The sequence below is a fragment of the Myxine glutinosa genome, chromosome 8 (genome assembly GCF_964187855.1).
Source record: "Myxine glutinosa chromosome 8, kmMyxGlut1.1, whole genome shotgun sequence".
NCBI classification, from domain to species: Eukaryota; Metazoa; Chordata; class Myxini; order Myxiniformes; family Myxinidae; genus Myxine; species Myxine glutinosa.
The window spans coordinates 104,462,514-104,534,602 of record NC_136268.1 but is presented as its reverse complement, the minus strand read 5'-3'; the positions used below and the strand labels follow the sequence as shown (position 1 = coordinate 104,534,602).

The window sequence follows — 72,089 nt, the reverse complement described above, 5'->3', positions numbered from 1 at the left end:
CACCTACTTTTAAGGTTTTTTCTTTTCTTTTTTCTTTTAACTTTTAACAATACAACGCAATCAGGAATACCATGCATGGCGAACATATTGTGTAGGGCTTCAATTGTCATGGCAGAAGTTGCGGAAGGTATAACAACAGTCTTGATCCATTTAGAGTGGGCATCAACGACGACAAGGAACAGCTTGTCTAAAAACGGTCCAGCATGCTCAATGTGTAACCTCGACCAAGGTTTAACTGGGCATGAACACATGCTTGTGGTGCTTCCGGCGGTGCCTTGGCATTAACCTGACGTGTGACATTGATGTACGCAGGTTTCTATGTCATCATCTAACTTTGGCCACCACACTTGAGCTCTGGCTATAGTTTCCATAGTGACCATCCCAGGGTGAGCATCATGTAGTTCTGACAATATTGTCTCACGTCGTTTAGGTGGGATAATGACACGACTCCCCCAAAGGAGGAAATCCACGTCAACTGACACCTTGTCCTTGGTTTAGATACAGTTTAGCTTCACTTGCACAAGATGACCAATCACCAGACATGACACAGAGTGTCTGACATGTGTCAATGTAGGATCATTGCTCGTACCTCTTACAATTTGCTTTGCAGTTGACAGGTGCTTTCTCAAGAACAACCTGACGGCAGATGAATAACATTACCAGGAGGTGGTTCTGCAATGGTTTCTGGAAATGGTGGGCGACTCAATTCCTCTGCCGAATACATTTCACGTCCTGGCCTGTACATAAGCTTGTAGTCATAAGCAGCAATGGTTAAAGGCCAAATCCACTTTCCCTGGTGAGGGCAAAATGCCCTTTCCGTGTGGTGATGCGATGACCCAAGTACTCAACCTCAGGGGCCATGAGGACACATTTCTCATGACAGACGAAGACCTGCACTGGAGAGATGGTTTAGCACTTCATTCAGGCTCTGGAGGTGTTCCTGGGCTGGCCGACCGGTCACCAATACATCATCCTGAAATACAACTGTGCTCGGAACCGTTCTTAATAAGTTCTCCATTTTTCGCTGGAAATGGGAGCGGTGGAGGACCGAATGCCAAAAGGGCATCGCTTCTACACCAATAGTCGTCCAGTCAATCTTTTTTTTTTGAATAACGGTGGCATCTAATTTGCATATTTCACATAATTGTATGCATATAATTAATTTAGAAGTGTGCTAATCATATCCATTATTCCAGAAAATTTGGGTCTACCTACTTTATTTGTCATGATTGAATACTTGGATACAGCATTATTGCGGAAAATCTTTTTTTTCAAAATGGCGGCATAGCCCTGATTTGCATATTTCACATTATTCAATGTATATAATTAATCCAGAAATGTGCCAATCATATTCAATACCCTGAAAACATGGGTTGGGACACTTAATTTCTCATGATTGGATGCTTAGATACAGAATTACTGTGGAAAATTGATTTTTTTTCCTAATGGCGGCAGCTAATTTGCATATTATGCAAATTTGACACCTTTCCACCAAATAAATTTTGGTATACTTTTAGTACGGTGTTTAGGGTATATTTGTGAAATGCACTGCAGCGAAAAAAATTTTTGTTGCAATTAGTGGTGGGTCAAGCTACTAGTTTGACTGGACTATAGTCCACAGTGTGTATTGATACCGTATACGTGAACGTTTTGATTAAAGGCAAAACGCACTTCAGGTTTATTTCATGTACGAAGGACGTGCTGTGTATGCACTATACAGTTCCATGAAGCGGAAAGACGCATACGCTTCAAATAAATGTGCCATAGACCATGTACGGGATCGGGATGTGCTGTGTACAAGGGTCATGTGATGTGCAGTGTGCTGTGTACAAGGGTCATGTAGTGTGCTGTGTACAAGGGTCATGTGATGTGCAGTGTGCTGTGTACAAGGGTCATGAGATGTGCAGTGTGCTGTGTACAAGGGTCACGTGATGTGCAGTGTGCTGTGTGCAAGGGTCATGTGATGTGCAGTGTGCTGTGTACAAGGGTCATGTGATGTGCAGAGTGCTGTGTACAAGGGTCATGTGATGTGCAGAGTGCTGTGTACAAGGGTCATGTGATGTGCAGTGTGCTGTGTACAAGGGTCATGTGATGTGCAGTGTGCTGTGTACAAGGGTCATGTGATGTGCAGTGTGCTGTGTACAAGGGTGACGTGATGTGCGGGGTGCTTGTCCTTCCCTGTTTGTGTACAAGGGTCAGGTGATGCGAGTGCACCGTTTACACGCATTCTCCACTGCTCTCATTCAGTAGCCGCTCTCACATTGTATTGTTACGTCATAAGAGAGCTTTTGTTCTGCGGAATCTGGACGGTAAATGATGACGTCAGATATTTACGAAAGGAAAAATAAAGTTTTGATTATCCTCTTGTCGGAAAACGAGCTATTGTTTCACTTTTCACTTATGACGTATTTTCTGACAGATTTTTTTTATCGTTCTTTTCAACCGGAAACGGAAAAGGATCCAATGAAATGTGAAATTGTGCGAGGTGAGGTCTCCCTGGTGATGGATTTGTTTCAACGACGTGGTATTTGTTTATCTTCACCGGCATCACTAACTTTGTGTGGATATATACGTACATATACACATATGCATGCGAGGGCTGACAGGATAACATCAAGGTATAATGCACATTCACCTCCAAGCTATATCTGATTTAACCGGTTTGAATACCGATTCAGCGATAAACTGTCACCTTGGTATTTCACAGCGTGAATCATCAGTGTGTGCCGTCGGACGTCAAACTGGGTGTCGCCTCTGCCGTCATTAGTCGGTTATGTTAAATATCCCACAGTATCCTTCTCGAAGAGTAGGTGAGCTATCTCCGGCACCCTGAACAGATTCCAAACTCTTCCCATAACTACATAGTCAAGAGTCGAGCCTGGCCAGCTGGACCGTGAAAGACTTATGGCAAAAACTTGTGGAACATGTCTTTCAATACTGACAAATCTCACCCTCTTACTATATCTCTGAAAAGACCGACTGGACAACCCTCCAATCTACTTTCTGAATAATCCTCTCCAAGAAGTTCTGTCACTCAAGCTTTTGGGTCTCACTATCTGCCATGATCTTTCCTGGGAAAACCACATTTCCAAGCTGGCCTCCAAAGCCAGTCGCCGATTGGGCATCCTCCGTCGTGCGAAGTCCTTCCTTGGCACACCTGAGCTCCTCACCACATACAAGGCTTTCATCCGCAGCTCACTGGAATACTGCTCTCCCCTCTGGGCTGGTGCTCCTGCCTCACACCTAGCTCGGCTTCACGCTGTGGAAACCAAAGCGTTCAGAATCATTGGAATCTCCCGCGATGAAGCTAACTCCAAGGGCCTCTCACTCACTCACCGCAGGCAGGTTGGTGGTCTTTGTCTTCTACCGACTCCTCTCTGGCCAAGCTCCCCCTGCTCTGTCCCCCCAATATCCCTTCAGGTCGCACAAGATCTGCCAACAACCCTCTTCTGGTGAAACTGCCAAAATCAAGACTCTCTGCTCCCCTTCACTCCTTCATTCCTCTTTTCTCCCGCCTCTGGTACAAACTCCCCCACTCTCTTCAATCCCAATCCTCCCTCCAGGTCGTTAACACAGCTGTTCAGCACCATCTCTTATCTTCCCCCATCCAAAACCTTGATCTTTTCTGCCCCTGTTAAAACATCCCAAATCCACCTCTTTCAATCTCTGACTTCATTCCTCGTAGTGTCCATTTGTTTTATACCTTGTACCCCCCTCACGCCGCTCTCCCCCCTTCCACAGATCTACCGATATCCCTATTGTCATGCTTGTGTCCTTCCCTCTCTCTCTCCAGCCTCCTTTATTATATGTTTCATGTGTTAGCTCTTACAGGAGCGTCAATTTTGTATACCAGGGGAAAAAAAGAAAAAGAAAAAAAGGCAAGTTTCAATTGCATCTCACACGGTCGAGTCATTCACCAACTCCACCAACTCATCCTGCAAGCCATCTGGGCAAGAGTGCACCTTATATTAACGATGAATGGATTTCGATGAATGAATCCAGTTCTCAAATCTGGGAATTAGTCCCGGAACTCCACACGCAGGGAGACCAGATGCGCATGAACTGCTGTCGCCATGTGCATTTTGCCAGAGTCTCTCAAATGACACACGAAGACGAAGGTGTTCAAACATACCGATTTTTTTTTGCCCTTGACCTTTGCCTTCTACAGCTCCAGTTTCATGATGAAAGCTCAGAGTTTGTCCACAATCAATAACCGTGGTGAACCGGCCTTGGAAAGACGTGTTCGATGAGTTGAGGCATAAGAATGTAATTCAGGTACAAGCAACGGTATCCGCCCTTCGGGCGGGGCTACAATTGGGAAGCCGAAATGAAAAGGCAAAATATCAGAAATTGAAGGCTTTTTTTTATTTTAAAGGATTCATATAAACATCCGTTGAATCACGTCTTTCTCAATCGCACGTTTATGTGTGAAGAGTGCGCACCGAATCTGTAACACTTCGTCAAAGTGCTGGACATCAAACACTGCTCCAATCCTCCTCTTTGCGTTAGAGCCACTTTATGCTGGACTTTCCCAGCGCTCTGGTGTGCAGCTGTGTCACGATCTTGTTCCTGCCTCCGATAGTCCTCGTCTAGGCGAGCCTTCATTCTTGCAACAGCTTGCTTGGACGTTTTCGTTAATGAGGCTTTTTACCGGTTTATCTGAAACAGTACCCACCTAGAAACACATACCAGAGAAAACAAATCGTTTTGGCAATGGCCTCTCCAATATTGTACCCATTTGTAACGTTTCTCACATTGTCTCCAGTACCCGTTAGTGACGATGTTTTCATTGTGACGAAAATATTCGAATTTCACCAATATGTGAATTGTGATTGTGTTTCATTGTGATGTTGGTACAAAATCATTCCTTTTTTTTTTTCCCTAAAGAAAAGTGTACAGTTGATATCACGATTTGAAACATGATGGAATAATATAATAAAATAAAACGTCTTTAATTTAAAAAAAATTAATAAAAGGTTGAAAGCAATATTTAATTTTTTTAATTTAAATTTAATAAAAGGTTTAAAGGAATAATAAAAGGTCTTTGTCCGAGATCACCGAGTTCGATAGGTGCAGCTGTGCAGCGATCGGTGCAGCCGTTTGTGCAGCACCCGGGAAAACATCACAATGAGAACAATGGACGTTATGCGAACGCGAATGTTATGCGGGAGTCCAAACCTGAGAATACTGGAGACCAAAGCTGAAATTTGGAAAACTAAATAGCCTATTTTACTCCTGGAGACCCCAGGATTACCCACACAAAATATCGTTTCGATCGGTTGAGCCGTTTTTGCGGTACCTTTGAACAGACAGACAGACATTTGGTGAATTATAGTAAGATGAGAGCGTCAGCAGCCCCTGACAAAATTGAGTGACTGTTTTGCTGTCATATTTGAAAAACTTCCGTGACTCAGCGCGTGAGGCAACTCACTCGGCACGGTGTTTTTTTTTTTTTTTTTTTTTTTTTTTTACAAGATCGAGGCTCGTGAAAGAGCGAACATTAATCACACAGAAAGACAAACCGACACATAAAACATATAACATCGGGAGCGGTAGACAAGATGGGGAGAGAGGGGGAAGGACACAAACAACATTTGAGAGCAGGGACCAAGAGACATGGAGACATCGAGAGATCTGAGAGAGGGCGAGGGCTTTGGGGGGGGGGGGGGCATGGGAAGGGGGCGGTGGGAGAGGTATAAAACATATGGACACTGCCAGGACTTCCAGGAAAGAAGTTGGAATTTCAAACAAGGTGGATCTGGGGTGAATTAGCGGGGGTAGAAAAGATCAAGGTTTTGGATGGGGGAAGATAAGAGATGGTGGTGAACAGCTGTTTTAAAGACCTGGAGGGAGGAGTGGGATTGAAGGGAGTGAGGGAGTTTGTTCCAGAGGCGGGATAAAAGAGGAATGAAAGAGTGAAGGTGAGCAGAGAGCCGAGATTTCGGCAGTTTAACCATCAGAGGGTTGCTGGCAGATCTTGTGCGACCTGTAGGAATATTTGGGGGACAGAGCACAGAGAGAGCTGGGGGTGCAAGGCCGGAGAGGAGTCGGTAGAAGACAGAAAGACCACCTACCTGCCTGCGGTGGGTGAGTGAAAGGCCCTCAGAGATAGCTTCATCGCGGGAGATTCCAATAATTCTGAAAGCTTTGGTTTCAACAGCGTGAAGCCGAGCTCGGTGTGAGGCAGGAGCACCGGCCCATAGGGGAGAACAGTATTCCATTGAGCTGCGGATGAAAGCCTTGTATGTGGTGAGGAGCTCAGGTGTGCCGAGGAAGGACTTCGCACGACGGAGGATGCCCAGTCGGCGACTGGCTTTGGAGGCCAGCTTGGAAATGTGGTTTTCCCAAGAAAGATCATGGCAGATAGTGAGACCCAAAATCTTGAGCGACAGAACTTCTTGGAGAGGATTGTTGAGAAAGTAGATGGGAGGGTTGTCCAGTCGATCTTTTCGGAGAGACATAGTAAGAGTGTGAGATTTGTCAGGTTGCCTCAGGTTGAGTTGTCAGGTTGTCAGATTTGTCAGGTTGAGTTGCCTCACCACACGTCGTTTCAGAGGGATAGGCATCTTTGATGGGTCTTGTCTTTTGTCTTCATGGGTCTTCACGTCCATTTGGTTCTTCAGGGTCTTTTGGGTCTGTCTTTTTTTTTTTCTTTTTCTTTTTTGTGTACAAGATCGAGGCTCGTGAAAGAGCGAACATTAATCACACAGAGACAAACAGACACACAAAACAAATAACATCGGGAGCAGTAGACAAGATGGGGAGAGAGGGGGAAGGACACAAACAACATTTGAGAGCAGGGACCGAGAGACATGGAGACATCGAGAGAACTGTGGGAGGGAGAGGGCTTTGGAGGGAAGGCATGGGAAGGGGGGGGGGGGGGGGGTGGGAGAGGTATAAAACGTATGGACACTGCCAAGACTTCCAGGAAAGAAGTTGGAATTTCAAACAAGGTGGATCTGGGGTGAATTAGTGGGGGTAGAAAAGATCAAGGTTTTGGATGGGGGAAGATAAGAGATGGTGGTGAACAGCTGTTTTGAAGACCTGGAGGGAGGAGTGATTGAAGTGAGTATGGGAGTTTGTTCCAGAGGCGGGAGAAAAGAGGAATGAAAGAGTGAAGGTGAGCAGAGAGCCGAGATTTCGGCAGTTTAACCATCAGAGGGTGGCTGGCAGATCTTGTGCGACCTGTAGGAATATTTGGGGGACAGAGCACAGAGAGAGCTGGGGGAGCAAGGCCGGAGAGGAGTCAGTAGAAGACAGAAAGACCACCTACCTGCCTGCGGTGAGTGAGTGAAAGGTCTTTTCGGTCTTCTGGCTTCAGGGGATTTTGTGTCTTAAGAGTCTTCGGCACTATTTGGGTCTTCAGTGTATTTTGGATACTCTGGGCCTTTAAGGGTATTTTCGGGTCTTTGGGGTGTTTTGGGTCTTTTGGGTATCCAGGGTCTTTTTGAGCCTCAGGACCTTGAAGGGTATTTTGGGTCTTCAGAGTCTTGAAGGGTATTTTGGGTCTTGGGGGAATTAAAGGGTCATCAAAGGTCTGAGGGGGTCTCAGCAGTCTTAACCCAATTAAGAGGGTTAAGGGGTTGTTAATTTTATTTGAAGACGTTTTTGTTGCATATAAACATGACAATGACATAACGATATACGTTTGCTCTATTATAAGATTTCAATAAAAGCCACATCACTGTTCATATTAATAATAATAATTCATTTATTTTGTATAGCGCTTTTCATGAAGCCCAAAGGCGCTTTGACAGAGTGCAAAACAATGCATAACAAAACATGAAAACAACAATTGCAAAAAGACAAGAATCAATAGGGAAATATTTAAAGCAAAAGGAGGGAGAAGGAGAAGTGATAGTCAGGGGTTAAATATGCTGTGGGTTTAATGTTGAATGCAGTGCTGAACAGGTGGGTCTTTAGTGATGTTTTGAATGTGGTGAGTGAGGAGGAGTCTGATGGTGTGAGGTAGTGAGTTCCAGAGGGTGGGAGCAGCGATGGAGAAGGCCCTGTCCCCCCAGGATCTGAATTTGGTCCGGATGGGGGGGGGGGGGGAGGGGTCAGGAGGTTGGTACCAGCAGAGCGGAGGTTGCGGGTGGGAGTGTGTCTGGAGAGGAGGTCAGCCAGGTAGGATGGGGCCAGGTTATGGAGGGCTTTGAAGGCCATGAGGAGGATTTTGTACTGGATTCTCTGGGAGATGGGGAGCCAGTGAAGCTTGTAAAGGACGGGGGGTGATGTGGTCATGGGTCCGGGAATGGGTGAGTAGATTGGCAGCGGAGTTCTGAATGTATTGGAGTTTATTGGTGATGGTTGAGGGTGAACCATAGAGGAGGCTATTGCAGTAGTCCAGACGGGAGGTGATGAAGGCGTGGATGAGGGTTTCTGCAGCCGTGGAGGAGAGGGATGAGCTGAGACGGGCGATGTTTTTCAGGTGAAAGAAGGCTGTCTTTGTGATCTGTTTAGTGTATTTGTCGAAGGAGAGGGTTTGGTCAAAGATGACGCCAAGATTCCGGATGAGAGGAGAGGTGGATACCAACCATACATATGCGATAAGATTATATTGGTAAATAATATTCCATCGTTTGGAAATAAAAAAAAAATTGGAAAAACAATATAGCTTATTTTACTCCAGGGGGTCCCAGGATTACCCACCCAAAATATCGCTGCGATCGGTTCAGCCGTTTTTGCGGTACCTGTAGACCATGGGCCAAGCCCAAAAATTATGCTTAGTTTTGAGTTCCGTGATCTACACCTAAGTACTTACAAGTGTGTTAGGTATGTTAAATAGGTGTGTATTAAACATAAATTACATGTTCCCACGTTTGAAATTTGCACATGAAAGTAGTAATGTTAAAAACAAAGGAAAAAGTTAAATCCCATTGTTAAGGACGTTCCTTTCCCTAGCAACGGCGATATTCATACTTCTTAATCGTTTTCTTGAGAACTAAAATCGAATGGTCAAGCAAACTGGTAATTGTGCAGTTCACCAAATGATAGATTTAATTCTGTGAATTTTTTATATTAAAAAAAATCATTGATGGTCGTTGCTATGGGAAAAATGTCCCGAGCAACCATTTCTGGTGAAACACAAATTGAATCAGTAAGTTAAGTAAATAGTTAGACTCGAGATAGAACTTTTGAATGGACAAGTAATCCTCGTACCGTACCAACCATACATATTCTTGTATTTATAATGAACAAAAAAATATTGTGTACTAATCACCCAAATATTGCATTATGTCTGTTCAGTCCACTCCCTCTTTTTGATAAAATGCATAACTATATATATAACTATATATATATATAACTATATATATATATATGTAACTATATATATATATATATATATAACTATATAACTATATAACTATATATATATATATATATATATATAACTATATATATATATATATAACTATATATATATATATATATAACTATATATATATATATATATAACTATATATATATATATATATATATAACTATATATAACTATATATATATAACTATATATATATATATATATATATATATATATAACTATATATATATATATATATATATATATATATATATATATAACTATATATATATATATATATATATAACTATATATATATATATATAACTATATATATATAACTATATATATATATATATATATATAACTATATATATATATATATATATATAACTATATATATATATATATATATATATATATATATATATATATATATATATATATATATATATATATATATTGTTGCGAATATGGAATTTGGCCTCCATATCCGCTTGTAAATATTCCCCTATTTCCCCAATTATCCCCAATCCCCCATTCCCTAGTCCCATTGCCTGTAAATAACACTCTGTAGAACCGACCTTCCCCTTTTTCCCCCATTAAATGTCGTGCCCAGGTCCACCGCATCACACGTAGACAACTTTCGGACATCTTGCTAGTTATTCTTAGTCTATGTCAGTTAAGGACTCGTTTCCATTAATTCTGACTCTTCGTTGCACCAGAATGTGATTATATGGCACCAGTAGTGAGTTTAGGACCTTCCCTTACCTCCTCCCATCTTCTTCCCCAAACAACAACAACAACTACAGCAACAACAACAACTACAGCTACAACAACAACAACAACTACAACAACGGCGCGCGGAGGGAGTGTGCGTCCTCACACCGGCTCGGTTAGCCGCCATGACCATGCGCTCCACGGGGTTACCACGAAGGGGCTCCCTGTCAGCCCCTCGTCAAGGGTGGAGCCGGTAACCCCCCCGCACGCACCCAATGAGAAGCAACGAGCCGATTCCATCTGGGGCGGAGCTAACGAGCCGAGGGCGTGTCACTCCCCGCCGGATATACGCAGCCACTTGCCGGACGTGACGTGAGATGCGCCCCGAGCTTGAAGAGGAAGAACCAGTCGTGACCTCCGAGCGCTGTGACCTCCCTGCATCTACTGGACCGTACAGTACCCTGTCCTTGAGCCAAGAGTGCACCTTGAGCCATCGATACCCGCTTTCCTTGCCATCAATCCCCGTGTGAGTCAGCCTTTTGTCCCGTTTATCTGTCTGTTGGGGTTAATATAAGAGTGTGTCTAAGTGCTTGTCTTTCTATGCTGTACCTCTCATCCCTGTAATCTGAACCTTCCGCCTTAATATAATCTCCTCCGGAGGTCTTGAGAACCGTATCCCTGGTGTCGTGTCATTTTAATCCCAGCCGTGTGTCTTTTCCTTCATTGACCTAGCGTAGCGCGACTAGTCAACGTTCGAGCATAATCGGGTAAACTGTGCAGACGTGGTCATACCAAACCGCTCGGTAAACTAACATCCACCACCACGTCTGTAACAATATATATATATATATATATATAACTATATATATATATATCTATAACTATATATATATATATATATATATATGTATATATATATATATATATATATACACACACACACATACATCTTGTTCTTTCATTTTTAAGATCACCATTTACTTGTTACCGTTACATTTTGCTACAATAAACACACACAAACAACCCCCCTCCCACACACACATATATCAATCATACAAAAAACTCAGATATTGTTGGTTTTATTTTAAAATCTTATTCTCTCCATCTCTCACTCTCTGCTACCATTCCCTTTTCTCTCTTAAGCTACATGTATGGATGTCTTAATCTAAAACTGAACTAAACAATCAAAAGTTACTCAAGAGATACCAATTACCATTCATGTAACGTTTATATATAAGCTCATTGCTGACGCATACCAGTTTCTCAGTCGTTTCTGACATGTTATGCTGCACAGGAATCATACATACATTTAATGATTTATACATGTGAAAGTAATGCTTCCACACAAATGCTGCATAAGCTATTACAGGTATATTACTTTGCTGTCATTTCATTGATGAAATAAGCGTGTTATTTCCAAGAGGATGTCAGGTTGTAAATTGTTTTACAAGCATACAACTCAAATTTGCTATGTAAAGTCATTAAATAAAGCTTAATTACATTGAATACATGTAACTTTGTTCTTTTAATAAATAGAAGATGCCAAATCTTAAAAACTTGACTTGACTGTCCCTATGGAAGATGTTTTATTCCTACTGTCGATCCTGAAGCACATGGTGCAGCAATTACATACATGTATCACATCATCACTACTCTTTACAACTATACAATGAAACTTAATGTACAACCTATATGTGTCATAATTTTTAAAAACTAAGGTGTATACAATACAATTGCAAAGGTGCAATTCTTGCACCATCTGAATATATGTGCTCCAAAAGTGGATGTGTCATTCTTCAAGTTGTCCATGATAAAGTTTTCATACCCAATGGCAAGTTCCTGGTATTTCTTTGAGTTGATGTGGTCGTCAAAGTCTTCAGATGGGAATGCCTTCTGCATGTCGATCGCAAGCTGCGAAGCAGCATTTCTCTGATCTCCTGATAGGGATGCAAGATATGCCTGCCATCGAAGTCACTGCAGTGCTTCACAAAGTAGTTTGTGAGATCTGATACTTCTATTATAATGATGGCCACTTGTCATGCCTCCCACAGAGCCAGTGGCGACAATTTCAGACTCGATGATAATGTCCTGGAAGCCAGCATCTGAGTATCGCTTTCCAATACATGCCAGAAAAGCCATAGCTGTGTGAAATTCTCCCATGTGCAAAACAATTCGTTGCATGAAGACGTCATTCTTCCATCGGATTTCTTGGGCCTTTGAATAAATGGCCTGATCCATGACAACAATATTACTGAGACCCAACTTATCCGCTATGGCAAGGCTGCGGCAAAGGATGGTGTACACAGTGTTTAGCTCAGTTGGACTAGCATCTATGACTGGTAAGTAGCCAATATTTGATTTGGGCAGAATGGCATCTTTCTAGCAGTGTTGAAACCAGTCCATCCAGGTAAAATTCTTTCATCTGTGTGCAATCTTTGTGAAAAAGTATGCCTCATCAATTCTTCATGCAGTATTTTGTATATGCACATGGTTCTCCAAGTCCAGCTGGACATTCTCAGCAAATTGCCTTGGCCCTTTCCTTTGCCCACCTTGATAAAATTCAATGTTTGCTGAGGGTGGCTGCAAGGATCTTTTGCGTGTTCTCTGCAAAGATCTTGACTCGTCGTGTGAGTCACTGGTGGATAGCTGCCTCTATAATACCATTGGTATTGTGTGGTTCCTTTACCAGATCGAGTCTCCTCCATTGTTATCGTTGTTATCCCACACAACTGTTGCATGGGTATTTTTATGGATGTGTGGAGGTATGAAGTGTTCTCTCTATCTGAAGTTGAGCCAGTGCTGTCATGCTCAAGAACTTGGGAATTTGAGGTGCAATGACCAAGGCCATTTAATAAACTGATGAGTTGGGCAGATCCAGTTATATGTCTCACTGACATCGCCAATGCGGAATGCTTTGGCATGAGTCTTCTTCCATTAAATGCTGGGTTTAATACATCCTGGCAAGTTGAAATAATCTTCTTACGTCTTTCGTCGCTAACCTCGACGCGTACATTTTCTTGGGGAAGTTCATTTGATAATCCTGCTGTCCATGCCATGAAGTTGAATAACTCATGAGGCACAACACTGTTAGCGGCATCCATGTTGAGGTCTCCTGCTGTGGGTGGCCAGATCTGCTGAAGATTATCATTAGTTGCACTGATAATGTTCTTCAAGGATTGCGCAGCATGGTAGAGAACTCTATAATTATGGCCTGCACTCACACAGGTGGTGGTTTCATCTGAATCTGTGTTCGTGTCTGTCTGATCTGTGCTTACTTCAGAGGAAAGTGGCTCTGCAACGTCTTCCACCAACTCTTCAGTTGACAAATCATCTACAAACACTAAATCACTCATTGCTGAGGATCTCAAAATTTTCAGGAAGGGATAGGTCTTTTGAAGTCTCTTCTTGAGATAGTAGGATTTGTACCCAACATTTACACCCTCTACTTTCGATACACATTTCTTAAATGAAGATAGTAATTTCTTCAAGCGCAAGACTTCACGTTTCTTGATTATTCTTTCTTCTACAACTGATGTGCAAAATAATTTGTACCCTGCTTCATATGATTTTGTTTCTACACTCTTCCTTTTCTGTCTTACTAAGGAATCTAGTATAGCTTTGGTAACAACTTAAGTGATACCTAACTTCTAATGCTACAAGATCATGTCCACGTATATGCAATAAAATGCTCTCATCTTTGCGCAATTCGGCAGCATTCAGCAGCTTACCCACTGTTAGTTTCACACTGGATAAGTTTTTCTTTTGTTCTCTTTCTACTGAAGTGTTCGACGGCGTACTTTTCTTTCCTGCAAATGACGCATTGAATAGGCAAGAGATGGGAAGCCCTTGATGATTCACTATGATGGCTCGGTCCTTTATCTCTGAGAAGTCGAAACTTGTGCGGTACCTTCTTCACTCTGTTCAGTTTCCTGGGTCTGGATTTCACTCGTAGTAGCAGCTGTATTTGGAAGAAATTAGAAGGAAGAGAAATGGCTTTTAGATTTAATGCATCAACAATTTAATATTTTAATTTCAACTGTAATATTTACATGTATGAGATATGTAACTCATTAGTCATTACAATGTTTCATTATGAACCATAATATACCAGTAAGTAAACACAAGTCTGAAACATTTGCATTAAAAAACAGTGCTGCATAATTGCATATATTTGGTTCTCACTAATACAGAAGTCAAAATGTTGACTGTCGATAATAACTGAAGTTAATAATAAACCATCTTACAAAATATAATCTTTTAGAATATTAGTATCATAATTATCATAATTTCATTTTACTTAATTTCCATAGGTAGGAATTTGTCAGTCATTAAATTTGAAGCTAATGTTGATGTATAAATTATATTCACATTAATTTGCTGGTATAATGATAGCTCAGCTGCACAGCGCTAGCAACTGGTCGATCTGCAGCTGAGGCATTGCTGTGCTAGTGTTGAAGAGCATACAATAAACAGGTTGTGATAAGAATTAGAAGAACACATAAAACATGCATTTTTAACAGGTACCATAAACAGAATATAAATAAGATTTCAGCAGGAAGAGTAAGTTCAAAAGTCACTATTTATCATTTTGATCAAGTCTATGCTGTTTAACCCCTAATGCATAGTGGGATAAATCTCACATTCTGTGGCTCTTAATTTTATCACTGCTGTTAAATCCAAAATTCATATGCATCACATTTTTAGGCCTGTATGCAGTCACCACTCCAACATGTTGAACAGCAGCGTCCATCATCAGGCCATCAACAAACACACACAGCGTGCTCTATACAATGGAGTATTGGAGTGCTGACTGCAGAGGCATGGGAAGCATATCTGACATGTAGTGGTAAAAACTCTTGAAAATGATAAAAACTGCAGAATGTCAGAATTATCAGATTACTTACATGTAGTATGTGGATTTTATCTGATGTAATAAAAAAGTATGTTGGTCACTGTGCAAATTCCACACAGGGCCCTTACTGCCATACATGATGGATATCAGACATTTGAGACGAGACTTCGCCATGTGACGTTAGATCCCCTAAAAAAAATGTAGGATCTATCATGCATTTGTGCAAGGCCCAGCCCAGATGCTGTTGTTTAACATGTAAGTTGGGTACTCAAACAAATGTTGGAGCGCTGTTCGCACTTCGCACAGCAATGGGATGCATATAAATCTGACGCCCTGTACTACAACAACAACAACATGCATTTTAAAGGCCATTTTCCCTGCTAGAGCGGGGGTTAGCCTTGCGGTCCCCATGACAATCTTCTCCATTTTGCCATATTTTCTGCATCTCTCCTTGTTAACCCCCTTGCCCGCATTTCTTCTTCCACCATCTTTAGCCAAGTCTTTCTCGGTCTTCCCCGTCTTCTACTTCCTTCTACATTCATTTCTATCACTCTTCTCAACCAGTCACTTTCATCCTTCAACACATGGCCAAACCATCTCAACCTGTTCTTCTTCACAGCATCAATCACAGGCTCTATTCCCATCATCTTTCGCAATTCATCATTTGTCTTCCTCTCTCAACGATACTCCGCACATCCGTCGAACCATTCGCATTTCCACCCTTTCCAACCTTCGTTGCTGCTCTACGTTCATTACCCATGTCTCACTCCCATAAATCATAACACTTCTCACACATGCAGCATACACTTCCCTTCAGCTTCAACGACACTCCCATCAGCACGCCACTCAATTCCCGAAACTTCTTCCATGCACATCTCACTCGAGCAACCGTTGCCGAGTCAGATCCACCTTCTCCATTCAGCATGTCTCCGAGGTAGCAAAATGTTTTCACACCTTCCAGCTTCACGCCGTCTCCAAGATCCAACTCAACATTTCCTCCATCTGCAGCTCCCTCTATGCACACCTTACATTTGAATGTAGCTGCCACAATGGTTAATGACCCTCTCAGACCACTACATTTTTGATGAACCCACTCAGCGCACATTGTACACTGAATGGAGTTCACTCCGACACCCTTCCTACACAGCACAGGGCCACTTCCCAGTTCTTTCCACCTCACCACATGCTTTACCACTTGCCATCACCTTCAGACCTTTTGTCTCCATACATTCCTTCCACGTGTTCATCTTTTCCTTCAGTCCATCCATACTTTCCGCAATCAACACCAGATCATCTGCATACAACAACTCCCACGGTAAACCCTCCTTTACGTTGAGCCAGCACCTCCATCACAGCTACAAATAGTAGTGGACTTAGTACCGACCCCTGATGCACTCCCACCTTCACCTCAAACTCACCACTGTTCCCGTCCTTCGTCCTTACAGCTGTGCATGCTCTTTTGTACATTGCCATCACTACTCTGATCAACCATTCCTCCACTCCTAACTTCCTCAATGCCCATGTCAATACTTTGCGTGGAACCCGATCGCTGTACTGTGGGAAGGTAATGTCAACGTCAAGTGATAAAGAGAGCTACTTTAGTTACATTGGATTTATTAGACTATGGACTCCTACTAGAAGTTACTCGACCTGTAACTGCTACTGGTGTGAGTAGTATACTCGTTGACTAGACCCTATTACTAGTACTAGATCTAAGTTTTTAGATGTAGATCTAAGTTAGACTACTTTAAAATTTTAGCATTTTTAGATTTAAATGTTGCCGATTCAGAAATAAGATTAAGAGTAAGAGTGGAAGTGTATCATGTGTATGGCATTGCCTTAGCTTGGAACGATAGTTATAACATAATACCACACAATACAACGGTATAGAGTCAGAAGATTCCGATGAGACGTGGAGATGGATATAAGTTCATAAAAATGTTCATACAATAATTTTTGTAGTGTTACGGATTCGGCCCTAATTAGTGTTGGTATTATTATTGCTGGTTCTCAGTAAGGGTTATTGTGGTTAAAAGGTTTAAAAGCACTCATGACAAAAATGATGCTGGAAATCGGATCGTGACCTGGAAGACCAAGGGAGCGTGGAGGAAGAGCGCGTAAGGCAGAGGTGTAACGAGGCATTTTGTAACAGCTCCGCACCCAGTGTGGTCGAGCGTCCATGGAGAATGAACTTTGAGGCCTGGAAAAGAATCTCGTGCGATCGTTGATATCACTGGTGTCATGGAAAAGCCTGCAAAGCCAGGTACAGGTGGGAGATTCCGGAGAATCTTCGCCTAGAGGCTGCGGCCCGAGGAAGAACCGACCGCCATTTCGGGGACCTCGCGCATCGTTCGCGGACCCTGGGTTAGCCGCGTCCACTGGTCCCGCCCTCCGGTGGTTTGCCGAGGATGTGTGCGCGCGACAGCGGCCTTTGCAGAATACGGTGCGGTTCGCGACTGCACGGTGTATGTGCACTTTTGGACAGCGTCTTTGGGATTCCTCTTTCCACCGCCAATTGGGGTTGGCTGGGACCACGTGACGGTCCCTGCCTTACCTACATCTCCTTACCCGCCTCATCGCCATCGCCTCTTCGCCGGGAGCACCATTGTGTTCTAGAGACATTGAGAAGGATTCTGTTTGTCCCTGGAGGTGCTGTGAGTTTGAGCTCGGTTACCTTCTTAAGATTGGATTGTAGGGTTGATTGCCCCCATTGTGGTATGGTTCTTTTTGTGTGCTTTTAATATATTGTTTGTTCATCACCCTTGGTGTGGTTTCATTATTGATCAATTTCAACCAAGGATAACATATCTTTCTGCCGGGGACCCTCTCGGGGTTCAGAGGTTTACCGAGACCAGAGGATAGGGGAGGACCCCGTAACAGTAGACAATTATTATACTGTCACCGCAAATCACATAACTATCATTATCAACTAACATAAATTGTAATACGTGGGATAAGTGAGACAATAGTCGCCATTATTGTACACTTGGGGGGGGAAGATGAAAGGGCCGAATCATTTAATTTTAAAAAGGTAAACAAAATAGGATTCTCGTTCTCAATAAACAGTACTTACACTCTTTAGCTTGATTTTCTCGTCCTTGTCTTTTCTTGGCTCTCGATCTTTGTTTTGTCAGTAAATCGCATATAACATGCACGATGATATCCAACGGAGTGGTCAGGGCCAGCAGGGACAACCGAGTTGTTCTTCCGCCAATACGAGCTCTAAATGGAATCTGGATAGCTTTGGTAGCAATGGCACCTTCTCTGGTATTCAAGTCCTTCCACTGATGGACACATTCGCGAAATTTTCTCCAGCTAACATCCGAAAAACTAATAAGTTTGTCTGCGGATTGGTCCACCAAATGCATGCAGCACTCCATGTCGCGTCGTACTACGCGTAGATTTACTCGCTCTGTTACATTGCGTTACGACGACACCCACTGTACGATGACTGCGATTGGCTTGTTTTGGTGGAGCCCGTTAAAAGCACTATGATTGGCTAATTAAGAACTAAGCTGACATCATCACTTCCCTGAGATCGTCGGCTGCAAGAGTAATTTTAGCGTCCCTTTCTTCAGATTTCTGTCAAATACACATATTTTGAAGATGGGAACATTAATAGACATACTTATAAATATACTCTAGGATCATTAAAGATCAAAGTACCTCTCTTGCAGATCAGGGAAAGTCGGAATTTTGGGACTCGGCCCATGGTCTACTGGGAACGGATGGACAGACAGACATTTGGTGAATTATAGTAAGATGTATGCTGAATGACTTGTTTTGTAGTGATATGCATTGCGTAATGTGCAATGCTATGAAGTATATATTTAAAATAATTGTTCCATAAAGAAGGCAATCCTCAAAAAGATACATAAATATTGCACTGTAAATGTGAAAGTTAAATAAATGCTGAAAATAAATATTTCATCAAAATAAGTACATATCCATTGTCGTCTAAATATTGTTGTGCAAATGACCTCCAGGGGATAACTTTGCATAGTATAGCGGGAGTTATTTCCCATATTGCATGTATTAGCGCAAGCGTGAGGAAATTTGCGATTATAGAATATGCGTTGCGTCCTTTTATGTGAAAGCTGCCATCTTTCCTTCCCCAAAGTGTATCTGAAACCACCATCTCTCGATACCATTTTTAATGTTCTTTTGTAATCTGTCTTAAATGTCTCAAAAGGGTCTGATAAGCCATTCAGCACAGGTTTGAGGGAAACGTGACCTCAACCCTCAAAATTGGCCCCCTCCTGCCAGCATCATCTGGGGGAAAGGTCAAGGGGATGCCCCACCCACAAACTGGTGGCCGAGTGGGCAGGGTCCAGAGATATCACTGCTGTAGGTGGGGGCACAGCTATAAATAGGGACAACATGATCAGCAGGGAAAGGTAGGGAAGAGAGAAGGGACACACGAGCCGTAGCAGGGTTCTCCCCTTTTCAATGCTATTGCATTGAATTCAAATTAGGGCAGGGTTCTTCCTCACCAGATTTCAAATCGGGCAACCGGACGCACCCAACGGCTGCAGCAATATTATCTGCACCGCACTTGTAAACTTCACGATCGGAATTTTTCAGCAAATGTTCATGGTCTCGTTTTTAAAACGTTGAAAACCAAATCGACTGAAGTTGAGGAAAGTTTGTAATGTTGGGTTCAGGGGTTGTAAATCGAATTTTTGGTTTCAAAAATTTTAGTTCGTAAGGTTGAAAGGTCGTAAATCAGGACATTATTGAAATTATGTCAACAGCAACTAGAACGGCACTTGGTAGAACACGCAGTTAACGTTTTGTATCCCACTGATAGGCCAGATCTGGATTTAAGCCTGAACTAAAATCAAACCAATTGTCAACCAAATTTAGTCCAAATCCATCCAACTTTGATATATCCAGGTCAGATGTTCAGAAACGGATGAATCAAACCTGAGTCCACCTTTGGTGATGGAGGTAATGGTTCTGGAACTGATACCTGAAAAACCCCCACTTACATCCTCCTGTTCACCATCACTGCTTCTTACGACTAACCTACTGATTACTCTACCAGCCCTCACCTGAGCGAACGACCTATGTAGCACCTTATCAAACATCCAAAGGCCAAAGGCCAAATGCCATTGATGTTGAACGAATAGATTTTCATACAGTTGGACGAGTGACAAAAATAAATAAATAAACTAATAGCCCCATCTCAGATGGGAGCGAACTGTTCGATGAAATTTGAATCTACGTAACCCCCCCTCCCTCTCCCATTAATTACCATTCCCAAAGGATTTGTCATAATTGGAAAAACTTCACAAAAGTTTTTTTTTTTTAAACACCAACCACAGGACTGGCAGATGGGAGGATAATGTAAGGGTGTTGACTCGGGTGAAACTACAATCTACAGTACTTGTACCTATGTGACCCATCCATCTCTCTAGCTGTTAGTTGAAGCTAAATTGAGTAATCTCTGGGACCACCTGAGTGCTGCAGGTATGACATTAGGTCCCCAACTTTTCCAAGCACACACAGCTTTCATCCAACCACTCAGCTGCAGCATTTCAAGCCCCTCAGTTAGGTTTTCATGAGTAAACATGAACCCTGCCTATTCAATCAGGAAGCAAAGGTTTGGGTGCTGGAATGTCTCCCACCCTCCCAATCCTTCAATACTCCTCCTTCCCCTCCCCAATCTATCTTCCAATTCTGATAGCCAAGCACATGCATAATTGGAAGATCCTGCTCAAGACAAGCATATCCCCCCCCCAAAAAACTACAAAAGCGATTTTCGTTCCATTCCGCACCCTTCATCACAACACCAGTAATCCAGGGTAACCGACAAAGCAATTAGTTTTATTTTATCCGTTAATCATTCACAAAACATACCTGCACTTCAATCCTTCACGAACACACCTGTACTTCAATCTCATTCACAAAACACATAGCACTCTATAAAAAGAATAGACAAGTCTCCAAATAAAACTAATCAAATGCCACACCTCACCTGCTTCATTCATGCTCAGTTGTTCAGAGAGAAAAATGTTTATAATCATTAAGAGTTGTTGTGGTATGAGTAGTGAGTGGTATTTTTGAGGCCATTTACCCAAATGTAATAGTGTGGGGGAAAGGCATTGGGTAGTTGGGCCTCTAAGACCTCAGCTCAGTGGGTGAACCCAATAGAAGAGGAACATTAAAGATCAAGGGCCAACAACACTGAAGTCACACGTTGAACTGCAGCGTTGCATCGACGTCACAGTTTGATTAAATTAAAAATCGGGTTCTTTGGGAAGCACAAACATCATGGAAACTTATGGCATCCGATTATGGAGCATTAAACATGCACTACAACTGACTCGCCCAGGTCGGTACTTTGAAACGAAGCATGTTGCGATGGTGGTGTAGTCACGTTTTACTTTAAATCAGACGTCACATCGTCCGGAAATGCATTTTCACAATGAAACAAAACTTCCTATCTGATACAGCAAACAGACCTTCCAAGTCCAATATTTTATCTTATGCTGGAATACCATCAACCTGACGGTCCACCTGCCATTCAAACTAATGGGAGCCAGGGTGTGCATATCACATTTACAAGAAAAAAGCCTGACGAGTTTAAATATCCCACAAATCTCCATCAGCAAATGAAGACATTCACACAAAGTAATCAATTCATCCTTGTCTAATTACACTGGTCAACAAATTTTTTTAAAGTTTTATGGTTCTAGCATATTTTGAGGTAATTCTAAACATGAACCTGAAGATTTCGATTATGATACCCAATTTTCACGAGCACATCGTGTTTGAGAACCAGTATACCATAGGAATACCACTTCATTTGAAATTCACAAACCTCTTGTTGACCCTGAGAAGGTATTCTTACCACTTCATTTGAAACTTGGTTTGATGAAGAACTTTGTGAAGGCCATGGATCAAGATGGTGCTGGCTTCCACTACTTGCTAATGAAGTTCCAAGGCGCTGTATCTGAGGCCAAAGTAAAGGTGGGTGTTTTCAATTGTTCTCAAATTCGTCCTGTACTCACTAATCAGGACTTTGTAACGAGACAATCTGAGCTGGAAAGCGTTGCTTGGGATGGCTTTGTGGCTCTTGCTAACAATTACCTTGGAAATATTCAAGCACCAAATTATGAAGAGCTTGTGGACAAGATGTTGAAGAGTTACCAGGCGCTCGGTGCTCGAATGTCACTCGATACATTTCTTCCATTCTCATCTGGACTTCTTTCCACAAAATCTTGGCGATATCAATGATGAACATGGAGAAAGGTTTCACCAGGAAATTGCCATCATGGAGACTCGATATCAAGGCTGATTCAATCCAAACATGATGGGCGACTACTGTTGGACTTTACAGCCTGAAAGTGATTGCTCCTACAAACACAAAAGTAAAGTTCAGAAGCACTTTTAATGTGATGTAAATAAAAACTTAAAGTTCATATTATTTTTTGTGATATTTTATAAAGTTCATATTATTTTTTGTGATATTTTATAAAGTTCATATTATTTTTGGAGATTTACATTTTTTTATGTGATGTAAATAAAAACTAAGTTCATATTATTTTTGGAGATTTACATTTTTTTATGTGATGTAAATAAAAACTAAGTTCATATTATTTTTTGTGACAGACGATCAAGAAATTTGCATGCTCTAAAAATTTTCTCCACACTTAGGATGGACTAAGTCAAGGTTACGCGATAGCGAAATTTTAAGGTCAGATTCGGATTCGTGGGCACCACATTAGTTAAAAACAGTTGAAAATAAGTCAGAACCAATTTGGCTGTTGACCAATGTTAAACACCCAAAGCCATTGGATAACAAAACGTGGACAGGAAGCATTATTTATTTTATTTACATTAAATACACAAACCTTCATTGAGCAGAGAAAAGGATAAACAAAACAGCACAAACTAAAAAAAAGGAAAAAAAAAAAAAAAGAAGCTTTAGATGCAGGTTCAAAGCAAAGCCAACACCAACATGGCACAAATACCATCTTGCACTTTTACTGTCGAAGATGAGGCTCTGGGATGAGCAGAGTCGGAGGTTGAGAATCGATCGCTTTCCAGTGCAGAGGCCCACAATAAATACACGCCTCGACTCGAGCAGAGGAAATATCAAAGGCCTGAGTGTGGTTGCATGACCGTCAGGATACCAGCATAGCCGATCGAACCGGCACGCTCGGTTACAAGTTGAGCAAAATACGTTAGAGCTTTCAAGGCGAAATGCTTCACCAACACTACTGGTAGGAATGATTCGGGGCATAGTTTTTACACCTGTGCGAAAGGTCACACATTTCATTTGGAAAACCCAATATTGAAAGCACTTCTGAGCTATTCAGGTTGGTCACAGCATCAAAGCCTCACTGACATTTGGAGAATCGTGATAGGCTGGCATCAAATGGATGACCTGCTCCACACCACAAAAGCCAAAACTGATCTCGCATGGAATCGTGATACAAGTGCATTTACCTTTTCGTTTAAAGGGCCTAGGGACACCTCCACTTTAAAAGCAATTGCTCAGGCTTGCAAGTGTAATGCTACACCTTTTTAGAGAAGGGCAGAACATTGCAAGGACTCTCAGAGCACCTAAAATGGCAGTTCATTAAATACTGCTGACACCTTCGGGATGGTACAGTTTTCAGAAAGGTCAAGACAAACGTGGTTGCTACCTTGCCCCTATCCCAGCACAAAGCTGACCACTTTGTCCCACTTCACTTGGCAAACACTGCACTCGGAATGTGCAATGACATTCATACACGGGGAAGGGAAGGACGCGGCAAGCTTGTCCCATCAGTGAGGACGACCGCAAGCCTCTGCGAGTGGATAGGCCTTGGCCGTGTTGTAACCATTTATGTACCCATTTTGCCGCTTCGTATTCCGTCCCGTGACAATGTCCTGGATGTGCTGAACAATCAGATTGATGGCCACTGCAGGAGAACAAAGTGAGGTCAGGAGGGACTCCAAGGCCGACAACAACAATTTAAAAACATTTCACTTGCAGTTGTTGTCGTACACATTTTAAACACCATGCAAACCTTTCATTGAATAACAAAAACCTTCAAAAGGCAAACATCCCAAGAACCGTCTCAGTTACAACTCGGCATCGCTTTTCATGCCACTTGATGGAAATGGTAAAAGGAATGAGCAATCTGCACAAGTTTGAACGATGAGGTTGAATTGCCAAAATTAAGACTATTCACCTTCACTCTTTCATTCCTCTTTTCTCCCACCTCTGGAACAAGCTCCCACACTCTCTTCAATCCCACTCCTCCCTCCAGGTCTTTAAAACAGCTGTTCATCACCATCTCTTATCTTCCCCCATCCAAAACCTTGATCTTTTCTACCCCCACCAATTCACCCCAGATCCACTTTTTTGAAATACCGAGTTCTTGCCTGGAAATCCCAGCAGTGTCCATTTTTTTTTTTTTACCTCCCACCCATGTGCAGCCCTCTCCCTCCCACAGATCTCCCGATGTGCCTGCTCTCCATCTTATTCTCCCACTCCCTTCATCATACGTTTTATGTTTGTGTCAGTTTGTCTTTTTTGAGATCAATGTTACCTCTTACACGGGCCTAGACCTTGTATACAAAAAAAAAAGAAGAAAAAAAGAGCTTGTTGAATGCTGCTTAAGGAAAAAAGGTGGAAAAGCTTCACAACTTACCCATGTTTTCCACACCACGAGGAATTATCACGTCCGCGTATTTTTTAGTCTGCAAGAGACAGTCGACACTTTTGAGGATACTGGAATGCCAGCACTCAGGTATTCTTTTCACAAGTTCAACAATCTTTGGCAGTTGTGAAAAACGACATTTCCTAGGTTTTTATAAACTGGATTAAACAATAACTGTACCCATGATGCTGCCTTCCTTACATGTGCCATAAATCTTAGCTCAAAATCTTTGGCACCCATGTATTAATAAAACATGCTGGGCAACATTTTTATCGAGGGTTCATGTCGTTTTACACTTCACCACAGCAGTTACGAACTTAAGACGCTTAACAACTTCATGTTACTAACACCGCCGCTGATAACTACCGGAAGGCAGAATTCCTCGAAAGCTGGTTTCACGAAGGTCGTATACTGTGACAGCACCTGCTCCAAGTCACGGCCACGCTGAGTCATGTCCCTGAGCACTGCACATGCACAGAACCACTCATTGGCTCGAGTTCACCATGCACTTAGCTTTAGATGTAGGAAAAGAGATCCGGTAACAAAATCTCACCACAGAACATGCATTTAAAGTGGGCCTGGGCCATACATACCCCTGCGTGAGAGGCGAGTGTCTGCATCCGTGTCCACAAACAACTTCATTTGGAACATGTCGCGTATTTGCTGCACGTAGAACAGCAAAATTCCCTCGAACAGAACCACGTCCGCTGGATAGAGAGTCACACTCTCGGGAAGCCTACGTCACATGCAAAAGGAACAAACTCGCTCAATAATTGACGGGCAGCACGGGAGGGGGCGGGAGAGAAGTGATCCCCCTAACTTATCCTTCATTCAAGTACACACTTGTACACAACCACGGGGCGAAACACGCGCGACTGGGGATGGAAAGCCACAGAATCCACCGATTGCTTGCCATATTGTCGGTTCCCCACTCGTGGGTGACAACTGTTGCTTCTACACTGGCAGATGGCACACGACGATTTAAATTTTGTGATGAACACTACAGTACATATAGAGCTGGCAGGAATGGTCTAGAGGTAGGCGCTGATCTCCAAGCTGACGACACAACAACAACAGGCATTTTAAGGCCATTTTCCCTGCAAGAGCGGGAGTTAGCCTTGCGGTCCCCATGATAATCTCCATTTTGCCCTATTTTCTGCATGTCCCCTTGTTAACCCCCTTGCCCGCATTTCTTCGACTATCTTCAGCTAAGTCTTTCTCGGTCTTCCCCGTCCTCTACTTCCTTCTACATTCATTTCCATCACTTCTCATCCAGTCATTTTCATCCTTCCTCAACACATGACCAAACAATCTCAAACCGTTTCCCTTCACAGCATCAATCAGACTATTCCCATCATCTTTCGCAATTCATCATTTGTCTTCCTCTCCCTCAACGATACTCCACACATCCACCAAACCATTCGCATTTCCACCCTTTCCATTCGTTGCTGCTCCACGTTCATTTCCCATGTCTTGCTCCCATAAATCTTAACACTTCACACATGCAGCATACACCTTTCCCTTCAGCTTCAACTACACTCCCCTCCTCATCAGCACGCCACTCAGTTCCCAAAACTTCTTCCATGCACATCTCACTCCAGCAACCATTGCTGAGTCTGATCCACCTTCTCCATTCAGCATGTCTCCCAGGTAACAAAATGTTTTCACACCTTCCAGCTTCATGCCATCTCCAAGATCCAACTCAACATTTCCTCCATCTGCAGCTCCCTCTGTGCACACCTTACACTTGAATGTAGCTGCCACACTGGTTAATGACCCTCTCAAACAACTACATTTTTAATGCACACTCAGCGCACATTGTACATTGAATGGAATTCACTCCGACACCCTTCCTGCACACAGCATACGGCCACTTCCCAGTTCTTTCCACCTCACCACATGCTTTACCACTTGCCATCACCTTCGTTTTTCCGATATTCACCTTCAGACCTTTTTTCTCCATACATTCCTTCCACTTGTTAATCTTCTCCTTCAGTCCATCCATACTTTCTGCAATCAACACCAGATCATCTGCATACAACTCCCACGGTAAACCCTCCTTTACGTTCCGAGCCAGCACCTCCATCACAGCTACAAATCGTAGTTGACTTGGTACCAACCCCCGATGCACTCAGTCTCCCAACTTCACCTCAAACTCACCACTGTTCCCGTCCTTCGTCCTTACAGCCTTCTTTCACCACCAGATTGCAGATCTGTCATTCTCTTCACACCCCAATTTCCCGCTGCCTTCAACATATCTCCCACAACTCCAGTCAGCCCTCCCGCTTTTTCACTCTTCATTGCTTTTATCACTTCCCTGGTGTTGGGCTAGCGGCTAGGGTGCCGGCTTTGGATCCTAGGATCCTGGGTTCGAATCCCGGTCGATCGCTGAATTAACGCCAGGGGGGTTGACTCAGCCTGTCATCCTTCCGAGGTCAGCTAATTGAGTACCAGTTCACTGGTAATTCCCTGTTTGTCGTTAAAGGCGGCAAAAAGGGTTGGCGTCAGGAAGGGCATCCAGCCGTAAAACATTGCTTCAAAAAGGGGACCAAAAAACAACAACCATGGTTCCCGAAAAAGGCTAACCCCCCGCTTTGTGGGGAAAAATGGCCTCTAAAGGTGATTATATATTTTTTTTATATATTGCTTTTATCACTTCCTCAACTTCCTTCTAGGTTATCTTCTCTGCCGGTCCTAAAACTGGGTTACTCTCTATGTTGCCATCCCATTCATTCTCTGCATTCAACAGCATTTCCATATATCTCTTCAATCTTCCTTTAATTCCATCTGGGTCCACAACGATTTGTGCCACTTCATCCTTCAAGCAACTCACCCCCATCACATCACACCTCTTTCGCTATCTGCTTTGCAATTCTGAATACCGCTCTGACCCTCTTCCAAATCCAAGCGTTCCCAGAACATTTTCCTGCATGCCTCCTGCACCTTTGCTACCTCTTTCTTTGCAGCCTTCCTGGCTGCTTTATAACTTTCATGCTCTGCCTTTTCTGCCCCCGTACCCTTCGCCTTCTGCCACTCCTTGACCTTCTTCCTCTTCTCGTTAATCTTCTTTCCAACTTCATCATCCCACCACCATGTTTCCGAGTGCCTCGGTGGTCCTTTTGTCCATCCACATACCTCACCAACGGCTCCCAACAGACTATCTTTCATTGACATCCAAACACTTTCAAGCTCAACCACATCATCCTCTACCATACTCAGCCTCTTTTAATGCCGACCTAACTGTCACCTCTTTCAACCTCCACACCTTCATTCTCGGTTGGTACTTCACCCGCCGAGCTCTCCTCGCACCTTTCACCCTTATGTCGCAGACAACCAAGTGGTGCTGTGAAACAGCCTCCTCCTCCCCCGGGATCACCTTTGTGTCCCAGAGGTGCCCCCTATCTCGCCTACGCACCAGCAGGTAGTCAACGGTTGTAGTCGACCCACATGGTGTACGTAACAAGCTTATTATCCTCTTTCTGGAACCGAGTATTACAAATCAACAAACCAGCTTCATCAGCAAACTCCAAAATCCTTTCACCTTCTCCATTCCTCACACCATATCCATAACCCCCATGAACTCCCTAAAAACCATCTATACTCCTTCCCACATGTCCATTTAGGTCTCCTCCTACCACAACAACTTCCTCACCTTTCACATTTTCCATCAGCTTCTCTATTGCACACCAGAACTTGTCCTCTTCATCGCTCCGACCAACCTGCGGAGCATATCCCGAGATGACGTTCACCAAGAGCTTTCCAATCATCATTTTCACCATAATCAACCTATCACTCACTAGTCACACTCCACACTGTCTACAAACTCCTCAGAAAACAGGACACCAACACCATCCACGCCTTCTGGGCACTATTGCCACACAAACTTGTATTTCTGTCCCTGCCTGCCCTTCACCATTCTCACACCACTTCCCTTCCATCTCATCTCCTGCACACAACATATGTCCACTCTTCTTCTGACCAATACTTCCACCACTTCTCCTGATCTCCCTGTCATTGTCCCTACATTCCATGTCCCAAACCTCAGAAACCGATCTCCACGTCAGGCATCAGACGTTTCGTTGTCATAAATGGAGTGATTTCCACCCTTGCTTCGATCGGGTCCCCCACCTTGAGTTTTGACGAGAGGGAGTGGGGTCCCCCAAGGGGCACTTCGGGCTGTGCCCTGCCCATATGTCGTTGTAATTGTCATGGTTCTCTTTTTGAGGCAATATTTTTATGGTCGGATGCCCTTTGACGCCAACCCTTTAAGTCGCCTTTTACGACACGAAGGGATACGGTGTACCTATTCGAAACCGGGGTACACACCGGGAAACTCCAAGCTGTCTATGCCGAGTTTAAATCCGACCCAGCTATAAACTGTCACCCCGGCATCTCAACACACGAGCCGTCCAATATTTACGTTACAGGTATCCGTCTGCCAGCATTAGTGAATGGATGTCAAATATACCACGGTGTCCTTTGCAAAGAGGCCAAGCAATTGCCAACTCAATGAACAAATTTCTGCTCTAACCTCTAAACTAGAGGGCAAAGCCACTGATGGTCCAGTATTAAACTTAAAAATTCGGATAAAAGCACACCCAACCTGTCAAGTTTCTCCGAATCTGTCCATAACTTGTTCGAGATATCGTGCCACATATTGTTTTGGGCCCATCTCTAAATAGGCAAACAAAGGGGTGAAAACAAGCTCAGTCCACCTTAGGTGGTGGAGGTTTAAAAAATAAAGAAATAAGGGGTTGGGGCAGTTATGGAGGGGGGAAAGAATTTCACTCAAAACGACGTGCATCAAATGGGCAAACAGGAAAAACACTTGCTGTAGTAAACAAATCGAAATACCACACGTCTCCAAACCCCCACTCAAAAACCTAATATGTTACCAAGTCAATCTAAAAGGCCACGTCGGCAACCCAATGACATCAAAGTTGATCACAGCAGTTTAAACTTTAAAGGCATGTTACATTTGGCTGTAAAGTAAAAAAAAAAAACATCCGTTTCCTTTTGCTTTGCCAGTAGAAGATGGACCTCACTGATAGAACTAAACTTTGACTTGGCAAGCACGTTACAAATATGGTAATTGGATGCAGCACTCTCCACCTGTGCCAGTTTACCTCACCTGAGGTGCAGGAGAGCAGTGGAGTGTGGCAAGGCACTCAATGCCATGGAAAGCACACAGGACATTCAACGATCCGTGCACGCGAAGCAAAAGCAACATTTAATACATTGTAGAACAAAGCAAAGCGAATTTTGCTTGGTTAGCACCAAATTAACCAAGGGCAGGATAATTGAGCTGGAGACGACTGCAGAAACAGAACACTTACGTGGCCCAAATTTGAATGACGAGCCCAAAACCTATTGTAATACAATCTCACCCAAGAGCAACGCTGCAATTTTTGGTGTGTAGTCATATGAAGTCTTCCACGATTGCTCTTTTAACAAGGCAATTGCATTCATTAATGCAAATCCATCGAATGATGCTGTAAAACCTGAAAGACCTGGTCCAAATCAGCCGTTTCAACTCATTCATCTCCCATAGAATCCCACCAAATAAGAGCTTTGGAATGTTCTAAACATCGAGGATATCTGGAAGGGAACTCCGATTCGACTTAAAAGGAATAAACTTGAGTTAATGCCAGGTGTGAAAGACATAATGAATGTCATTTAATGGCAGGGAGAGATGGGGGGGCTTGCCTCGAGTGCATGACGAAGTCATAGGTGGGGATTTGGACAGGCTTCCCAGCAACGATGTCTTGTAGAGTCGTGTAGATGAGCTCATTATCAAAAGCATCTGTGCAGGAGAATCAATCATCACGTCATCACAAAGCTAGCGAGAGAAAAAGGTCTGCACATTGATCACACCGTGGATTAAATTGGTGTGGCTCAAGGTAAGAGCAAAGTGCTGCTAATGCTGTACCCATGTGAAGATGCAACTGAAAGAAATTACTCATTATAGGTTTTACAAAACAGAAGACTGGATCCACCACCAACACCAGCAGGTTATCAGTCATCGACAAAGCACAGGAAACACTGGATCCACCACCAACAGCAGCAGCGCATCATAGTCATTGACAAAGCACAGGAAACACTGGATCCACCACCAACAGCAGCAGGTCATCATAGTCATCGACAAAGCACAGAATACACTGGATCCAATGGATCCACCACCACCAGCAAGGTATAGTCATTGACAAAGCACAGAATACACTGGATCCACCACCACCAGCAGGTTATAGTCATCGACAAAGCACAGGAAACACTGGATCCACCACCAACACCAGCAGGTCATCATAGTCATTGACAAAGCACAGGAAACACTGGATCCACCACCACCAGCAGGTTATAGTCATTGACAAACCACCACCACCAGCAGGTTATAGTCATTGACAAAGCACAGAATACACTGGATCCACCACCACCAGCAGGTTATAGTCATTGACAAAGCACAGGAAACACTGGATCCACCACCACCAGCAGGTCATCAGTCATTGACAAAGCACAGAATACACTGGATCCACCACCACCAGCAGGTCACCATAGTCATTGACAAAGCACAGAACACACTGGATCCACCACCACCAGCAGGTTATAGTCATCGACAAAGCACAGGAAACACTGGATCCACCACCAACACCAGCAGGTCATCATAGTCATTGACAAAGCACAGGAAACACTGGATCCACCACCACCAGCAGGTTATAGTCATTGACAAAGCACAGAATACACTGGATCCACCACCACCAGCAGGTTATAGTCATTGACAAAGCACAGAATACACTGGATCCACCACCACCAGCAGGTCACCATAGTCATTGACAAAGCACAGAACACACTGGATCCACCACCAGCAGGTTATAGTCATTGACAAAGCACAGGAAACACTGGATCCACCACCACCAGCAGGTCATCATAGTCATTGACAAAGCACAGAATACACTGGATCCACCACCACCAGCAGGACACACAACGGACCTTCGACCGAGCGAGCTGGTGCTCCTTCCTACCCGGGTGATCGAAGTTGTATTGGCCCCGCTGCGCCTTGGCTTTCTGCTCGGGAGTCAGCACTCGGTAAAAGCTATCCTGGCTCAGCATGGCAACCTGGCGGCTGTGCTGCTCCACTTCATCCTGTCCCAGTAGCTCCATTATCCGTCCACATACAGAGGACTGGAAAATAAGCAAATCAAGTTAAACCTTAGGGTCGATGCACACACACAATGTGCAACTTGGACCAAACACTGAAACAGCACTTTCTCGTGTCATAAATCCATTTCAACACCTGTACCAAAATTATATAATTAAAGCGTTTGTTTGTAGGTAGAACATTCTCAAAATCCTTGGTCTTGTCGTTGACCCACAGGAAAGCTGATAAAATACCGAGTAAAGCCACCGCTCGGTGACTCACTGGCGATCGCATGCATCAGCAGGGAGTTTCAAGTTACTCATTCGCAGACACAGCCAGAAATAGAATCGCTTGGCGGAAAAGCTTCGCCCGAACTTGGAGGAACGCAATGACGTATATTTACGCGGCGACGTAACGCGAGCCGAGCCCACGTTCCCGCTCCGCCCCCAACTTCCATTGGGTATGCTTTTATGGCGCCAACACAAAGAGGAAAGAACTTTTCTCAACGTGGTGTTGCAGAAACAGCTCAAATACGATGAACGCACCGATAACCACAAATAAATGGGAGGGGGTTAAGAAAACCACACGACCATTCTAACTTTGTATTCTTCCGACGCACAGCAGTGATTAAATGTACAACTACAAGTCAACCAATTGTAAAATGGCTCGAGATATATAATAAAATTCATACTAGGAACATAGCAATTTAAAAAAAGAAAAAAAGCCGATTTAGAACATCGTGCAAAGCCCTTAGCGGCACATTAATAGCGTAAGTGCGTAATGCAGCATGGCAGACAGCCGGCTTGAGTGGACCAGGTTCGCTCACCTTTCCACTAGCCGAGCCGCCGCTGACTCCGATGAGAACCGGCCACACCTGCTGCCCTAAACAATTGTATGTGTCCCCCGCCATGTCTCCAACGTGAAACGCCTGGCTTCAGCCACGTCTTATATAAGAAAGGGCTAGGACCCTGCGCTAAAGCTGTCCTAGGCGCGCCAGCATTGGTGCACATCCAGAAATCCTACAACTGAAGAACGACACACTTTATTTTTCAAAGCACACTGTTGAAATTGCGTTTTCTTCCATATACGCGCCAACTATTTATGATAATGACAGGAAACCTGAATATATTAAAGGACTCTTGTGACAGGCGAATGCGGCGGGCAGCCTTACGGTGCCAAAATTGGAACGTCCGGTGGATTTGGGTCTTTTTTCGCTTCCCACCCTCTTGCGGTTAATGGCGGTAAATTGTGCTCGGCTATGGTCTTCGGCGCGAAACCTCACAAAAAATAGGGCGCAGAACACACCAGATACAAGCAAATTTATCGTAAACATACACTTCATCACTGCACGTCGGCATGACTTAGCTTCGTGTTTGTACGCGATCACTGTGCTGTATGATCGACTCGTCTTTGTTTTTTTTTAATCTCTGACTGATTCCTTGTCTTTTTGAAACAACACGACTGCTGTCATTCCTCAAGCCACGCGACAAGCTCCAATGCGGTAGAATTACCATACAACCATCAGAAAATGTTACTATTACGTGGTAAAAGTCTTTCCTCATTAATGGGATAGCGGGGCCTTTTTCGACATTTTTATATTGTCCTGTAATTTACGGCTTCCTGAGCTATCTTCGTATGCGAATTGCGAAGGTTGAGGTAATTTTCCTTGAACTTCGAAATGGAAAAAGTGAACGTGTATAACTGCGTATCCCTACATTATTCCAGTTCTTGATTTCTCACCGTTATCCTCCGTCATCTTTTAATTTCCTTTCTCTATTACTTGTTCATACTGCTATCCTTTTTCCGGATTTGATTTGCCGGCCACGGTGTTGCAAATAACGGCGTTGCTTTTTGGTGGTGTATATCTTAAGAACCTTCAGCTCGGCTGTTGGTTTTTTTTATCGCAGATTCTGCACAAATTTCTTTTATTTAAATACATCTCGCCTGGTTTTAAAAACGCATTTTGAATAAATACAACATATAAATGACTGCAATGAAACATTACTTGATCAGAAATTAGTCATGCTTTTAAAAAGGTTAAAAAAATAAAATAAAAAAAAACTGGAGCGATTTGCATGGCTGAATCACGAAGAGGGATAATACAGCAATTTATTGTACTGGACAAAGCAGGCGGTGTTGTTGGCGCTATCTGGCCTCTGAGAAGCCTCTGTGGACCAGCAACCTCCAGCTGTGTTCGTTTCCTTGTCTTGTGCTGGCCTCGCCTACCAGGTTAGAATCGAGAGTTCTGCACCGATTTACTCGCTTACACAAGGATTTTTTTTCGCTTTCTTGTTTCCCACTTCTATAACCAAAATAATTTTCCTCACAATCTCCCTAATGTCCCTCTGTCTGACTCCCTCAGTGGCCTTCTCTCTCCCCCCCCCCCCCCCCTCCTCCCTAGTAACTATTCTCCTGTCCACCAACTACTGTTCAGTGTTCACTTCAGCACTGTGTAGTTTTCACACGTTATTCGATTTGGAAATGAATGGTTTGCACTGATTAGTGCGCTTTTTTCTCTTCTGCTTTTCCTTTCTTCTTCTTTTTCTTTTTCTCCTCACGCAGTTCCTCTTGATCCATTTGCATTACCGACGAGTTTGACAAATCACGCTGAGTTTGTCCTCCAATCAGGAGCGAGGAAAGGTACGGTGGTCCATCATTCTTGGTTCTTGGTTGAAGAAGAACTTTCATCCTGTCCAATCGGTCGAGTTAAGGAAGTGGGAATGAGGTTGTCTCTGTCCTTAATCTAGCATTCTATCGGTTTATACAGCCCAGGTCCTATACTAGTCCAGCTGTGCCATTTGGTGCAAAGTATTGCTCAACTTGAGCGTTTCCCAAACACTTGTTAAACACTTTGGAGTGACACGTGATCGATCTTCCAGAATAAGTGTTTTTTGATAAATTATTTTCCTTTCCGAACATGAATTGTTAACAACCATACTGACAGTTACTGTATTGAAATTTTTTGGGTCTTGCCCTGAATATCTTGTCAAAACATGCATTTACTACCCTGGTGTTGGCTGTGGCTGGCTTAAGATCTTCGGGTCTTGAGTTAAGGCCCCTGTCAACAACAACAACAACAACAACAGGCATTTTAAGGCCATTTTCCCTGCTACAGCGGGGGTTAGCCTTGCCGTCCCCATGACAATCTTCTCCATTTTGCCCTATTTTCCACATCTCCCCTTGTTAACCCCCTTGCACGCATTTCTTCTTCCACCATCTTTAGCCAAGTCTTTCTCGGTCTTCACCGTCCTCTACTTCCTTCTACATTCATTTCCATCACTTCTCATCCAGTCACTTTCATCCTTCCTCAACACATGACCAAACCATCTCAACCTGTTCCTCTTCACAGCATCAATCACAGGCTCTATTCCCATCATCTTTCACAATTCATCATTTGTCTTCCTCTCTCTCAACGATACTCCACACATCCACTGAACCATTCGCATTTCCACCCTTTCCAGCCTTCGTTGCTGCTCTACGTTCATTACCCATGTCTCACTCCCATAAATCATAACACTTCTCACACATGCAGCATACACTTTTCCCTTCAGCTTCAACGCCAGTCCCCTCCTCGTCAGCACGCCACTCAGTTCCCGAAACTTCTTCCATGCACATCTCACTCCAGCAACCGTTGCCGAGTCTGATCCACCTTCTCCATTCAGCATGTCTCCGAGGTAGCAAAATGTTTTCACACCTTCCAGCTTCACGCCGTCTCCAAGATCCAACTCAACATTTCCTTCATCTGCAGCTCCCTCTGTGCACACCTTACACATGAATGTAGCTGCCACACTGGTAAATGACCCTCTCAGACCACTACATTTTTGATGAACCCACCCAGCGCACATTGTACATTGAATGGAGTTCACTCCGACACCCTTCCTGCACACAGCACACGGCCCCATCCCAGTTCTTTCCACCTCACCACATGCTTTACCACTTGCCCTCACTCTTCATTTTTCTGATATTCACCTTCAGACCTTTTGTCTCCATACATTCCTTCCACTTGTTCATCTTCTCCTTCAGTCCAACTATACTTTCCGCAATCAACACCAGATTATCTGCAAACAAAAACTCCCACGGTAAACCCTCCTTTACATTCTGAGCCAGCACCTCCATCACAGCTACAAATAGTAGTGGACTTAGTACCGACCCCTGATGCACTCCAACCTTCACCTCAAACTCACCACTGTTCCCGTCCTTCGTCCTTAGAGCTGTGCGCGCTCTTTTGTACATTGCCATCACTACTCGGATCAACCATTTCCTCAATGCCCATGTCAATACTTCGTGTGGAACCCTATCGAATGCTTTCTCCAGATCAACAAACCCAAGAAACAACTTCTTCCTCTTCTCCATGTACTTCTCCTGCAACTGCCTTGCAATAAAAAGCACGTCTGTCGTTCCTCTTCCTGGCATAAATCCAAACTGCATTTCGTCGATCTTCACTTTCTTCCTGATCCTCCTTTCCAACACCCTTTCCAATACGTTTATTCCATGCTCCAATAACTTTATCGCTCGGTACGAGCCACAGTTCAGAGGGTCACCTTTCCCCTTGTATAGAGGGACGAGGGTACTCAGTTCCCTATCCACTGGAATGCGGCCTTCTTTCACCACCAGATTACAGATATCTGTCATTCTCTTCACACCCCGACTTCCCGCTGCCTTCAACATATCTCCCACAACTCCCATCGGCCCTCCCGCTTTTCTACTCTTCATTGCTTTTATCGCTTCCTCAATTTCCTTCTCAGTTATCTTCTCTGCCGGTCCTAAAACTGGGTTACTCTCTATGTTGCCATCCCATTCATTCTCTGCAATCAACAGCATTTCCATATAATCTCTTCCATCTTCCTTTAATTCCATCTGGGTCCACAACGATTTGTCCCACTTCATCCTTCAAGCAACTCACCCCCATCACATCACACCTCTCTTTCGCTATCTGCTTTGCAATCCTGAATACCGCTCACTGACCCTCTTCTGAATCCAAGCGTTCTCCGAACATTTTCCTACATGCCTTCTGCGCCTTTGCTACCTCTTCCTTTGCAGCCTTCCTGGCTGCCTTATAACTTTCATGCTCTGCCTTTTCTTCCCCCGTACCCTTCGCCTTTTGCCACTTCTTGTACTTCTTCCTCTTCTCGTCAATCCTCTTTCCAACTTCATCATCCCACCACCATGTTTCCGAGTGCCTCGGTCGTCCTTTTGTCCATCCACATACCTCACCAATGGCTCCCCACAGACTAGCTTTCATTGACATCCAACCACTTTGAAGCTCAACCACATCATCCTCTGCCATACTCAGCCTCTCTTTTAATGCCTCCCTCACTGTCACCTCTTTCAACCTCCACACCTTCATTCTCGGTTGGTACTTCACCCGCCGAGCTCTCCTCGCACCTTTCACCCTTATGTCGCAGACAACCACGTGGTGCTGTGAAACAGCCTCCTCCCCCGGGATCACCTTTGTGTCCCGGAGGTGCCTCCTATCTCGCCTACGCACCATCAGGTAGTCAACGGTTGTCGTCGACTCACCTGACGTGTTTGTAACAAGCTTATTATCCTCTTTCTGGAACCGAGTATTACAAATCAACAAACCAGCTTCATCAGCAAACTCCAAAATCCTTTCACCTTCTCCATTCCTCACACCATATCCGTAACCCCCATGAACTCCCTAAAAACCATCTATACTCCTTCCCACATGTCCATTTAGGTCTCCTCCTACCACAACAACTTCCTCGTCTTTCACGTTTTCCATCAGCTTCTCTATTGCACACCAGAACTTGTTCTTCTCTTCATCGCTCCGAGTCCCCTGCCGTGCCATTGAATTAACACCATGTGGGTCGACTTAGCCTGCCATCATTCCGATGTTGGCAAAATGAATACCAGCTTACTGGTAACGGGGGCATTGATTGCATCAGCGGCACGGCAGCACTTCCAGAAAATGATGCACCCAGCAGCCACAGGCTGCATACAAATGAATAAAAGTTTTGGTAAATCTTCATAACCCTTCTGTCAAAGAAACACAAACTTTACCGTGGCTTTTTAACATTATGAAGACTTTCATAAATCTGACCTCTCTGTCCTGGGGTTTGATCCCCAGCCCTAAAGCGTTGAAACCCCCCTCTTACATCCCACCTCGCTCTGCCCCCAGGCAGTGTCTTTGGCCAAGGTCTGTTACTTGTCTTCCTCAACGATCTTTCTGGCTCTGGAAAATCCTCCAGATGAGGCTGGAAAATCCTGGATGAGTCCACTCTAATGTAGTCTATCTCATCGTACAGACAGCCCGGCAGCAGCCTCTTCCCTCTCTTCAGACCTTGATCGAGTCACAAGCTGGTAAAACACTTGCAATACGTGTTTCAATTCTGAAAAAACTTTCTCTCCAAAAGGACCGAGTGGCAAGACCTCCCATCAACTTTATTAACAATCCTTTGGAAAAAGTTCAGTTACTCAAACTCTTCTGTCTGACTATCAGCCATGATCTTTCTTTGGCAAACTACATATCTAATAACTATTCCCCTGTTCATCTAACTACCGTTGGCCTCCAAAGCCGGTCGGTGACTGGGCAGTGGGCACCCTCCGTCATGCAGTCTTTCCTTGGCACTCCTGAACTTTTATCGACTTATAAGACTATCCCCATCTTCATGTAATATTGCTCTCCCCTCTGGCTGGCTCCCCTGCCTCACACTTTGTTCAGCTTGACATTGTGGAAACCAAAGCCTTTAAGATTATTGGAATCTCCCACGATGAAGCTGAGTCTATGGGTTTATCACTTCGCATGGCAAACTGGTCGGTGGTCTCTCTGTCGTCTACCACCTCCTTTATGGTCTTGCACTCTCTGCTCTTTCTGTGATCTGCCCCCCTCATGTTTCTGCAGGGCTCACAGGCTCTGCCAGTAACCCTATTCTTGTTAAACTCTCAAAATCCAGAATCGCTGCTCCCCTTCATTCATTCGTTAAACTTTCCTATCTCTTGTGGAACGAACTTCTTCAGTCTCTTCAATCTCATTATTCCCTCCAGTGCTTCAAGATAGCCGTTCACCTCTATCCACAGCCTTGATCGTTTATACCCTTATTAACCCTCACCAAACACACGCATCTGTATTTCCAGGTTATCGCGTTTCGCCTGCTCCATTACCCTGCTCTTGGAATATTTATTTACTTGTTCTATTTCTGCTTCTTCTCCTTCTTTGACTTCTGTGATTGAGAGTTTGTGCTTGTATCCAGATTGTTCACCCCACCCTCTTCCCTCTCCTCTACACCTCCACTCCCCTGTGTCCTCCTCTCCCTTTCATTGCTCTTGTTCTTCCCCATGTCCTTTCTTTCTCCAGATCTCCGATCCTGTCCCTCTACCTTTCTGTTGGTGTGTATTCCCCCACAGCCCTCACGTCCTCTGTTCTTTTCATTTTGTTGTGTCCTGGTCTGTTCTATGTTGTAGCTCCTTCACAAGCCTCGACCGTGTACAAAGGAGAAAAAAAAACCTGCTGTATTTTGAAGATAACATCAAACTGGGTGACCAAAATGCTTGCATTCGCTTCTGGACATTAAAGATCTCTTGCTATTATTCACAACTAGTGACAGCCTGCCTCGGAATCCACAGCACAATGAATATAACACTCGTGGTAAAGGGTCCACATCCTATTAGGATGTCCAACCAACTCTTCTCCCCATCCACGTTGTCTGTGACCATATTGATGAACTCGATGAAAATACACAAAACCCGATGTAGTGTATAGAGTTGTAACCTCATCTTCCTTCCTTCTTCTGTCTCTGCTCATTCTATCCCTCCATCACCCCCACCCGTCTTTCCCTCACATACACTCTCCACCCCAACTTTGGTCCTTAACACGAGAAGCCAATTGCTGCTGTAGCACTTGATAATTATCGTGTGTCCAACAGAAACATTTGTCGCTGATATACCAGACTGTCTCGTCTTTCTAAACAGGTACACTCTAAACTGCTTTGACATGCCCGACTCTCGTCCAGGAGGTGGCGTTGCTATTTGTGTGTAACCTTTTCCCACAGCATAGCCCCCTCCCCCCCCCCCCTTCACCCTTCCCAACACTCGACTCCAGGTATCTCTTAAAAACAACCTTTTTTATATGTATCAAGGGAGGCGCAAAGCACCCCTCCCTTTATATAGGATGCATCTTTAACGTAGGGACTGAAATTTCGTTTCTCGGCTTCTACTGGACGGAATCGGCTGCAAATTTCAGAAGTAAATGCTTTGTACGTCGAGGTAAAAGGTTCCAAATTTCAGCAAAGTCAGTTTCCGAGTTGTTGAGTTTTATAAAGAAAACCCTCGAATTCTCGTTGGTGTCCGTCCGTCCATCCGTCTGTCCGCCCAAAATGTGTTGGCACTCACATCTCAAAGGCTACATATTGAAATTAGTTGAAACTTGGAATATACATCGGCCAATACGTCTAATTAATGGCTTTCAAAACAAATTCAAAATCTGTGCTCATTGAGGGGTCTACAGAGGGGTGGCGTGGCGGGGGGGGAGAGGGGGTCTGGGGGTTTGACTCCCAAAATAGGTATTTGCTCTTTTCGAAGCAACACACATATATGATGTTGATGAAACTTCGCCATAAGCTTCATATCTGATGCCTAACAAAGTTGTATTGACCACGTCAAAATCTACTCTCATTGGGAGGTTTACAGGGGAGGGGGGGGAGAGATTGCCCCCCCCCCCAAAAAAAATAGGTATTTGCTCTCTTCTCAGAAACGACACACACAATTCCGGTGAAACTTGACCCCAAACATCATGACCCATGATGTACCAAATTGCTTTCTTCTCAGAAACTACACACACAATTCCGATGAAACTAGACCACAACGTTCCATTCATCACCCGTGATGTACCAACGTTTGTTCCCGGCATTTAAAAAAAATCGGGCCCTATTGGGGTGTACAGGGCACGAGAGGGGAGGGGGGGGGGGGGGTGTGGGGGATTCTTTTTTTTTTTATATATAAGATTTTTCACCATTGAGAAATAATGGCATAAACAATATATACACAAAGAATTAAGTTAAGCACCCCCCCCGTTTTTTTACAACCTCGCACATTACAAGTTTGTTGTCGTCAAAACAGTGTAATATACCCATGATATTGCTATATTTTCTGGAGAAGTGATATTATGGTCACATAAAAACATAACAATCATGCCGTTTTCAATATTTTATTCTGAATAATTTAAGGTGAAATTTTTTGGGAATTTTAGGCATATTTTCACCTCAATTTAAGTATGGAGCTATAGGTCCATCACGGACAGTGTGGATGACGTTTATGTTTTCTAACGTACAGTCATTGTTCTGAGAAGACCTCTAGCGATCTTTGCGTCAATAACGTGTGTAGGACCCACGTGATCGGATCACTGACTCAACCCTACGTCTCATAGACCCTGTAAGCCGTCGTATGCGTTGCTGTGGCAGGTTGTTCCATTCCCGATGTAATGCACGTTCCAATTCATCCAGATTGGCTATTGGAGGGACCATCTTCGCAATTTGTCGTCCCAACATGTCCCAAACGTGCTCGAGGGGGTTCAGGTTCAGGACAGGATTAGGGGGTGCTTAACTTAATTCTTTGTGTAGGGGTGCTTAACTTAATTCTTTGTGTATATATAGCACAATATCTCAAAACGTTATGTATGGATTATCACATTTGGGTTCGTTATGGGTTCAAATTGGATCGGGAAACTGACCATCCACCGAGAACAAGGTGTGGTCCTTACTAGAAGTACACAGAAAGGGATCAACAACTGTGCCAAGTTTTTCTGGCACATTGACATTCCTTCTTAGTTTGAGGGGGGAAGGGGTAGGGGTAAAATCTTTTCACTCTTCCCTTGTAAGATCCTGTTTTTCAGGCTATTATGTTTCAAAATCCCACGGTCTGTTTTTTGGTCTTTCTAAGTCCTTGTGTGTGTGTGTGTGTGTGTGTGTGTGTGTGTGTGTTTATACATAATTGGGGTATGGTTATAACATCTTTGAAATGTTGATTTGATCTGTTAGAAACAGCCGTTATTCTTTGATTTATTTGATTGTTCTTTGTATGTATAAAAATACACTCCTGTCCACCACACGCATTCACTCCAATGCTGCCATAAAACCACATTTTAATCAAATGACAGGTTTTCTCAAGTGAAGGTTTACTGGAGGTATGCTAACCGCTGTGGAAAGCAAAATGATGCGGACGTTTCGGGTGTTAGCCCTTCATCCCTCTTGCTCTGACGAAGGGCTGACACCATTTTTTTTTTTTTTTTTTTGGTTGTATACAAGATCGAGGCTTGTGTAAGAGCTAACATTGATCACAAAAAGACAAACTGACACATCAAACATATGATAAAGGGAGCAGGAGACAAGATGGAGAGCAGGGACATCGGGAGATCTGTGGGAAGGAGAGGGCTTGGGGGGGAGGAGGCAAGGGAAAGGTGGGGGGCAGGGGGGGGGAGGTAAAAAAACACACGGACACTGATAGGATTTCCAGGAAAGAAGTCGGTATTTCAAAAAAGTGGATCTGGGGTGAATTAACGGGGATAGAAAAGATCAAAGTTTTGGATGGAGGAAGATAAGAGATGGTGGTGAACGGCTGTTTTAAAGACCTGGAGGGAGGAGTGGGATTGAAGAGAGTGAGGGAGTTTGTTCCAGAGGCGGGAGAAAAGAGGAATGAAAGAGTGAAGGTGAGCAGAAAGTCTTGATTTTGGCAGTTTAACCATAAGAGGGTTGCAGGCAGATCTTGTGCGACCTGTAGGAATATTTGGGGGACAGAGCACAGAGAGAGCTGGGGGAGCAAGGCCGGAGAGGACTCGGTAGAAGACAGAAAGACCACCAACCTGCCTGCGGTGAGTGAGTGAAAGGCTCTCGGAGTTAGCTTCATCGCGGGAGATTCCAATGATTCTGAAAGCTTCGTGTGTGCGTGCGTGCGTGCGTGTGTGTGTGTGTGTGTGTGTGTGTGTGTGTGTGTGTGTGTGTGTGTGTGTGTGTGTGTGTGTGTGTGTGTGTATGTAAGAGTTTACTCTGTCAAGCATGTTGCTATTTCAATGAGCGGTGAGACCGGTACAGTTTACGGTTGAATGCTTGCGTAACTTCGGAGTTTATTTGATATCTTTATTTGTATTATTGGAATATTTATCCGTCACTTCGCTGATGAATTTAATCAAAATACATGTTCTACAACTTTGGTTGTTAATATATTTAGTACCACAAATGATACAACGATACCCTTTATTTTTTTTATACAGAAAATCATAAAGTTTTCTTAGTTTTCAGGTCTGGTGGTTTAATGTAAAAGAAAATGGCGACTCCACAGGAGAAAGGTCAGTGCATCGAATGATTCATCGGGATGAGATCCGACACACAAGTTCAGTGTAATTCCCGTACAAGGTATGGATGGAATCCACCATCACAGACTAGTATCAGAGAGGTACAAGAGGTTTAAGGAGACTGGAACTTGTCAGAAACAGAAAAGTACAGGTCGATCAAGCACAAGTGCAGCAGACAGTGAATGAGTGTGTGAATCATTTCAACAAAGTCCCAGAAAATCAATCCGACGTGCTTCCAGAGACTGAGGCTTTATGCCTGCCAATAAGGTGCAGATTCTGTAGGAACTCAAACTAAATGACGGACCCAAACGCAAGGCGTTTGCCTTGGAAATGCTCAGTCGCATGGAGGATGATGAAGATTACCTGAAAAAGGTCATGTTCACAGTTGAAGCTTGCTTTCATGTATTGGGGAAAGTCAATCGGCACAATATGAGGATCTGGGGCTCTGAAAGCCCCCATGTGGTCAGTGAACACATGCGATACAGTCCAAAGGTCAATGTGTGGTGTGGCCATCTCCATGACCACTTTGTGGGTCCGTTTTTCTATGCAGAGGATAGAGTGACCTCAACAATTTACATGAACATGATGGAAGGATTTGCTTTCCCACAGATTGAAGACCTGCAACCCAATATAATTTTTCAACAGGACGGCGCTCCCCCTCATTCGGCTTTAGTCCTTCGAACCGTCCTGAATGAAAAATTTCCAGGTCGCTGGATTGGCCGAAACATACCAACCACCTGGCCCCCACGATCACCAGACATAACCGCCTTTGATTTGGTTCTGTGGGGGTTTGGCAAAGATGTTTACCAACTTCTGCCCTGGAAGTCCTTGGTGTCCTTGTGTTTTATACTTCTCCCACACCCCCCCACAGACCAACTTCTGCCCTTCCCACGACTCCTCCCCCCAATCCCTCTCCCTCCCACACATCTCCCGATGTCCCTGCTCTCAAATGTTGTGTTTGTGTGCTTCCCCTTCTCTCCCCATCCCGTCTACCGCTCCCTCTTTTTATATATTTTGTTTGTCTGTTTGATTTGTTTGTGAAATAAATGTTAGCACTTTCACGAGCCTCGATTCTGTATCCCCCCCCAAAAAAAAAAAAAAAAAAAGGTCTGCAACACCAAGGTGGCAAACTTGCAGGATCTTCGTTCTTGGATCACATCTGCATACGTACTGGTGGATGCAAACATGCTGAGCCAAACATGGCAAGAACTCGTGTACTAGACTAGACGGATTTCTGAGAAATGTGAATGTCAGGTGCATTTTTGGTTAAATGTTGGGAACCTCTCTTTTTAACATAATTATGGTTTGCTGAATTTGATTAACCCAGTTCCCAAGCCAAATTTTGAGTTTTTGACCTAATTAGCATCAACAAAATGGCCACCAAATTGCCATTTTTGGACAATTTCTTTGAACAAGCATTTATATATGATGTATATACATGCAGCTCTTTTACTTTAACTTTACAACTTTTACCCCAAAATGCACCTAGAAGCTTATACATGGCGTTTTTTCATAAATCCGTCTAGTCTATATTATGGTTGGCGACATATTGTAAGAGACATTCAAACTGATATTGAAATTGGACACTATAAAATGGGAAATGGTTTTAACAAGACAATGTTTCATGCCAACATTTATTCTAAAATTAAGTATACATGGCCAATGGCCATGAAGCACAAACATTCAGGAATGTCACACATGTTGTTTTGCCAAACTACATCAAATTCATACAAGGGGTCTGATCATCACTCTGTTGCTGATGGGCACATATTGATGTGCAGCTTAACTCTGAATTGCGACATTTGCAGCATCGAGTCTTACATTGCTTCTGGCATGCACAACAAATCATCTCGAGGCAACTTTCTGGGATTGGACATCAGAATAGAATAGGAATAGAATAGGACATCAGAATCGGCTCTAGTCCTGAATCACCACGTTTCCATCCCATTTCCACAGGTGCAGGAAGGTCAGGTGTGAGCATTTCTCCATACCATGGCTTGATCGTGTACTCGCATCAAATGGAAATGAAGAGCATCACTTGTCGGTGACATTGCTTCTGGTTTACCAGTCTTGGAGAACAACATATGTCGTGCTGAATCAACAGAGGTTATTCTGTGCACATTATATATTCTGCAGGCGAACGCTTCTGCAGATTTGATTGTCTCCTCTGTGAGTTCACCAATGCCAAAGTTCTTCAGCAGTTCACTCAAAACTCAAAAATAACCCTCAAAATTCGGCTTGGGAACCGGGTTAATCGAATTCAGCATACCCTAGTTATGTTAAAAAGTGAGGTTCCCAAATTTTACCCAAAAATGCACCTATAAGCTTATGCATGGCCTTTTTCCATAAATGCGTCTAGTCTATACAGCCTTGATATCCTGCGCGTGACAAACAGAGCTCACATTGAATTGTGTTGATGGTGTGCACAAAACCTTAAGTTTCTGGATCATATAAACCAAAGAGTATTGTTTTATCATTTGTGGTGCTAAATATATTGTTGCGGACGCGGTTAAAGATGTTATTTACCGAGCAGTTGGTATTACCGCGACCGAACAGTTCCCCCGATTCTTCCCCAACTCACCCGATTCACCCAGACGTTGGCCAAATCGCGCTATGCCAAATCAATGATAGAAAGGACACGACGACTGGGAAAGAGGAAACGACGCAAGGGGTACAGTTCTCAAGACCTCCGGAGGAGGGTATAATTACAGTGGTGGAGAAAAGGGGTAGATTACAAGGCAGTGAGGTAAAGACACAGAAGAGATGGGCACTTAATTACCGTCTTATCTTAGCCCAGACAGACCACAGACAAACGGAACAAGGCAGACTTACACAGGGATTGATGGCAGGAAGGGACAGGTAGGTCGATAGCACAAGGTGCACCTTGGCTCGGGGACAGGATAAAGCACGGTCCAGAAGATGCGGGGAGGTGTCACAGCGCTCGGAGGGGACGTCTTTCTTTCTCCAAGCTCAGCGCGCATATCTCGTCACCTCCCCCTCTCTGCGCATGCTCAGCCGGGAGTGACACGCCCTCGGCTGGTTGGTTCCGCCCCAATGGGGCCGGTCCGCCGCTTCCATTGGGTGCGGGGGTTACCGGGCTCCGCCCTTGACGAGGAGCTGACAGGGAGCCCCTATTTGGTAACCCCGTCGAGCACATGTTTGATGGCGGCTCGTTGGGAAGGCCTGGTGCCCTCCCAACACCCCCTACCAACCAAGCCGGAGTGAGGACGCGCACTTCCTGCGCTCGTTGTTGTTGTTGTTGTTGTTGTTGAACTGTGAGGAAGAGCTGCGGGGAGGTATTGGGAGGTCCTAAACTTCCTAACGGTGCCATACAATCACATTCTGGTGCAACGAAGGGTCAGAATTAATGGAAACGAGTCCTTAACTGACATAGACTAAGAATAACTAGCAAGATGTCCTATAGTTGTCTTACATGAGATGCGGTGAACCTGGGCACGACATGTAATGGGGGAAATAGGGGGAGGTCGGGTCTACAGAGTGTTGTTTACAGAAAATGGGACTAGGGAATGGGGGATTGGGGATAGTTGGGAAGTATTGAGGAAATAGGGGAATATTTACAAGCGGATATGGATGGATGCAAATCCCATATCCGCAACAATATTAACAACCAAAGTTGTCTGGGCCTTTTTGGAACATCATGTACTTGACAAACATTCTGCTATATTCACTCTATAATTTGCCCGAGGTCATCTTCCATCTTTTTGGAAGCCAGGTAACATCACCTTCATCAACAATCCTTGATGCTTGTATACGGGGTCAGCAAAAATCACTTCCGTTTTGCTGTGAAGCTGTGTTGGATTCTTAGATTTGAACCTCCACTTAAAATGAGTGAAATGAAACATTTTGAAAATTTCAAATTATTCTCACTCAGATTTCAACATCATCGTAATTAGCGCTGTGCCGATTAGGAAATTTGACTATAACCGATAACCGATGAGAAAAAAAAAATCCGCCGATTGTACTACCGATTCCGATTATAAAATTATTCAATAATGACGTCATTTCGCACATTAAGCGTTTATCATGCTTGGTCGGTGCCATGGGGGTGGGGGGGGCAAGGAGGGGTAGGAGCAGGGAGGAGAGAGAGAAGGGAAGGAGAGTGGGGCGAGGAAGAGGTGAGGGGGATAGGGGGAGAGTGACTATATCGCACAAAAATAGTCAATGAAAAAATGGGGACGTGAAACAAAGAGGCAGCTCTGTCTACTGAAACGTCATGGTTTGCAAAAGCAGCCTGAATATTGTTCACCAAGTGGTGGTTCACCTCGTTAATCATATTCAAAAAGGGTGTTATAGCACACCCAAACTTCCCCGGCCTTGTGACGAATTAATTAAGTACACAGGCATTTCTCACTTCATGTGTGGAGCCCTCACCAATCAGCTTAAGCACTCCAGCAAGCACCCCAGTGAAATGGGCGATAAGGAACGGCTGGTTTGGCAAGCGATAGCAAACTGATTGCTTCTGGTTTAAATGGCCGAGGAATTTTAAAAACAGATAGATTTAAAGCAGCAAACATGTGGAAACCACTGAGAGCAGACAAATTTTAAAAAAGGGTGCTATAACACACCCAAACCTCCCCGGCCTTATGACTAAAAACAAAAAGGGAGCTCTGTCTGCTGTAACGCCATGGTTTGCAAAAGCATCCTAAATAGCGCTCACCAATCGTTAGATATGGTAAATGTTGTCAGATTTCACTCCAAATTTGGACATTATTTAGTCGACAGCATCCAATCCTCATATCCGAATCCAGATTTTGATGATGTGCTTCAATTATGTAATGATAATTAATCGTTCTTGTTTCCAAGGCAAGGCACGTTTGAGTAGGCCAAAACAAAATGGCGGCTTAAGAACCCAGCAAGGTGCAGTGGGCTGACCAATATGGTGGGCCGCCATATTGATGAGCCACCACATCGGGTTTTTTTCTTATGAGCACCTCGTCAATCATCTTCAAAAAGGGTGTTACAACACACCCAAATAACCAGTTTTCATCCTTGCAATCTGTTGGAGGTCCAGGTGTATGCATGCAAAGAGAATTGGGGTCTTTGCCTCACCCTGAACCCCCAGATATGCTACCCTGACAGAAACCATACTTGGGGTACCCTCAGGCAACATGCAAAATTTGGTTGGATTTGGTTCAGTCGTTTTTTTCGTTTTGGAAGCATGCAGCATCCTGGATGTAAAATTTACCATGCCAGAGAGATATGTTCCTAGCAGGTGAGTGATGTCGCAGTTGACACAGTGAGACTACTTGAACATGTTCACAATATTTTCTTTTTCTTTTCTACATGCAAGTGACCTTGTGCACTTCATGTGTGTCTGCATGGAGATTTATTTGTGTAGAGGGGTGGGGGGAAAGGCATGCAATTGTCTGAAGGCATAGAAAATGTCAAAAGCGGTGGAGAGAAAAGTTTAAATAACTGAGGAGTTATTTGTGAATTGCAATTACACCAGGTTGCTCCTCTACTTTTATGCAAGTGTATTGGCCCCTCTTCAATAAGTATGTACCTCTCTTCCAGCAGAAACAGTCACATTCACAAAATCCATGATGAAATAATGGAACTTACCAGGAACCTTCTTGCATGTTATGTCAAGCCAAAAATAGTTGCTTCATTCTAAGATGGGTAATGCCGATGTGACAAGAGAAGCGCCACTTCTGAAACTTGAAAACATTTTTGTATGGCCAAAAGCAGAAGCCATCCTTGCACAAGAAACCAATAAAGAAGTGAAACTGCCTTTCCTTGAAAGAGCAGAGGCCATCCTTGCACAAGAAAGACAAGAAAATGACCTTCCTTGTAAGGTCCCAAAATGCTGACAAGTTTTCAGAGAAACGCCTACATGACTAATTGCCTTTGAACAACAGACTACTTGTACATCCGTCTGCAGTAGACCCCTTGGTGAGGGGACATAAGCAGGCCATGAATTCCCTTCCAAATTCCATCACCAAATGTGCAGGACGAGGAAGATCTGCAGGCCTTCTGCCTTGAAGTGCACCATTACCATTCCTATCTGCAAAGAGCAAAAGGTGATACAATTCTAGAAGTTTGGTGGGCTGACGGTGTGAAGACTGGAAGATATCCAACACTTTGCAAGATGATTAGAACTGTTCTAAGCTGCTTCCATGGACCACACGTTGAGAGTTCCTTTGGCATTGTGGGTATTGTAAAACCCCCACAGACATCTTGCATCGGTCTTAAAACATTTGATGCCATCCACTGTGAAGTTCATTTTACAGGCATCTGATAAGTCTGCTGTTTACGTTTTTAAATAAGAAAAACATTTATCATGATCCAGTTAAACCTGCACTAATGGAAAACATGAAGTCAGCACATAACAGATATACTCAAGAACTGGAAGACAAAACGAAGATGAGAAGAAGGCCATTCCTTTTGCATTTTCAGATGCATAGGGCTGCCGAAGCAGTGTTCTAGGCTGCTGGGCACAATCCTGGAAGAGTCACCACTCCGACGCAGGATACTCGAATGGCTCATTCTTCCCAGTAAGCTGGTACTTATTTTGCTGTCCTCGGAAGGAAGACAGCCTGAGTCAACCCTACCTGGTGTTAATTCAACAGCATGACAGAGGCTTGAACTCAGGACCCTGAGATCTCAAGCCAACCACCTCAACCGTTACGCCCAACACCTAAATTAAAAAACTGACCGAATGCAGCACTGGCATATCAGGATGAACGCAAAAAGACAAAGTTTGAGTCAGCAGGAGGAACCTGAATAGAATTCTGGTTTCAACTGCTACTCCTCGACCCCCAAACCCATCCAAGCGCAGTCATGTGAACCCTACAAAAAACTATTTGCAAGATTCACCCCTCGATAGACAAAAAGGAGAAGGAAAGAAAGGATAGATGGAGGACAAATAAACAAATAAATCATGCATAACACACACTCACATGTAGACAAACACACCTAACCTAAACAAACCTAACCACACCTGACCTGATCTAACCTGACCTACCCTGACCTACTCTGGCATACATACCCTAACACACAACAACAACAACATGCATTTTAAAGGCCATTTTCCCTGCTAGAGCGGGGGTTAGCCTTGCGGTCCCCATGACAATCTTCTCCATTTTGCCCTATTTTCTGCATCTCTTCTTGTTAACCCCCTTGCCCGCATTTCTTCTTCCACCATCTTTAGCCAAGTCTTTCTCGGTCTTCCCCGTCTTCTACTTCCTTCTGCATTCATTTCCATCACTCTTCTCAACCAGTCACTTTCATCCTTCCTCAACACATGACCAAACCATCTCAACCTGTTTCTCTTCACAGCATCAATCACAGGCTCTATTCCCATCATCTTTCGCAATTCATCATTTGTCTTCCTCTCTCTCAACGATACTCCGCACATCCGTCGAACCATTCGCATTTCCACCCTTTCCAACCTTCGTTGCTGCTCTACGTTCATTACCCATGTCTCGCTCCCATAAATCATAACACTTCTCACACATGCAGCATACACCTTTCCCTTCAGCTTCAACGACACTCCCCTCATCATCAGCACGCCACTCAATTCCCGAAACTTCTTCCATGCACATCTCACTCGAGCAACCCTAACCTAATCAGATAATGTACACAGCAAATCACCAGCACACAAATAAACACACAAGCCCTCTATTTACATGGAATTTCCCCTTCCTGTAAACACGAATGATGCACTTCCTGTTTGATTCATTCATTACCATTTTTTTTAAGGCAAATGAAAGATGTAGAAGAGAAAGAAACACAGATCAAAGACAAAGAAGAACAACAAAGGGAAATAGCAACAAGCTTGGTAGTACAGTCGGACCTCAACATTTGCAGTCCCACCATTTGGGGACCCCGCTCATTCACGGTTCATAACATGTGACCTGCTTCTACATTCGAGCTTCGTATAAAGATTTTTAATTTAAAAAAAAGAAAAAGATTTTTAAAATTTAATTAATGTAAGTTAATTTTTATTTTTTTTAAACCGGGTTCAATTTTTTTTTTTAACACATCAGGACTTGTCTCTTATATCCACCGCCGCTGATATATTGATTCAGCCTGGGAATTCTTCCACATACACCTGCTCTCTTTTATGCACAGATTAATCGCATCTCGTCTTCAGTTATCTTACCCGTCCTGCTCTTGGTACTCTGAATCCAGTGGCGAGGCAGTTGCTTTAAAACAACTGGCATTCTCCTTCTGGAAAGCAAATCCAACTGAAGAGTGAAGACAACCTCAGATCATTCTACAAAGCTCGCTACAGGTGTGTCCACTCTCTGGAGAGCCAGAAAACAATGTCTGTCCAATCTCTGGAATGAGCTTTCAAACTTGTCTCCCTCCTCTAAAACCTGGTGGCGCTTTGTCAAGACTTGCATCCTCTGCCCTCTCCGTGTTTTGTCCCCCTTAGGTATCTGCAGGACACACGTGGTCCAGCAGCAACCACCTCTTCGTGAAACTGCCTCAATCCAGAACCACTGCTCATCTCCACTCATATATTACTCTTCCCCCCCCCCCCACCCCCACCTGTGGAACTACAGGGTGATTCACTCCCGAATGTCACTCTCCCGTCAATGGCGACCGGCCCCCTTTAATATCCCCGGCTGGTGACGTCAGCATTGGCGCACTGTCCTGCCAATCAGAGCCTCCACCGACTCGCCGGCTCGTCCAGGGGCACGCCCACTGCGCCACTCTCACTCCCGTCCCCTATTCCTTGGTCACAGCACGTGCTATGCGAGGCGGGTAGGCCTCTAGGAGGTGCAAATGTTGGCGGCCATTATCGGCGGTGTCCTAGCACGATTTCTTCCTAAGTAATGTCAGGGGGGAAGGTCGTCATTAATGTTGTACTAAGGGATCCTGACCAAGTGTCTATGTGGTCTGTGGTGCCATAAGGGACAAAGGTTTGATTACCAGGTGAGACATACAAGGGCTCTACTCAATAACCCCTACACTACCTAACACGTGAATCTCCTGGTAGATTCACAATTGTATATCTTAACCCGACAAACGCCTACACATGACTTATTACAGGAAGTGTTCCTTACCGCGACACACGAAGCATGGTACCTACTCAGATCTACTCTGCTCTACATATATCACTACCCAAATTCGTAACACAGCGCCCCCCCCCCCACCCCCCCATGGAACCGTAGCTCCTGCAAGGTTCACTGCAGGTGCTACTATTCCAGCCTTAACACTTACTGTCACACACTTAATTAACCTATGAAATAAATCAGGAAGGGCTGTGGGAAGTGAGTCGGACTACTTACCTACACTTCCTTAACAACTAAGCCCCTTAACCATCATGCAATCATGTATTTACAATGGTCTTCATTGCTCCTGCGGAGGGAGGAAACAAACAACACGCAACACTAACTTAACCACAAACGTAGCCACTTACTCAAAAAATCCAAAACTCTATAAATCTGTACATACCCCGGTCTATAGACCGTGTCCCCCGGTGGATGCCACAAGACACAACCTTACCTGCGGGACCATCCCCAATGCACCCCTTTAACTTCCACGGGCCCTGTCCAGGTGTTACAGGTGAGTGATACGGCTCGGTGGATTTCGCCCACATTCATGCAACACAAACCCCTTATCCACTCATTCTCATTCCGAAACTCATCACTACACTTTATCATTACCAGCACTTATTTCACCCCCCCCCCCCCTACAGGACCATGTCATTGATGTCATTCGTGTGTGTGCATTCCTCAACTAGGTAGCGGGGAGGTACCGCACAAAAAGATGGTGTGGGCGCTTCAGGCTGTTGTGCCCGCAGTCCCAAAACAAGTCAACCGACTTACAAGTTCATTCCCCCCCCCCCTCCCCTTTACCTCTTGGCCCCGTGACAGCCCAATAGCCCCTTTCCGCCGTTAGTTCGCCGGTGAGGGTCTCCACACACACCAGGCTCCCTTGCCTCCTGCTTCAGCACAGCAACACGGGTCACCGGGGGTCTCTTTTACCCCAGGGCGCCCAACCAGACCCTCCACCGACGAGCTCCAATTTCCAGATACCTTCGGCTGCCAGGGGTATTTGCCACAGAGGGGGGCCGTATGCATCGCTCCTCTCAGAGCTTGATCCGTACCTGCAGACACACACACCTTCCCCACCCACAAGACCCCAAAACACATCTCCTTCCCCGCTGCCATTCAATTCTCACTCAACTCTGCACAATTCAGCACAATTCCATAGATGGTGTAAAAGGTGTTACAAGGCTTGCCATGGCCTGCCCCATGTGAAATCCCATTCACATTTAAACCATAATCACCCCTCATTATCTCCAATAATCATCACTCACTCTCCAGTTTCCACTCTCACGACCACATCAAAACACATTACCACAACACAAAAACATACGCCACCCACAAGACTCTGTGTGGCCCCCATTCCATCCCCTCACCGACCATGTCATCACTCTCACCCGCCTCCCAACTCCAAACTACATGTCCCCAATTTACCAAGCAAGTCCTGAAGCCTGGGACAGTACACCTCAAAACACTCACCTCACCTTGATGTACAGGTAACTAAGGTTGGTCAGGTTCAAAGTGCAATCCACCCATACAATCCCAAAATTTTTCATTGGGCCTATCAAATTTCTCTAAATTTCACTTTTGTCCCCACTACACTGGCAGGTATGTGGATCCGCATCCAACGGTGATCATCTCTACACAACTACCTGTGGCCACGACAGCTCTGCACCTCTACCGTGCAAGGGTCATCGGGACAAGCTGAGCAGCCGAAACGTCAACATGGCCCATGAGTGTCCATAAGGGTGCGACCCGCCAACCATCCTTCACCCCCTTCCCACCCTCCCCTGTGAGGAACACAGCTGCACCAGCCCCAGCTGGCCAATGTGGTGAGCACCTGCTGCCAACAACACTACCATTCCCCAAACCTCGGCCCTGGGGGAGGCGGTCACAGTGTGTGGCATCCACATCACGTCACCTGCGCCGCCCTCATCCCCCAGTCCACACAACTGCAGCCCCCAGTGCCCACCCACACTTGACCATGCCAAGGCCCAGTCGACAGCCATGCTCTACCAGGAGACTCACCCAGAAGACATGGTCCACACACCTCGGACACGCACAGTACCACGTTGACCTCCAGACTACCCACTACATTGCCACAACCCCGCGTCCCAAATATTGGCACAGTCGCCCCCATAACCAGTTGAAGGCTGTGTCCTGCTACCCTATCAATTTTATCACAGCCTCCAACACTTTGGTCTACACACCTGGATCAATAATGGCGTCACTAAACAGTGTCCACCATTTCTCTTCACAAAATTCACCCTTAAATTTGCATCTAATCCACAGATTACCCATGCCAAACATTTTTCACAGTTCACTCATTTCACCAAAGAAAGATGCTTTGCCATACACATACCAGCCGAGCATGGCCCATATGCTCGGTTCGTTACACATTCCCGATCCATCAACCCCATGGCTCTCTTCCCAAACCGAGAGTCCATAAATCATAACGGAACATCTGTGGAAGGTCACTCTCACACCATCACATTCCACAGATGCCCCAATGGTTGTCCGATGGGCTGTCTCATTCCTGTCCATTCGGTTCGACCCACATCCATAGACCAACCACCATGCCAGGTCACCACATGCTGGTTGTCCCAGAGTCTCAGGGAGAGGGTGTCAGGTCGCATGCCCGGGTGGTCACCATCAGGAAGGTGGCCGTCCGCAGTGCCACCACCAAAGCGCGACCCACAACACCTCCCCCTAGTGGTCCTCAATAAATGCCATCCCAGGCTTGAGAAACCACCTCGGACCCCCCTGGATGTCTTAACCCCCGCCAGGGTCCGGTGACCCTGCCGGCCCGAGCCACTCACCCGGACGGTCCCCCGCTGGACAAGGGACGCCACACTCCACCAGACCCCCCGTGGGGCCCAGGTCGTACCTCGACGCCCAAAGCTGGACCCCACATCCAAATCTCACCAGCACAGCCCCCCAGCTGGCTGGCATTCCCAAATTTTGAAAGGGGCAAATTTTGCCTGAGGCCATCACCATTGACCTCCCCATGTCCAAATCCCGCAGCCCAGGGACCAACTCCAACCAAGGCTGCTCCACATCAACCTCCCATTTTAATTTAATTTTAAATTTCCTTTTAGAAATTTTCATTTCCTGTGCCAACCCACAGCTGCAGGTAACAACTCCCACAGGTTGTTCTGCCCCTCCCTGCAGCTGGTCCAAATTCCCTATGGGGACCAACTCTTCGGAGGCTCCATCTCCCGACTCCTCAAGATCCAACTCCAGCCCGGAGCCAACACACTCCCCCAACTGGTTGTCCAATTTCGGAGCCTCTGTTACCCAATCGGTAAGCACGGTGAGGGTCCCCTTGGTAATTCCAACCACCTCCTCGGACCGACTCACCTCATCCCCCAAACTCCTTTGGGCCTGGTCAACCTCTACCTCCATGGGACTGTCCCAGGTCCCCAGCCGCTGGATCACATCATCCTCATCATCATCCCCCATAGTTTGCGGCTCCGACAGGTCTTCCCCAATACAACATGCATTTTAAAGGCCATTTTCCCCACTAGAGCGGGGGTTAGCCTTGCGGTCCCCATGACAATCTTCTCCATTTTGCCCTATTTTCTGCATCTCTCCTTGTTAACCCCCTTGCCCGCATTTCTTCTTCCACCATCTTTAGCCAAGTCTTTCTCGGTCGTCCCCGTCCTCTACTTCCTTCTATATTCATTTCCATCACAATATCCCCAATATCCCCAATAAATACCCGGTCCGGCTCTATTGCACGGACCCCCAATAACTCTACCCCCTCTTGCTCCGCACCACCGCCCTGGTGCTGCACCATTTCAAATTCATCCCCCGGTTGAGGTGTTGTGGCATCCACCCGGTCCCGAAAAACAACCAGGCCACAATGTGTGAAACATCGTCCATTGCCATTTCCACATTCCGTCTCCCCATCTACCTGTGCGCACTCCACACTCACCTGTACGCATTCCCCTTTTCCCTGTGGACACTCCACGTTTACCTGCAGGCATTCCCCATCTACCTGTACACATTTCCCCATCCACCTGTGGACATTCCCCATCCACCTCTGTCTGCACCTGCAGTCTCCCCATTTACTTAAATTGCCATTCCCAGTGCAATTCCCAATTTTGCCATTCCCGGCTTCTGAGCCCCAATGGCACCATTCGTTCGTCCTTCACTCAATTTAGTCGTTTGTTCCTTCAAACTGTCACTCATTCCCTTCATTCCTTCCCTCAGTTCATTCCTTTGGGAGTCCATTTTTCCATCCAACCCATCAATTTTATTTTCTAGTCGCTCATTATCGGCCCTCATTTCGTTTTTTATTTCTCCCATTTCTTTTTTTACGTTATTTTCCATTCCTTCCATTTTGTTACTCTGAGCATTCATTGCCCTAAGCAATTGCTCCAACATCTGGTCGGTTGTCGGGGCCGCTCCTACTGCTCCCGACTCCCCCCCCAGTGGGGGAGGCGGGTAAGTTGGTACTCAGGACGGGGGAGGTTCCAAGACTCACCTCTAAATCTAATTCCCCTATTTCCGGCTCACTTCTTGCACTGACGGAGGCCTCGCTGTGTACCTCCATCTCGTCGATCTCCGACATCCGCTTTTCGGAAGGTCGTTCCCCGCTTTTCGGAAGGTCGTTCCCCGCGCGCGTATTATTTGACTTAAAAAAAAACAAATTTAAATTTGTCGAAGACGCGATATCGCGCTCCGCATTCCCAATTGACAATTAAATTTCTCCACCTCACCTATAAAAAAAATTTGCGTTCGAACGTCGGGCGCGATGTACGCTCGACTGTGTCGATGTCTCGTCGCAGACAAAAAAAATTGTCCGACGGGTTCGAATCCCTACTACCTGACACCAAATGTCGCGCAACTCCGATTAACACCAGAGTTGCGGATTGCCGATCACGAAGGCTCGGAAACTCAATGGCGGATTCCAAAACCTAAAACCCCTAAGCGAGCGGAATGGAGGGAAGCGGCGAGAGTCCCCGCAGCCTTAACTGTGAAAATCAACCACCCGGTAAACTGCGTTCAGATATTTGTACAAAAATAATGCAAGGGTTTATTCGGAAAAGCAAAGACAGTAAAAGCACGCGCCGGTAATGAAATAATCCTAAATCGGGATCCCGCACACCAGATATCAAGGACAAGACGAGGGATATGAATTAATAAAAAGAACACGTTATGTTAATCGTGAAATGTGGTGTGAGCTTATCTGTCCGTCGTCCTGTATTGTTTGCCGTCCACCACGGCTCCGTTCGGCCCCGATGTACCCACGAGGCCTCGCTCCAAGCTCCGATCCTCTCGCCGCCCACGAGGTCCGTGCACCACGCTCCAAAGCACCCAACGCAGGCCAGTGGCCCCACACGAGGTCGATCCCCACACGAAGCACGAAACGACAGGAACGGAGAGAACGCAGGTGTGACTGCACGTCTCGTCCTTCCAACTCGCTTCTCAACTGCTCACTGCCAACTGCGCACTGCAAAACCAACTCTCGACCACGAATCCAACTGCTCTGGACTGCACACGCCGAGTCTCAACTGCGCAATGGCGTTCGGCTCTAACTCAACTCTGTCAGGATCGCACCGGGACTATACTGCTCGACAACTCCACTCAACTCCTGTGCACACGAACTCTCGACCCTTGACTCCCGAATGTCACTCTCCCGTCAATGGCGACCGGCCCCCGTTAATATCCCCGGCCGGTGACGTCAGCATTGGCGCACTGTCCTGCCAATCAGAGCCTCCACCGACTCGCCGGCTCGTCCAGGGGCACGCCCACTGCGCCACTCTCACTCCCGTCCCCTATTCCTTGGTCACAGCACGTGCTATGCGAGGCGGGTGGGCCTCTCGGAGGTGCAAATGGTGGCGGCCATTATCGGTGGTGTCCTAGCCCAATTTCTTCCTAAGTCATGTCAGGGGGGAAGGGCGTCATTAATGTTGTACTAAGGGATCCTGACCAAGTGTCTATGTGGTCTGTAGTGCCATAAGGGACAAAGGTTTGATTACCAGGTGAGACCTGCAAGGGCTCTACTCATTAACCCCTACACTACCTAACACATGAATCTCCTGGTAGATTCACAATCGTATATCTTAACCCGACAAACGCCTACACATGACTTATTACAGGAAGTGTTCCTTACCGCGACACACGAAGCATGGTACCTACTCAGATCTACTCTGCTCTACATATATCACTACCCAAATTCGTAACAATATGTATATGTATATGTATGTATATGTATATGTATGTATATATATTGTCACGCAACCACCTAAATTTATATCGGGCGATAGCGGATGCCGATCACGAGGCTTTAACTCCGAGGCGGAAGCTCAATGGCGAATTCCAAAATCTAAAACACCTAAGCGCGCGGAATGGAGGGAAACAGCGCAAGTCCCCGCAGCCTTATCTATCAAATCAATCAGGTGGTAAACTGCGTTCAAGTATGTACCGAAAATAATGCAAAGGTTTATTCAGGAAAAGGGCAAGGACAGGAAAAACACGCGCCGGTAATAAAATAAGGTAGCTCAATTGGGATCCCACACATAACGGATATCAAGCACGAGAAGAGGGAGATTAATTAAAGAAAGAAACGCGTCTTATAAAATGTATACGCAGAGCTCGGCTTAGCTTGTCTTGTCGTCTTCTTCCGCTGCTGTCCAACACCGCCCCGCCCGGCCCGACCGCACACCACGAGGTCCCACTCCAAGCTCCGACAAGGCCTCGCTCCAAGCGCCACGCGTCCCACGCAGGCTAGCGGCTCCACACGAGGTCGACTCCGACCAAAGTCCTGCCGCGTCTCAAACCCATCTGCTCAAAACGGACTCGGGCTCTGCACTGCACTGCCAGGAATCCAACTGCTCAACTCGACTCAGGAATGGAACTCGACTCCCTCACTCCTCCTGCTCAACTCGGGATCAGATCTGCACTCCTCACTGCCGATCCAACTCAGGTCGGGCTCTGATCTCATCTCTCCACTCTCAACGTGCTGAACTCTCTTCAACAAGGCGTTCGGCAACGAACTCTCCCAAAATGTCGTCCGGCCCCCGTTAATATCTCTGGCCGGTGACGTCAGCATTGGCGCACTGCTCTGCAAATCAGAGCCTACATCGACTCGCCCCTGTGCACACCCACTGCTCCACTCCAACTCTCGTCCCCTACTCCGTGGTCCTTGTGTTATAGCACGTGCTATGCGAGGTGGGTAGGCCTCTCGGAGGTGTAAATGGTGGCGGCTAATTGTGGCGGTGTTCTAGCCAGATTTCTTCCTAAGTCATGTCAGGAGGGTAGGGGGTCAATTAGTGTTGTACTAAAGGTCCTAACTAGTGTTTATGTGGTCTGCAGTGCCATAATGGACAAAGGTTTGACTACCAGGTGAGACATACAAGGGCTCTACTCATTATTCCCTATACTAACTAACACACGAATCTCCTGGTAGATTCACAATCGTACATCTTAACCCGACAAACGCCTACACATGACTTATTACAGGAAGTGTTCCTTATCGCGACATATCAAAGCATGTTACCTACTCAGATCTACTCTGCTCTACATATTGCTCTACCAAATTCGTAACAATATGTATATATCTATATATATAAAAGAAAGTTTTTGTTTGTTTGTTTGTTTGTTTGTTTGTCTGCACGCGTTAATCTCCTGAACGGTGAAAGATAGGAGGAAACCTCTGAAACAAAAAATGTCGGGACGGGCCCCGGGAAGGTTATCGGCTGGGTGGCGAGGCCGGTCGAGTATGCCTCGGCCGGGCTGGGCCCATTTCGCAATTAAAAGCTGAGCTGAATTATAGTAGTCAATCTTCTACGGCCGCGAGTAAAAGCTGAATTATAGTAGTAAATTCATTCAAAAAGAACCAAAAATGTCGGGACGGGCCCCGGGAAGGTTATAGGCTAGATGGCGAGGCCGGTCGAGGCGGCCTCGGCCAGGCTGGGCCCATTTCGCAATTAAAAGCTGAGCTGAATTAAAGTCGTCAATCTTCTCCGGCCTGAAAATGAAATGTGAAAAATGCAAATGAAATGAAATGAAAATGAAAATGAAATGCAGGAAATGCAAGGAATCCCCGAGTTACAAAACGATTCCTTTCTGAACAATTATTAATTAACTCGCAAAAGTACCCGGCGTTGCCGGATAACAATGAGTCGCTTCCTGATGGGAATATGAATGAGGGGGGAGGAGGGGAGTGGGAGGAGAGAGAGGGAAGGGAAAGGAGATGGGGAGGTGGGTGGAGGGGGTGATAGTGGGAAAGGTGGAGGGGAAGGGAAACGGTGGAGGGGAAGGGAGGAAGGGAAACGGTGAGGGAAAGGGAGGGGGAGAGAGGAGGGAGGGTGGAGGGGGGAAAGAGAAATATGAGGGAGGAGAGAAGAAGGGAAGGTGGTGGGTGGAGGGGGAGGTGGAGGGAGGGGGGCAAGGAGGGGTAGGTGGAGGGAGGGGGGCAAGGAGGGGTAGGAGCAGGGAGGAGAGAGAGAAGGGAAGGAGGGTAGGGCGTGGAAGCAGGGTGAGGGGGGGTAGAAGGGGATAGAGGGAGAGTGACTATCGCACAAAAATATTAAATGAAAAAATGGGTACGTGAAAACAAAAAGGCAGCTCTGTCTACTGAAACGTCATGGTTTGCAAAAGCAGCCTGAATAGTGTTCACCAAGTGGTGGTTCACCTCGTCAATCACATTCAAAAAGGGGGGCATTAAGCTCCAGGGGGCATTAGGCCCCACTACATTGTAATTGGATTATATTTTATTCATGATACACCGGCCATGTTCTCAAGTGACTCAAGAACCAATCAGAATGAGTTTTCTTGTACAGGAAGTTATTATAAAATGCATTTACAATGTAGTGGAGCCTAATGCCCCCTGGAGCTTAATGCCCCCCTTTGCCCTATAGCACACCCAAACTTCCCCGGCCTTGTGACTAATTAATTAAGTACACAGGCATTTCTCACTTCATTTGTAGAGCCCTCACCAATCGGCTTAAGCACTCCAGCAAGCACCCCAGTGAAATGCGTGATAAGGAATGGCTGGTTTGGCAAGTGATAGCAAACTGATTCCTTCTGGTTTAAATGGCCGAGGAATTTTAAAAACAGATAGATTTAAAGCAGCAAATCATGTGGAAACCACTGAGAGCAGACAAATTAAATAAAAGCGTGTTATAACACACCCAAACCTCCCCGGCCTTATGACTAAAAACAAAAAGGGAGCTCTGTCTGCTGTAACGCCATGGTTTGCAAAAGCAGCCTAAATAGTGCTCCCCAATCGCTAGATATGGTAAATTTTGTCAGATTTCACTCCAAATTTGGACATTATTTAGTCGACAGCACCAAACCTCACATCTGAATCCAGATTTTGATGATGTGCTTCAATTATGTAATGATAATTAATCGTTCTTGTTTCCAAGGCAAGGCACGTTTGAGTAGGCCAAAACAAAATGGCGGCTTAAGAACCCAGCGAGGTGCAGTGGGCTGGCTGACGAAGATGGTGGGCCGCCATATTGTTGAGCCACCACATCGGGTTTTTTTCTTATGAGCACCTCGTCAATCATCTTCAAAAAGGGTGTTACAACACACCCAAATAACCAGTTTTCATCCTTGCAATCTGTTGGAGGTCCAGGTGTATGCATGCAAAGAGAATTGGGGTCTTTGCCTCACCATGAACCCCCAGATATGCTACCCTGACAGAAACCATACTTGGGGTACCCTTAGGCAACATGCAAAATTTGGTTGGATTTGGTTCAGTCGTTTTTTCGTTTTGGAAGCATGCAGCATCCTGGATGTAAAATTTACCATGCCAGAGAGATATGTTCCTAGCAGGTGAGTGATGTCGCAGTTGACACAGTGAGACTACTTGAACATGTTCACAATATTTTCTTTTTCTTTTCTACATGCAAGTGACCTTGTGCACTTCATGTGTGTCTGCATGGAGATTTATTTGTGGAGAGGGGTGGGGGAAAAGGCATGCAATTGTCTGAAGGCATAGAAAATGTCAAAAGCGGTGGAGAGAAAAGTTTAAATAACTGAGGAGTTATTTGTGAATTGCAATTACACCAGGTTGCTCCTCTACTTTTATGCAAGTGTATTGGCCCCTCTTCAATAAGTATGTACCTCTCTTCCAGCAGAAACAGTCACATGAACAAAATCCATGATGAAATAATGGAACTTACCAGGAACCTTCTTGCATGTCATGTCAAGCCAAAAATATTTGCTTCATTCTAAAATGGGTAATGCCGTTGACAAGAGAAGCACCACTTCTGAAACTTGAAAACATTTTTGTATGGCCAAAAGCAGAAGCCATCCTTGTACAATAAATCAATAAAGAAGTGAAACTGCCTTTCCTTGAAAGAGCAGAGGCCATCCTTGCACAAGAAAGACAAGAAAATGACCTTCCTTGTAAGGTCCCAAAATGCTGACAAGTTTTCAGAGAAACGCCTACATGACTAATTGCCTTTGAACAACAGACTACTTGTACATCCGTCTGCAGTAGACCCCTTGGTGAGGGGACATAAGCAGGCCATGAATTCCCTTCCAAATTCCATCACCAAATGTGCAGGACGAGGAAGATCTGCAGGCCTTCTGCCTTGAAGTGCACCATTACCATTCCTATCTGCAAAGAGCAAAAGGTGATACAATTCTAGAAGTTTGGTGGGCTGACGGTGTGAAGACTGGAAGATATCCAACACTTTGCAAGATGATTAAAACTGTTTGAAGCTGCTTCCATGGACCTCACGTTGAGAGTTCCTTTGGCATTGTGGGTATTGTAAAACCCCCACAGACATCTTGCATAGGTCTTAAAACATTTGATGCCATCCACTGTGAAGTTCATTTTAAAGGCATCTGATAAGTCTGCTGTTTAAGTTTTTAAATAAGAAAAACATTTATCATGATCCAGTTAAACCTGCACGAATGGAAAACATGAAGTCAGCACATAACAGATATACTCAAGAACTGGAAGACAAAACGAAGATGAGAAGAAGGCCATTCCTTTTGCATTTTCAGATGCATAGGGCTGCCGAAGCAGTGTTCTCGGCTATTGGGCACAATCCTGGAAGAGTCACCACTCCGACGCAGGATACTCGAATGGCTCATTCCTCCCAGTAAGCTGATACTTATTTTGCTGACCTCGGAAGGACGACAGGCTGAGTCAACCCCACCTGGTGTTAATTCAACAGCATGACAAAGGCTTGAACTCAGGACCCTGAGATCTCAAGCCAGCCACCTCAACCGTTACGCCAACACCTAAATTAAAAAACTGACCGAATGCAGCACTGGCATATCAGGATGAACGCAAAAAGACAAAGTTTGAGTCAGCAGGAGGAACCTGAATAGGATTCTGGTTTCAACTGCTACTCCTCTACCCCCAAACCTATCCAAGCGCAGTCATGTGAACCCTACAAAAAACTATTTGCAAGATTCACCCCTCGATAGACAAAAAGGAGAAGGAAAGAAAGGATAGATGGAGGACAAATAAACAAATAAATCATGCATAACACACTCACATGTAGACACACACACCTAACCTAAACAAACCTAACCACACCTGACCTGACCTACCCTGAACTACTCTGGCATACATACCCTAACCTAATCACATGATGTACACAGCAAATCACCAGCACACAAATGAAACCACAAGCCCTTTATTTTGTATGGAATTTCCCCTTCCTGTAAACACGAATGATGCACTTCCTGTTTGATACATTCATTACCATTTTTTTAAAGGCAAATGAAAGATGTAGAAGAGAAAGAAACACAGATCAAAGACAAAGAAGAACAACAAAGGGAGATAGCAACTAGCTAGCTGGTAGTACAGTCGGACCTCAACATTTGCAGTCCCACCATTTGGGGACCCCGCTCATTCACGGTTCATAACATGTGACCTGCTTCTACAAAAAAAAAGAAAGAAGATTTTAAAAATTTAATTAATGTAAAACTTTTTTCTTTTTTTTTAACCGGGTTCAATTTTTTTTTTAACACATCAGGACTGGTCTCCTATATCCACCGCCGCTGATATATTGATTCAGCCTGGGAATTCTTCCACATACACCTGCTCTCTTTAATGCACAGATTAATCGCATCTCGTCTTCAATTATCTTACCCGTCCTCCTGCTCTTGGTACTCTGAATCCAGTGGCGAGGCAGTTGCTTTAAAACAACTTGCATTCTCCTCCTGGAAAGCAAATCCAACTGAAGAGTGAAGACAACCTCAGATCATTCCACAAAGCTCGCAACAGGCGTGTCCACTCTCTGGAGAGCCAGAAAACAATATCTGTCCAATCTCCGGAATGAGCTTTCAAACTTGTCTCCCTCCTCTAAAACCTGGTGGCGCTTTGTCAAGACTTGCATCCTCTGCCCTCTCTGTGTTTTGTCCCCCTTAGGTATCTGCAGGACACACGTGGTCCAGCAGCAACCACCTCTTTGTGAAACTGCCTCAATCCAGAACTACTGCTCATCTCCACTCATTTATCACTTTTTTTTTCCCCCCGCCTCTGTGTTTGTTTGTTTGTTTGTTTTGTCTGCACGTGCTAATCTCCTGAACGGTGAAAGTCAGGAGGAAACCTCTGTAACAAGAAATGTCGGGACAGGCCACGGGAAGGTTATAGGCTAGGTGGCGAGGCCGGTGGAGTACGCCTCGGCCGGACTGGGCCCATTTCGCAATTAAAAGCCGAGCTGAATTATAGTAGTCAATCTTCTACCGCCGCGACTAAAAGCTGAATTATAGTAGTAAATTTATTCAAAAAGAACTATAAAATATCGGGACGGGCCCTGGGAAGGTTATAGGCTAGGTGGCGAGGTCGTCGAGGCCGGGCTGGGCCCGTTTTGCGATTAAAAGCTGAGCTGAATTATAGTAGTCAATCTTCTATGGCCGCGAGTAAAAGCTGAATTATAGTACTAAATTCATTCAAAAAGAACCAAAAATGTCGGGACGGGCCCCGGGAAGGTTATAGGCTCGGTGGTGAGGCCGGTCGAGGCCGGGCTGGGCCCGTTTTGCAATTAAAAGCTGAGCTGAATTATAATGGTCAATCTTCAACGGCCGCGAGTAAAAGCTGAATTATAGTACTAAATTCATTCAAAAAGAACTAAAAATGTCGGGACGGGCCCCGGGAAGGTTATGGTCGAGGTCGGTCGAGGCGGCCTCGGCCAGGCTGGGCCCATTTCGCAATTAAAATCTGAGCTGAATTATAGTAGTCAATCTTCTCCGGCTGCGAGTAAAAGCTGAATTATAGTAGTAAATTCATTCAAAAACAACCCGGGCAACGCCGGGTCCATTCGGCTACTATATATATAGTATACATACATACATACAATATATAACCACCCCTTACCATCCCTCCTCGCCCCGCCCCTTCCCCCATTAAAACAATGCCCCCGCATTTGCGGATTCGACATTCGTGACATTTTCCAGAAACATATCCCCCATGAATGTCTGGGTCCGACTGTATATAGCTCTTTTGGACATTTTCTTTGTATTTTTAAGGTCTGCATCGCATCAAGGGAAAATTGAGGAATTGAGAGATGATGATTGCTTGAGCCAATTGTGGATGAGATGTAGTTTGTATGTTTTTAATGTCTGTATATGTTCAAAGAAGAAAAAAGTACAGCCAACCAATAATTTGTTTATAACAAACAGGAAAGGGTAGGCTTTGTCTCAGGGAATGTTTCATCATTTTAAATTGCCATGTATTTGCTTGCCGCTTTGCGTGCATCATTGACTTTACATTTATTTTGGGACCAGACCATGTGCACAGACGGACCATGGAGCCAGGGAAGGTGACGGGTGGCGTGGAGGGCCTTGTTGATGTCGATCGACCAGCTCCACTCCCTGTTTGTGGATACTCTGTCTCCAGGCGTCTCATCCGCTATGCTGTGGACAACACTCTGTGTGCCCTGTTTGGACTCTTGTTGTCTCCTCTCCGCTGGTTGCTCGATCTAATCGGTCTGCCGCGCCCACTCCGCTACTCACTGTATGGCGTGGCAGTTTTCCTGGCCACAGTGTACGGTCTGTCTCTCATAACTTTAGCACTGCGGACATACCTGGTGCAGGCCACTGTTGCGTTTGCTGCTTTCCACTGCTTCGTGCTGGCTGCAAGCTTGCGACATGCTTGAGGGTCACTGGGCCCAATGGTCACTGGTCTTCGGGAGATAATCGTTATCTGAATCTCACCAATTCAATATGTGAGCTCACATATTGTAAAAAAAACTGTGGAATTTGACTTCAATGTTAGCTTCATGGTAACTACATGACTCCATGAAGGCTTAATACAGGCCATTACTCAAACGCACAATTACTGCTATTAGATGCTTGCCCTTGTCCCCTTATTCCAATTGAGTTTGATGCAAAACAACTGACACGTGGTAAATCATCTGATCTCGTATTCAAATGATGTTCATTTAGCATCATGAACATTCAAAACTGTGGGTTTATTCTTTTCTAATGTATTGCTTTGAACCTCAGTATAATGTGTCAAGGCATCCAGATTGCTTGTGTAATAAGCCATAACTTCAGGGAAGACATTTGGATGTTTCCGTGATGTGGAGAGAAACAATTCTGCTTTAGTTGTTTTAATTGGATGATTCCTTTCCCCAGATTCAAAGATTCTTTCTCCAGATTCAAAAAGCACCAAATCCAAATCCATTCTAGGCTAAGTGTGGCCATTGATGTAAAAGCAATCTGTTTTTTTTTTTGGCCTGTTGTCAGCATTTGCTCAAATCATGGTACTCACCCATCTTACCTGGTGTGTATCGGTGTGAATCACGTGCTGGTTTGGTCTTCTAGCTCTTGGAGGACATTCCAAAGCTACAACTTGTCGTGGTTTTCTATGCTTTTTCTCTGTAAACTGCATTTTTCCTTGATAAGGCACCTGAATGCAGACCCTGAGTATTTTATAAAGTCCGTTAGGTTTGAGGTGGTGGTTGAGTTTTAGGAGCTATACTAGCGAGGAATTGACTTGAAGGGCTAATTGTAGTGGCGAGTACACAGTCCGTTTGCAATTTTGTAACGTTTGTGCACTTTTATTTAGTATTTGAAACAAGACTGTTGTGGTTCACCGTTTTTGATTCGTGCTCCCTTATATCCTAGCAAACTCCGATGAACACTGCTGCTTTTACTTGCAAGCACTCGCCCACTCCATGGATACCTTCTGACATGCACTACATGTCCGTCAGTGTTTTTAGTATGCCCTGAAAGGCACGTACGAGATGTTAATGCACTTCTGTGTGAAGGCATAATACCATCTTTTGGTTGTACCACATATACGAAAGGAAGTTTTGGAGTTCAAGTGAACGACTAAAATTTACTAGCACTATTCATTTAACTGCAAAATATTTCGTTTCTCAGGTAGCAAGGTGTCTGTGTCATAATGTGTTTGTGAGTCATAAATGTGGAGTCCGGGTTCATCACCATTCACTGTTATCTCTCGGAAATATTTCTTGTAAAACCTTTTTTTATAACCAGGTGAGTACAAGTTGAAGGAAATTGTCATACTTCACGGTTTTCTGTCATGCTATATTTCACTGCTATTGTAGTGAGTGTCGATGTAAATCTTTCCCCGGGCATTATTGGATCACCGTTCATTTTGCTTTTGATAGCCAAAGGCGGCTGTACACCTGTGACTTATGATTAACATGCGACGTGAATTTATTTTTAGTGCAGAAGCTGCTCATACAGCCAACAACCACACTCTTCAATAGCGAGCAGTGTATCCTGGTGCCAAGGAACCTCCAAGAAGGCCAGTCCACTTGCTACCCGTATTCCAGGTAGGAATTAGTACTTCGCCCAGGGTGCCGGCGATGAGTTGCTGACTTCGCGATGGACACCGTGGGATATATAACATTCACCAACAAGCAGTGCTGGCTGACAGGTTCTCATGCTCAAAGTAGACATTGATGCCTCACCCCAAATGCAGAACACCATGATGACAGTTTGTAGTTGTTTTGGGATTCAAACCCAGACCAGACAGCTCCATTGGATCACAAAGCGTTGCTCAATCTACAGGGAACCACTATGTAAACGATGAACAAGAACGTGTTTGCACAAGTTTGTGTCTGATACAATGTTGCACATGATTTGCATTCAGATGTGAAACACTATTGAAATCATTCTTTGTAACAACAGTGCCCATGCATGACCAGTTAAAGAACTACACCCTATATGATGAGAGTTTGTTGGTAATTGCATAACATGCGAAGGAATTGTAAAGCCGTTTCTAAAATTTATTTGCACTTTGTCCATACCGGGTTATACGTTTAGCACAGCAATAGAACAAACGATGTTTGTACTTTTATGAAAAACAAAACCAATTTACTTTTATGATTCAATCCGTTATTTTAAAAGGCTCCCATATTTGATATTATTATTAGTATTCATTATTATTCCTGCATGGTTGTATTTGTGACATGGTGTTGTAAACCTGTACCTTGTGCATATTTTGTTTTTTTTCTTGTCGTTTCCTTCGGACGTGGACCTTAGTTCTCCACAATGACTCTTTTGCATGATATTATACCTTGGTGTTTTCTAAAACGGTACTCAATAAATTTAATTCCAAATAACGGGTTTCATAACAGATTTTGAACTTCTTTTTCCAACATCTCAAAGTATTTGTACATTTACTGTCACTTACTAATTATTTGGTACCAGTATTTGAACAATCTGTTGGGTTTTTTTTCCAAGATCGAGACTCATGGAAAAGTGAGGATCCAGATGGTAAAAAGGAAATAAACCGACCGTGGAAGACTACAAGCAAGGGAAAGAATAATCATGACAAGAAGGGAGGAAGCAACAAGGAGAAAACGACATAAAATGTCATAGCCCATGGTTTTAGTAATGTTGCTGAATGGAGTTAAAGGCCACCAGTTGACCATCTTTGGTCGGATTACAAAACGAAAAGTTCTGCATATGTATACTCTCATGTGTTGTCTTTGTGCCAACTTTGAACAAAATTGTTCCATGCATGCCCGAGAAATGGTTGGGGACAAGTTTAAATAACAAAAAGGCTGCCAGTCGGCCATCTTGCATCTGATCTCAAAACAAAATGAGGTGCATATGTAACCCATCATTCGTTATCTGTGTGCCAAGCTTGAACAAGATCGGTAAATGCATGTCTGAGAAATGGTTGAAGACGTCTTCAATATTGGGGTTTTTTACAACTAAAATGGCTGACAGTCGGCCATCTTTGATCAGATCGCAAAATAAAGTGAGCTGCACGTGTACGCCGTCATGTACTGTGCTTGTGCCAAGTTTGAACAAAATCAGACCATGCATATCTGAGAAATTGGTGGGAAGACGTGTAAGGAACAAAATGCCTGCCAGTCGGCCATCTTGGATCCGATGTTGAAATAAAGTCAGAGTTAGCTTGGGAATATATAAACCTTGCTGGAGCAGAGCTAGCTTGATTTTAAAAAACCTTGCTGGAGCAGAGTTAGCTTGATTATATATAAACCTTGCTGGAGCAGAGTTAGCTTGATTATATATAAACCTTGCTGGAGCAGAGTTAGCTTGATTATATATAAACCTTGCTGGAGCAGAGTTAGCTTGATTATATATAAACCTTGCTGGAGCAGAGTTAGCTTGATTAATATATAAACCTTGCTGGAGCAGAATTAGCTTGATTATATATAAACCTTGCTGGAGCAGAGTTAGCTTGATTATATATAAACCTTGCTGGAGCAGAATTAGCTTGATTATATATAAACCTTGCTGGAGCAGAATTGGCTTGATTAATATATAAACCTTGCTGGAGCAGAATTAGCTTGATTATAAATAATCCTTGCTGGAGCAGAGTTGGCTTGATTATATATAAACCTTGCTGGAGCAGAATTAGCTTGATTATAAATAATCCTTGCTGGAGCAGAGTTAGCTTGATTATATATAAACCTTGCTGGAGCAGAAATAGCTTGATTATATATAAACCTTGCTGGAGCAGAATTAGCTTGATTATATATAAACCTTGCTGGAGCAGAATTAGCTTGATTATATATAAACCTTGCTGGAGCAGAGTTAGCTTGATTATATATAAACCTTGCTGGAGCAGAGTTAGCTTGATTATATATAAACCTTGCTGGAGCAGAATTAGCTTGATTATATATAAACCTTGCTGGAGCAGAGTTAGCTTGATTATATATAAACCTTGCTGGAGCAGAATTAGCTTGATTATATATAAACCTTGCTGGAGCAGAGTTAGCTTGATTATATATAAACCTTGCTGGAGCAGAATTAGCTTGATTATATATAAACCTTGCTGGAGCAGAATTAGCTTGATTATATATAAACCTTGCTGGAGCAGAATTAGCTTGATTATATATAAACCTTGCTGGAGCAGAGTTAGCTTGATTATATATAAACCTTGCTGGAGCAGAGTTAGCTTGATTATATATAAACCTTGCTGGAGCAGAATTAGCTTGATTATATATAAACCTTGCTGGAGCAGAGTTGGCTTGATTAATATATAAACCTTGCTGGAGCAGAATTAGCTTGATTATAAATAATCCTTGCTGGAGCAGAGTTAGCTTGATTATATATAAACCTTGCTGGAGCAGAGTTAGCTTGATTATATATAAACCTTGCTGGAGCAGAGTTAGCTTGATTATATATAAACCTTGCTGGAGCAGAATTAGCTTGATTATATATAAACCTTGCTGGAGCAGAATTAGCTTGATTATATATAAACCTTGCTGGAGCAGAATTAGCTTGATTATAAATAATCCTTGCTGGAGCAGAGTTAGCTTGATTATATATAAACCTTGCTGGAGCAGAATTAGCTTGATTATATATAAACCTTGCTGGAGCAGAGTTAGCTTGATTATATATAAACCTTGCTGGAGCAGAATTAGCTTGATTATATATAAACCTTGCTGGAGCAGAATTAGCTTGATTATATATAAACCTTGCTGGAGCAGAATTAGCTTGATTATATATAAACCTTGCTGGAGCAGAGTTAGCTTGATTATATATAAACCTTGCTGGAGCAGAATTAGCTTGATTATATATAAACCTTGCTGGAGCAGAGTTGGCTTGATTATATATAAACCTTGCTGGAGCAGAATTAGCTTGATTATAAATAATCCTTGCTGGAGCAGAGTTAGCTTGATTATATATAAACCTTGCTGGAGCAGAATTAGCTTGATTATATATAAACCTTGCTGGAGCAGAGTTAGCTTGATTATATATAAACCTTGCTGGAGCAGAATTAGCTTGATTATATATAAACCTTGCTGGAGCAGAATTAGCTTGATTATATATAAACCTTGCTGGAGCAGAATTAGCTTGATTATATATAAACCTTGCTGGAGCAGAATTAGCTTGATTATAAATAATCCTTGCTGGAGCAGAGTTGGCTTGATTATATATAAACCTTGCTGGAGCAGAATTAGCTTGATTATAAATAATCCTTGCTGGAGCAGAGTTAGCTTGATTATATATAAACCTTGCTGGAGCAGAGTTGGCTTGATTAATATATAAACCTTGCTGGAGCAGAATTAGCTTGATTATATATAAACCTTGCTGGAGCAGAATTAGCTTGATTATATATAAACCTTGCTGGAGCAGAGTTGGCTTGATTAATATATAAACCTTGCTGGAGCAGAATTAGCTTGATTATAAATAATCCTTGCTGGAGCAGAGTTAGCTTGATTATATATAAACCTTGCTGGAGCAGAATTAGTGAAGGAGCACGCTCCTGCTTGAGACGGACGAAGTGACGGACAAGACACAAACTCGTCCGAGAAGATGTTTATTGTATAATCCTCTCGGGAACTCTGAAAGCCCGTTTATCGGGTTCGCATATATATATCCAAACCAAAAAGCATACATCTGAACCACAGCCACGCCTCTCAGGCGAGGCACGCTTTGGTGGTCATGTGACCGACAGGTGCAAAGGATTATAACCTCGGCGCCCGGGTTTGGCCGCCGGTTACGTCACCGGCTTGGGCCAGGAGATTCTGTTGCTGGTCTCGAGCTTTGGGGGACCCATGGGTTGCTACACACGCCCCCCCAGAATCGACTTGGTCCAGGAAGGTCAACCTGAGGGGGGTCCGGATGACCCGACCGAAACGACCCCTGGCTGGTCGCGGGGGGAGGGGGGGGTCCGGTGTGGTGGCGGGTGGCCGGACGGGGGGTGCAGTGGACGGG

At 44.5% G+C, this 72,089-nt stretch overlaps 2 protein-coding genes across 6 annotated transcripts; one reads left to right on the top strand and one right to left on the bottom strand.

The window, feature by feature from the left end:
- Positions 1–22,692: 22,692 nt before the first annotated feature.
- UCK2 (uridine-cytidine kinase 2) lies at positions 22,693–32,770 on the bottom strand. Of its 5 annotated transcripts, none has more exons than XM_068125030.2 (7): positions 32,494–32,770; positions 31,552–31,711; positions 30,242–30,338; positions 25,129–25,271; positions 24,902–24,999; positions 24,527–24,575; positions 22,693–23,791 (listed from the first exon to the last, which is right to left on the bottom strand). In XM_068125030.2, the coding sequence occupies exons 1-7, from the start codon at positions 32,575–32,577 to the stop codon at positions 23,655–23,657; spliced, it is 768 nt and encodes a 255-aa protein (XP_067981131.1). In that variant the 5' UTR covers positions 32,578–32,770; the 3' UTR covers positions 22,693–23,654. The 5 variants fall into 5 exon arrangements, with proteins under 5 accessions (XP_067981131.1, XP_067981132.1, XP_067981133.1 ...); XM_068125031.2 differs by lacking the exon at positions 32,494–32,770 and adding an exon at positions 31,903–32,054; XM_068125032.2 differs by lacking the exon at positions 32,494–32,770 and adding an exon at positions 31,950–32,046.
- A 960-nt stretch (positions 32,771–33,730) lies between these two features.
- LOC137432806 (uncharacterized) lies at positions 33,731–68,516 on the top strand. The gene is made up of 3 exons (XM_078783639.1): positions 33,731–33,896; positions 34,230–34,307; positions 65,700–68,516. Exons 1-3 carry the CDS (start codon positions 33,743–33,745, stop codon positions 66,068–66,070), a joined length of 603 nt encoding a protein of 200 aa, XP_078639765.1. The 5' UTR covers positions 33,731–33,742; the 3' UTR covers positions 66,071–68,516.
- The last annotated feature ends 3,573 nt before the right edge of the window (positions 68,517–72,089 follow it).

What these genes read in the sequence shown, in the direction of transcription:
- UCK2 (XM_078783637.1), bottom strand. Translation starts at nt 31,961, where the DNA reads ATGCGATCGCCAGTGAGTCACCGAGCGGTGGCTTTACTCGGTATTTTA. An exon ending in ATACAACTTCGATCACCCGG is followed by an intron (nt 30,339 to 31,551) that starts GTAGGAAGGAGC and finishes TCTCCTGCACAG; the next exon opens with ATGCTTTTGATAATGAGCTC. An exon ending in TCGAGGAATTCTGCCTTCCG is followed by an intron (nt 24,576 to 24,901) that starts GTAGTTATCAGC and finishes TGTCTCTTGCAG; the next exon opens with ACTAAAAAATACGCGGACGT.
- LOC137432806 (XM_078783639.1), top strand. Translation starts at nt 33,743, where the DNA reads ATGGCTGAATCACGAAGAGGGATAATACAGCAATTTATTGTACTGGAC. An exon ending in GTGCTGGCCTCGCCTACCAG is followed by an intron (nt 33,897 to 34,229) that starts GTTAGAATCGAG and finishes CTCCTCACGCAG; the next exon opens with TTCCTCTTGATCCATTTGCA. An exon ending in CCAATCAGGAGCGAGGAAAG is followed by an intron (nt 34,308 to 65,699) that starts GTACGGTGGTCC and finishes TTTTGGGACCAG; the next exon opens with ACCATGTGCACAGACGGACC.